Here is a 72,089-nt window from a genome sequence, read left to right as displayed (position 1 = left end):
TGAGAAGAGGTCAGATCAGACATATATGCACAACACGAGGAGGTCGGTCAACGCCATTCATGACTAAGGAACTTCTCAATGGTTAGAAAGCGATGAACCATTGCTAGGGAAAAGACATACTCCCCGAGCTCAGCCATTAGGAGATGAAGTCTCTCCACTTCCGTCAGATGTCAAGCCCTTCCACGATCCCATACATTTTCGAGCTACTGCTCGGAACATCTCTCAGTAAGGTCTCTCGAGGTATAGCCCCGCGTGAGGCAAGACTCCAAATGGCTACACTCGGCAAGACCCTGCCCCATACAATAAGATGAAGAGGATGGTCATTCTTAATTTCATTTATATTCTACTAAGGAAAGGAGCTTGATCTCAATGCTCAAGCTCGACTCCCAAGGGTAGGTCAACAGGTCGGTAATATGCTCAATGCTAAGGGAAAACTCAACCATGACTCATTAGAAAATCCAGCTCAGCAAGCCACCATTCGAAACGACCCTATAGGCCATGTCGAACTCGCAAGCTTGACCTCCTACCATGCGCTTCTATTGATTCCGACCTGGTTTCGACTGTACCTACCCAAGATCCCAGCCAAAGATCTAGAAAGATAACCGTGACATGTCCAGGATCTGAGATCTCAACCGAAGATCTCGGAAGATACCCGCGGTATATTTGGAATACGAATCCCTCTACAATATGCTCCTACTAAATAGGTAGATTGTCCTATACGCCATTGCCCTCTCTCAACTATAAATAGAGCATCTCTAATGGTGAAAGGTATGCACAATCCAACTCAGAAAACACACACGAAAACTTTATGTTTTAGTATACCTATCTTGCTTGTCTGACTTTGGCAACGGAAGGTCCCCTACTGTGGCCAAGGTCTCCATCTTTGTCTTCTCTTACAAGTACCAAGTGGTCTAAAGGGGACATCCAGATTTCTGCATCAACAGTTACCACCACTACTTGGCTGAAATGGTGTAGATAAAGAGGCTGGAGATAGCTGTATTGGCCAAGCTAGGAGGGGACCACATGGATGATTTTATTTTTTTTATATTCGAACAATTTTCAACCTATTATTGTAAATATTATATATCTTTTATTGTAAAGTCGTACAATATTTATTAAATATTCATTTTTAATTGTACTACAACATTCTTTGGGTTTCAAATATTAATATTAATATATATATATATATATAGGTTCTAATCGAAGAAAAAGAAATTATTGGCCTTTGCCAGTAGTTACACATCATTTACCGGTGCTTCCTAAATAAGGAATGGATCAAAAATGTCCCTAAATAAGGAAAAATACTATTCCTAAAATACCGTTCTCAAAATTAAGAAAGGTTTAGAGCCATTCTGAAATTAAAAATTTGCGACATCTTTCAACCGTTCCTAATTTCTGCGATGCCCTTTAGCCATTCTTAAATAGGAATTTTGATGTAGTATGAGTCAAACAACCACTTACTCTAATAGCTCGAGCCGCGGGAACATGGTTACCACTTGGTGTTTTGTGAGACCCACTAGATTGTCCATTTAGTCTATTCATTTTCCAGATCATTTTAGGGCACGAACCAAAAATTGAGGCAGATCCAAATCTCAACCGGACCACAATGTAGGAAACAATGGTTACTGAAGTAAAAACTTCCTGGGGCACGCCTTAATGCCCACCATACATCTAATTAGGTCACACAGATATAGAAGAAGGGAAAAAACAAAATTCAACTCGATCCAGAACTTTTGTAGCCCACAAGAAGTTTTTAATGGTGGGCGTTCACCACCAGTGTTTCATGTGGTGTGATCCACCTTAGACTTGGATCTGCCTCATTTTTGGGCTCATTCCCTAAAATGATATGGAAAGATTGATAGATGATGTGAATCAAACACATACATCATGGCGGTGCCTAAAGACGCAATCCAGGCCAGAGGCACTGCTTTGGTGTGTTTGCCGCAAGAAGTTCATGTAGTCCTAAACGATGTGGGGTCTACAAATATTCCGGTCCGTCCATCAGTAATGCAATACCACAATAGGACAACATTCTAGTGATCAAATATATGGCAAAACTCATGTGGGCAACTCCATATTAAACATTGGGAACGCAAACGTCCATTGTTGAAGCCGACCATGATTTTTATAGGCTATACAAACCGTTCACAGGGTAATTACCTCTTAGATTAACTGTAGACACAAATATGATCTTGACGCAACTTCTATGGGCCCCACAAAGTTGCCATTGGTAGGCGTCCAATCCCTGCTGTTTCGCGTTGTGTCCTACATGAGTTTTGAATCTGCCTACATGAGTTTTGAATCTGCCTGATTTTTATATTACCGTCCTTTTGTTATCTTGCAAAACTGATTAACGGAGTGAATTTGTTACGGAAATCTCTGTGGGCCCCACCCAGTTTCCAACTACAGGAAGTCCCCGTAGCACAGGCAATCTACGTCCGTCTGTGCCTTGGGTTAAAGGTTTCCCGAACACACGCAGATCCATAGATCAAGTGGTAGACCGAGTGAAAGATAACCTCCTTTCAACACTGAGGTCTTGGTACGATTCCCTAGTGGGTGAGGGTGGCTAACAGCGAAGTGTGAACTGACAGTGAGTGTACGAACAAGCTAACAAAACAAAACAGGAACAAAGAAAGGGTTTCCCGAGCAGGTGCGGCCTCGGCTTCCCCAAACACGATGCAGCCTTGACTTTGGGCCCACCTTGATGTATGTATTGTATATCCATACCGTCCATCTGTTTTGCCATCTCAAATGTATCATATGAAGCGTTGCTAATTGAACGCCTACCATTAAAACTTCCTCGGGCCAACCATAATGTTTGTTTGCCATCCAACCTGTTGATAAGGACACACAGACCTGGACGAAGGGAAAATGCAAATATCAGCTTATCCACAACTTCTCTGGCCCATAAGAAGTTTTTTATGGTGGGCATTCATCACCACTGTTTCCAGCGGTGTGGTCTGCATGAGATTTGGATCTGCCTTATTTTTTGGGATCATGCACTAAAATGATTTGGCACACATATCATAGTGGCCCTACAGTGCACCGTATGCAATCTACGTCCAGGTTAAAGGCTCCTAGTCCTTTTTCGTCATTTTAGAAAATTAAAAAATAAAAATTAAAAAAAATCATACTTTAAATGGATGGACGAAATGGCAAACTAATGCAGGTGATTAGTTGATAATGACTTGATTAATGCGGTAGCATAATGAAAATTTAATTAAAAAAGGTACTGGGATATAAATATTATGTTAATGAGATACTATTTTGTAAAATTCTCCTTTTCTACAGTGTTAACCGTCCATTTTAGGCCCACTTATCAAATGGATACCATACTACAGCCACCTTGGTTTTTGAAATGTAGTCCATATAACCGAATGAATGGTTTCTGTTACTGAACAAAGGTTGAGAGAGGGAGAGCTGGAAACACCGTAAATGAGAGAGGTTTTATATAGAAGTTGTCAGCTATACCTACTGACAAAATCTAAGAATAGTAAAATGTTAAACAAAACAAAAAAGAAAAAAAAAAAAAAAAACAAACATACAAACACAATAACAAAAACAAAACAAACCAATGCAATAGACTCCCACTGCAGCTGCACACATTACAGGTTAAACAGTAGATGAGGGCCGTCCACATAGTCGAACCTACCATAGCTGTTATGTGGTTCAAAAACCCACATCAAAATGTCCACCCTAGAGGACTTTTGGTTTCTACCGTCCACTTAACGGCCCCCAATCCGACAGGCCTATTATCATCCATTTTATGCAAATCCGTACCATATCTCATATCATGATTGGGATTATGATAAGTACGTGTCCCTAACATGGCAAAGAAGGTAAGTTGTTAGAACTAAAAAAAACTAAAAGCAGTTGGAAAAGTAGAGGTGAAGATCTTCCTCTAACACTCTATAAAGAACCAGAACAAAAGGAATGTTCTTATTCCATCCTTAAAATAAAAGAAATCACAATCCCAAAGCACATTGTTCTTGATTCAAGAGATGGATTTGAAATGGAACCGTCGATTAGCTTGTTGGTTGTTCTTATTCGCATGAGTGGCAAAAGCCACTTTACCGGCGAAAGTTTTCAATATGAAGGATTTTGGTGCAATTGCCGATGGTAAAACAGATAATTGTAAGGTAATTAAGCAAGCTAATGACTACACAACAACATGTGCATTTTATTAAAATATCGCAGAAGAACCGTAATTGATGTTATTTATGCATTCATATATTTTGTAGGCATTCTTGGATGCTTGGAAGGAGGTATGTGCATGGGATGGTATGGGAAGGGTTTTGATTCCAAAAGGGATATTTCTTGTCGGTCCAGTGGTGTTCAAAGGGCCATGCAAGGGCCCCTTGGCATTTCAGGTAGCCGGAGTGGTGAAGGTGCCCAGTCTTGATAAGTTCGAATCAGACGGTTGGGTAGAATTTCAATACATTAATGGCTTGATGATCACGGGTGGTGGGACATTCAACGGGCAATGAGCTTTAGCTTGGCCAAACAATCAATGCCCCAAGATGGTGAAATGCGACCTCTTACCAACAGTAAGTTTATCTTTCATAGCTAGTTTCCAACAATGCATGCATGAAGGTGAATAATGACAGGAAATGACTAGTTGGGTTTCTTTGAATCACAGTCCTTAAGGTTCAGCTTTGTCACGGACGCAACCATTCATAGCATATCTTCAATTGATAGCAAGTTCTTCCACATGAGTATGTTTGGGTGCAAGAACATTAAGGTCCAATCCATTAACATTTCTGCGCCTAGGGATAGTCCTAACACAGATGGTATACACATAAGAGACTCTAGTGGGGTCAAGATCTCTCGTTCTATGATAGGCACAGGTGACGATTGCATCTCCATTGGGCCCAGCAACTCCAATATCTCAATCTCCAATGTCTTGTGTGGACCGGGGCATGGTATCAGTATTGGCAGCCTTGGCAAATACCCCAACGAAGGTGATGTGGTCGGTGTAAATGTGAGGAATTGTACACTCACAGGCACTACCAACGGCATAAGGATCAAGACATGGCAAGACTCTTCTATTTTGTCCGCATCCAATTTCAAATTCCAAGATATAGTCATGAACAATGTTTATAGTCCAATCATCATAGACCAAGAGTATTGCTCGTACACTTCTTGTAGCCAAGAGGTATTTTACTAACTCCTCATGAGTGATATTACTAACATAGAGTGTTTTAGAATTCTCCAAGGATTTGAAAATGAAAAGAAATACTAACTCATTGCATTGGTTTGGTGTTCTATCTTTTCTCGTTTCCAGTCTCCTTCTCAAGTTGAGATTAGTCATATTAGCTTCATAAACATCTGGGGCAGTTCAACATCTCAAGTAGCAGTCAATCTTTTGTGCAGCAAAGGCGTGCCATGTCACATTAACTTGGAATACAATGGATTGGATGGACCTGCCACATCCTCATGTTCGAACATCAAGGGAACTTCCTCTAGCCCACAAAGTCCTCCATCTTGCCTCTAATCCTCTTCATTCTTCCCATAGTTAGTTTCCCAATATATATATATATATATATATATATATATATATATATATATATATATATATATATAAATAAATATATATATATATATATATATAAAGGATGTAATGTATTTCATTTGCAGGGAGTAGTCACCCTTACCATTACGAGGAGGCTTACTTTTGTACTCCTATTCATGGCTTGATGCATGCAAGTGGGAAGGGTACCCATCTACATTGTTACATCCATGCTTCTAATAAATTTCATTATTTCTTCCGTCATTTTATCTCTTTGATGATTTTAATTTATAAATAATATTACCAAAAATCTTTAAAATTCTATAATGGGTAATAATATGTTGAAATTGATGGTGCTTTCTTTGGGATCAAATTGCATAAACAACAAATGAATTTTTAAGAAGAAATTAAAATAAATACATTGAGAGGAATCTAAGTATACCAACAGTTGGAATGAACCTAAGATTGTGACCCACCCAAGTATCTAAGTGGCTTGAAATTTCATTGGGACAATGTTTGTGATGTTGAGTTTAATGTATGGTCTTGGATTTCGAACATTGGGCACACACAAAGTTTGTTGTCAAATGTGTGCAATCTATCTAAAATAGGGTCTATCTGATGGCATCAACAGACCACTCGATACCATCGAGCATATGTCGATCCCATCGACAATCCACTCGATCCTATCAAGAAATTTCAAAAAAAATCAAGTTGCTCGCTAGACAGTTTTTGGAATGCTACTTGATCCCATCAATAGATGCTTGATGGTTGTCAATCCTATCAAAGGTCCTATCAACAAATGCGCACAATTTTGTGAAAGTGTGTATTTTATTTCCTAATTAGGTTATAATTTTATATATGGGGTTGTACGTAAATGGGAGAATTAAGGTGAACCACTTACAAGGGGCTTCTAAAGCAAGAGGGAGAGCAAAGCTAGGGTTTTGTGAGGGGATTTTAAGGTTGTTTGTTCACAACCCCAAGTGTAGGGTCGCAATGTAGTTATAATCTCGGTGAGACCGAGGTCGAATCCACAGGAACTAATCTTGTACATTTCTAAAAGTAACTAAAACTAGAACTAGAAGAAGATGTAAATCTAAATCTAAATAATTGGAAAGAGTAATTATGAATGATGTAATTGAAACTTGTGAATTAAAGGTAGGAACTAAGGTGCCAAAGATCCGCTCATAGCAATTAAGATGCTACCTTACTTGATTCAAGTAACACAATTGGAATTGGAGTCCTATCTTATCCAATTAGAAAATATAGCAATTAAATCAAATCTGAACTTTTATTGACCTAGTTCTCAATGGATGAGGATTGTGAGGATTGGAAGGGATTCCATCACCTTATCATGCCTAGGAAATGATGGTGAACAACAGGATTTACCAATCCCACGATCTCAAAATAGAAAAAGAAGATATTCAAAGATATCGCAATGTCTATTGTAATTTGAGTCATAATAAACTATAGAAAACCGAAAATATTCCTTAAAATCAAACTACAAATCAATGAAGTTCAACATAAATAAGAATCAAAGCAAAGTAAACATCCTAATCACGCTACAAGCTTCACCTCTTAGCCCTATCTAAGAGGTTTAGTTAACCATAGACATGATTAAAGAAAAATCTCTTAAGGAAAGTATAAAAACAAATTAAGGAAGAAGAAGAAAACTCTTGGTGGCGGCTCTCTACCATTTTGCTCCACTCCTTAAACCCCAAAAGATGCTTTGGAGCATCGTAGGAACTTGAAGAACTCCAATTTTCTCACCAAGTTGTAAAAGTCTGGAAACCGCTTCAAATTTACGCAGTCCGCGCAAAATCTGCGTAACCTTCAACTAGTCGAGGGCAATCTTCGACTGGGCAAAGGTCACCTTTGACTAGTCAAGTGGAATCTTCGATTGGTCGAGTGGAATCTTCAACTAGTCAAAGGTCATGCAAATTTGAAAGATAATGTTGCCGGAATTCGAGCCGAAGTTTCTTGGGTTGGTCAAAGCAGAACTTGGGCTAGTCGAGCCAGAGCTTGGGCTAGTCGAGCTTCACGTGTATTCCTTTTCTTCACTTCAAATATTTGATTCTCTTCATTCCTCACTTGATTTCCTTGGATCTTTGGCATGTGAATTCTTCAATCTTGGTGTCCTAAGATCCATCTTTTTCCTTAGTGATTCTTAAGCATCAAATTCATGCTTTTAGCATTCTTTACATTCCAAGCTCTCAGATTTACCTTGCAACACAAACATGTATAAAATATACCTTTAAACATCATCATATTCATAAAATCAAAATATAAATAGGGGAGAATATGCAATATTCGACACTCAACATTGTTCAGATTAGTAAGTCCATCCATCTCTTGTAATTTCTTTTTCATAGTAGATTCGATGTCAGTTTGTGCTGTAGTTTTTTTCCCGTAAGGGTTTTCCACTTAAAAATCGTGTGATCTCTATGTGTTTGTGTTGCGTTAGATTTCATCTTATTTGATTGAATTGGGGTTTACTTATGCATGATCCCCAACAAGTAGTATCAGAGAAAATGTTGGGGTTTCGATTTCTAATTTTAAACATGTCAATGAAAGGGTCTAATGTGAAGTACGAAACAGAGAAATTCACCAGTAGAAACAACTTTGAACTATGGAAGCTTAAGATGAGAGGCCTTCTAGTTCAGAAAGGATTACAACGTGCTCTCCTTAATAAGGCGAAGCGTCCTGCATTTATGAGTGATAAAGAGTGAGATGAACTTGATAGGAGGTCTACAACCCCGATCAAATTACGTCTAGTGAAAACTCTCTCTACAATGTCCTGGATCAAAAGACCACCACAAGGGTATAGACGAAACTACATAGTTTGTATATGAAAAAATCCCTAGACAATCATCTATATCTTAAGAAACAGTTCTATAATCTTAAGATGACAGAGGGGTCTGATATCAATGAACACATGAGAATATTTAGTAAATTGCTTTATAAATTGATGAATGCGGAGGTTAAGATTGGAGAAGAAGGTCAAGCCTTAATTCTGTTGAATTTTCTTTTGAGACATTCTCTTTCTTATTTTACTTCATAATGAATATTTGATTCATTTGTAGTAGCTATTCAAAAAATTCATTTGTAGTATCTTTAATAATTTGTTATGTGATAACAACACTAATTCTATTGTCTTCAATGCTCTAGGTAGTTGGAACACCACATGGTAATTTGGTTTTCTTTCAAAAATTGCATTAATTAATTTTGAGATTTTATCTGCATCATTAACTAAAGGAAATAATAAGGTATTGAAGTGATATTGAAGTCATTTGAGTCGCAACTTTAATGCATCATATTGGAGTTGTAGATGCCATCCTATCTCATTACATTTGGAGGAACGTCACTTACATTTGAGCTTATGAAAGTCATAAGTGAGTTATAATGTTTGTCATTTGGTAAACTCTTCACTGTTATTCAAAGACTGTGCTTTTATGTTGAAATTTATTCTTTCATAGGAATTGTCCATGCAGAATCTAAGACAGTCAGGGATTGACAATTATTGTCTTGAGGAGATTTGTGCCCTTTCTTCCAGCCACTCAATTATTTAATTTTATTTTCCCTTTGTATTTACAGATTTCCCAACTGAAGTTTGGAAGTAGTGAAACCTTTTTTTCGAGATGTGAATCTCATATAGTGATTATTTTCTTTTTCTAACATATTGGTATTCATCTCATTGGATTATTTTCAGTTATAGTTTTTTCTGACATGTTTTAGTTGTTTAAATAATTTGTTAAAGAATATAGAGTTAAGGTGTGTTTATCAGGGAGAGGCATTGTTTTATACTTTGTTTGAATCGATTGATTGTAATGCTTTCTCTAATATTTATTTTTCCAATTAAAGATTGATCGGTCTGTTTAAGCTTGAACACTCTTTTACAAGGTAATTTCTGTACCCCACATGCCATTTCATAGTCACATTCATATAACCTCAATGGTCATTGAGAGGTAATGACATCCTTCATTTTGTTGCACATGTGCTGCATTGGATTGTCTTTTGAAATTAATGTGAAGTTCTATTGGTGCAGGTGTTTGAGTGTTTAGCAATGATGCTTTCCGAGTTGGATGTCTTGCTCAGTTTCGCCAATTTGGCTACTAGTTGCCCGATTCCCTATATAAGACCTGGCATCACTACCTCAGAAATTATCCTTATTGTTTTCATGGTATTTCATGATTAATTAGTCTAATTTGGGGTTTGATATCACCAAACACACCCCTAACTTTGTTTCCTTGTGTAGCAAAATAATTGGACTTTATTCTGAATTACTGGTACAAGAGGGTATTTTCAAACTAATTACCATTAGTAGTAGTGATATTCTAAGAAGAACATTTGTAGGTGAGCTTAATATAAAACCCATTTCATATGCTAACATGTCATGTGTAGGACATCTAAGCTGCACAAAAGGTGGGCCCCACCATCAGGATCACCTGGCATGAATATCAGGCTGGATCACACCACCCCTTCTGAAAACAATGGATGGATTAAATCAGACCTGTCGACAGTCTGATTCACTGCACTGATGTGGTCCACTGATGAATGTACTTTTGTGCCAGGTGATCGTTATGGTGGGATCCACCCTTTGCATGGATTGGGTGTCCTATACATGTGACTCACTGGCATGTGAGACGGATTTCAGGTAAAGCTAACTTACCACCGGTTGTAGGCGATCATTGCTCATTCAAATAAATTTTAATTATTATCAAGTTATTCTCTTCCTCTTGTTATAAGAAAACAGAGATAATTTGGTATCCTCTGTTTGATAAATTAGGTTTTTCTTAAATGATATGAACTATTTCATTTTTTTTTCCTGTTCTTTTCTTTTTTTGGATCTTTGATGCAGGTAGCAAAGAGTAATTGCAATTTTTTTGTCACCCTGTATTATTCATTCAAATCTCTGACTGCTTGTAGATGAGGACAGAAGGGCCTTCAGTAATAACAGTTCATGTGACTGGATTTAAGAAATTCCATGGAGTTGCAGAGAATCCAACTAAGACAGTCGTAAGTAATCTAAAAGGATATATGTAGAAGAGGGGATTGCCAAAAGGCCTGGTTTTGGGAAGTTATAAGATTGTTGAGACTACGGGATATGGGGTACACGCTCCTCTTTATCAGATGTTGGAGTCAACGGTGGTTGGCCTGGACTCCGAATCTTCAAACTCTTGCCGGGTTATTTGGGTACATTCTCCTCCCCCATTGTTTCTATAGTATATTTTCTCATAGATAATAGAAGAATGAACCTGGATCTCAATCGTATGCACTTGGGTTCATCATGACAAGGATAGGCAAAGGCAAAGGCCAATGGTGCCGATCTTGTCTAAATCAGATTGGACCATCTTGCGAACATCCATCCTCGCACTGTTGCTGGCTTTGATGACTTGTAGCCACTACAAGAAAATGTGTTATGGCCGACGGTGGAAGAATCCTTTGCCGGCGCTAAGTAACCACCAGGCTCCGGCAAAATATCTGCTATAAAAAAATAAAAAATAAAAAACCTACGCCATTCATTCGCCTCCCGCCCCTGATTCTCTCCCTCTCTCCCCACCCCGACTCTCTCTTCCCCTTTTGATGGCCAGCACTGTCCATGGCCTCCTCACTGTCTAAGCACAGCCTGATTAGAAATGGCAAGAGGATGAAGCGAGAGGGAGAACCTGAAAAGAAAAAAGAAAAGAAAACAGAAAAAACCCCTCTCCTTCTTGGATCACCTCTCCTGCCCCTCCCTTCCTCCCCCGATCTCTGCCAACCCTAAGGTAGTACTCCAGATGATCTAGCCCTTTGATGCAACGATTGAATGCCCGTTCTCCAGCAATAGATAATCTACCATCCATGGATTCACCAAAACCCTAGAAGCGGCATCTCCTCCCATTGGCTCAACTTCTCACATCCCAAGCCCGGCCATGGAAATATCTGGATCTTCGTTGTGGCTTTCGTCGTCATCCTTGCCATATTCTTCTATCTCTTGACCATCACAAGAGGCTCCATAAAAAAAGGGTATGGGATCGTGATTGATGCCAGAAGCACCAGGATGCGGATCTATGTTTTCGAGTTCTCAATGAGAGGAGGATTGCCCATTCTGAAGTTTGGGTATGGGGGATCCGCGACGATGAAGGTGAGTCCCAATCTATCAGACTTTGTTGCGGATACCAGCAGCGCGGGGAGGTCGATTTTGGAGCTTTTGGAGTTGGGGAAGGGAAGGGTTTCAAAGGAGTTTTGGGAAGAGACAGAGGTTCTTATGGTGACGGCAGGATTGCAGGGCTCAACAGGAGAGGATATTGGATTCATGTGGATTGCAGGGCTCGGCATGGAAATTTAGGAGAGGATATTAGATTCATGTAGGCATATTCTTAGGTAATCTGGTTCTAGGTACCAGGATGATTGGGCTTCAGTCATTACGGTAAGCGATTCAGGTTTTTGTATTGACTGTTGAAAGATAAAGGTTTTCCTGTTTTATATTCCAGTTCTTCTTCATTCACATACAAATACGTTGAGGATGTCATAAAAAATTGTTAGAAAATCTTATACACGAGTAGGTTTCAAATTTAAGTGAAAAAATAAAAAATAAAATTGACAATGGGCAAATCTTAGGATGTAAAATGTTAATGTAATCAACACAATGCGGCTTATCAATTTATCATTTCTGAGGTAATTACTAGAGCATGTAATTTGAAATTTACAAATAATGATTGAGTGTCTTGTGCTGATCTACGGAAGGCTATCTGGTTGTAGTGGCATTTGGGGGTATTTAGTCATTATTAATATTTTAGTAAAATAGATATTTACAATTAGAATTAATGAATCGTTAGGATTAGATTTGGGTTTCTTTTGCTTTAGGGAGAAGTATACACACATGTAAAGAGGTCTTTTGTGATTTGTTAATGAAGAGTCAGCACACACACACACACACATGCACATACATGAGGCAAATGTTGGCTAACAATTTTACCTATTATTGCATTCTAGACAGCTTAATTGTTTGCAAATATCCTTTTCCATAATTCATGATAGTTAGGCTAAAATGCAATGTTGAGCATGTTTAGCGGGATCCCTGCTATTCTGTGCACCCAACTACTTGAGCATGACCTTTCACTTTTGGTTCGATGTTGTTACATTTATGTGTCTTCATGTGGACAGAGGCGATGGAGAAAATTCTTAGGATTTGCTATAAAAGAGAGGTTTCTTCTCCTTCCTAATAAATATGTTTCTTTGCAAACAAAGCAAAGAATTAGTTTGTCATATCTTCTAGTCCTGCCCTTCCAGGTGGCAGTGTGGCATTTTGTATTGCTCCTTTTTGGCATCTCTTAGATTCCTTCAATAGTATTTATTGTATATTCATTTTAATTGTGTATAAAAAAAAATAATAATAATAATAAAAAGAGTTAAGATGATCCAATTGTTGATCAAGTTAAATGCATGAACATTGTTCATATGTCCAACTTTTCTAGCCATTGTTTAAAGAAATCCAAACATGATGGATGCATTGGAGTCGACTTCCTTCTTCTCTATCCAGGGTCTATGTACACTGGAATAGACTTCTGCAAGAAGTTGTGGAGTGTCCATTATTCAAAGGTGAGCTTTTATGCATGTATTGAATTTTGATTCTTGGCAGAAAAAAACTGAGCATTTTGAGATAAATATGAGATTTTCATTTACTATCCTAATAAGAAATCAAAACTGGAATCCATGTTTAAATAATTCCCAGGCCTCCATGTCAATTTGACAAAAAATTAGTGTTTGGATGATCCAACAGCCCTAATATTTATTGGGTTTTCCAATTGAATGTAGACTAGTGCTCATTTTTTACACAAACTTTTGTTAATCTTCCATCTATATGTCATGAATGGGTTTCTAGTTGCCTTGACTTGTGGACTATGGCCCATGACATCATTTTTTCTCCTTTCTTCTCACATCGAAGTTGATTTGTAAGCATTGCTGCACGTAGAAATTTAAAAAAAAAAATAAAAAAAAAAAAAATAAAAAAAAATCAATAATATATTTCAGGTTGATCTTCTGAAGAATGAGGTAGGCTTTGATGAAGCTTTCAATTACAAAGAGGAACCAGACTTAGATGCAGCCTTGAAAAGGCCAGTTTTTGAAATTCATATGCAATGTGTTTCTAAAATCTAAGAGAGTTGGATTTCACCACCAATGCATGATCCCCTTGACCTGGTGTTGAAACTCTTATTCTTATTAATGTCTCTAAAAATTGACACCTTGTGCCTCATTTTTCTCTTGCTGCACAGCAGTTTAAGCTCCTTTTTTTTTTCTTTTTTTTTTTTTTGGTGGAAAGACCTTTATTTCTATTAAAATTGTCTTTTCTAACATGGAGATTTTTCAAATGTTAGCAGCTCTTAACAGTCCAAATTCAATGAGCATGACCGGCTTGAAAGAATGAATCGACCCCAACTTGGTGGATTTGTATCCTCATGACTGTGCAAACAAGGTATGTCATGTTAATTCCACTTAATATCATTAGTAACTGTGCAAACTGCATCAAGCATCATGGCCAGGTTAGAAAATCCGAGCACATTTAACTCCACAATGATAAAATTTGTATATCTAACATATTCTTCAAAGTACTAAAGGGTGGATTCATCTTTTCTTTAGATTGGTAAATATAAAAACATAGTGTATTCTGCATGCTTCAATTTCATCAGTGGATTTCTCATAGTAATAAAGGGTGGATTCATCTTTTCTTTAGATAGAAGTATGTTAAGGAGTCAGGACATAGCATAAGTATCTTTTTAAAAAAAGGAAAAAATAAAAGAAGAAAAAGAAAAAGAAAGTATATTTATCAGCTGCACCTTAATGTTTTTAGAGGTATATAATTCTTATTAGTTTAGTTTGTTTTCATGGTGAAATCCTCTGATTTTCAATGCTGCTTGGCGCTAAAATTTATCATCATCACCAGAAAAGGTAACAGTGTCTTTTTGCCATTGTCTAATCTTTTATTTTCCCTTGAACAGCTTTTGCCCTGCTTTCAGAGCTTGCTAGTTTCAAGTTAAAATCCATATACACTGCAATGAACATTTTATATTGCACAAAATCTTCTTTCTGTGGGAAATAAAAGAAGAATGTTAACATGTCAGTTCAAATGCGATTCTAATTCCATGTACTATATATGCTCAGTTTCCACGAATAATTTGCATTATTTGGTTGCAGCAATGATAATCCTCTCAGCCAAATGGAACAAGATTGGATCGTCAAGCTAATTATTTTAACAACCGTCATCTGGCCTTAGAAAGACCAAATTGGGGTGATCTTAGCAATGGAACTGACCAAATGTGCTTAACTTGCAATTGGAGTTAAAATAAAATCAGCTCAAAAAACTTCTCCCCAATTCATTTTCTACTCAACTGCACTTTTTTTATACCCACATCTGTCTTCTTTTGGTATGGCCTACACTCAATGACAACGTTGTTGATATCATAATATCTGCATTGACCATCATGATTTGCTCATGCTCTTAACCATTGCATGCCTTTTGATTGCATCCATGAGGTAGCTGGTGGTAATTGTAGTAGTTTGCAACAGTGCCAAGCATCACTTCTGATTTAATATGTCAGTGGATGGCTTCATTTTGAACTTTCTGTGCATTTGGGTTGGCATGAAATATGAAACTGAAATGGACGGGTTACTGTTTTACCTCTTTTAAGTATCATTAATGAGCTCAGCTCCATTCCAATGTGGGAATAGATTTGTAGTTAGTTTCAAGGCTGAAATGGTAACAATGGTTTTTCGTGGAAATGGAAATGACAGCGAAATCCATTTCTCTGGAATGGGACATTTCCTCTGATTCTCAAACACAAGAAATATGGTGTTTCCATGTAAATGGATTTCTGTAGAAGCTCTTTAATGCATGTAAACGAGCCCCTATGTTTCTTATCTCCCTCCATTTCATGAATAAACAGTCGCACCTCTGCTATATGTAATCTGCCTTTGGATTGAAATGTTAGTTATGGGCATTGATGTATTTTATTTTATTTTCTAAGGTAACCTCTGCTATATGCATTCCGCCTTTGGATTGAAATGCTAGTTATGGGCATTGATGTAAAGTTTTTTTTTTCTAAGGTATTCAATATGTTTTTCAAGCAGTATTTTGTCTTTCAAACTCCCGCTTTTGAGGGCACAGAGTACTTGGCCTCTCTATTCATTAACAAATTTGTTCTTGGAAACTTTTCATTATGTGTAGATGTGTGCAAGGTAGCAGTGTTTTGTGTTCTTCAACTCAGTAAATGATTCTTTTGATTCAATGGTTGATTATGCATCATGTTGTGGTTTTCCTTTTAAAAAAATGCTGAAATTGCTCTGTTGCCTAAAAGTTGGTTTGTAGTTTCACTTCATTTCACAAGTCCTGGTGGAAACTTTTGTGAGCACCACTCTGTTTTCAATTTTGAATCAGTCACAGTTTTCAATTTGAAATGTTCAAAATTTAAATGTTCCTGCTGTTTCATCATCTTTGGCATGTAACTCCATATCTTCATCTCTATATTATTTTTACATTTTTCTGTGCAAATACCAAATTTCAAATTAGCCAAACAATTCTTTCGGTTTCCCCCCTTTTAAAGTCTAGTCCTACCATTGAACTGTATTGTGGCTGGTGGACATTGCTGGCTGCATGAGTAAGGGTCCATTTGGAAGTTCCCTGATTGAGGGTGGACTGGATGTGCTCTGGCCAATTGTAAGCGTGAAGATTTTCTGTTTGGATCAGGGAAAGAGGATAAATGAGAACCTGCCTATTACGTTTCTCATTCCCTTCTCTGCACCAAATGCAAGGGGGATTGGTTCCATAGTTCAGTGGAAAAGCACCAGATTGTTTTTCTTAGTTCAATTTAGGCATTGTTTCTTTTATCTTGTTATGATTTAGAATATGACTATATTGAAGGATTTTTTTGTAAAAGCGTAGATCTGTTGTGGTTCTTGCATTTTATGGCCTAGATCCGTGGACCCCACATATCTGAAGTGCTTGATCTGAACCACACAATCTGTAGACCCCACTTCAGATATGGCACATCATGACACCTGAGTTCTAAACTAGCCCCACTGTTGTAGCCACAACTTCTGCTCAGCTAGAATCACTGAGACTCATTGACATGGAAAGGACCATTTTGATTTCCTCATTTCTGTACCTTTAGACTGCCACAATGCTGGAGCCTACCAGATTCCCCATGCTAGAGAGCTCTCACTCAATCCCAATTTCCAAATGAATGCTTCACCCACTGGCCAATATGATTTTTCTTTTTTAATCTGACAATCCATTACTGCACCCAATCCTTTTTTCCAAGTTCAGTGCCAATATGCCCTGAAATGATGGATCCCACCATAATAGGAGTCTTTTGATTCTATCTATGATCCTTGTCATAGGCAAGGATCAAATATTGGAATGTATTGCAGTGCTTCAAGAATGTTACACGAAAACTTCATCTAGCATTACGTAATGAACTTCCATATCGTGATAGGGAAATATATTTGTAAGTGTCCTTTGCATCAGTTAGTGTCATTGATGCATTTCAATACAAACACTTGGTATTAGAGTATCATCAATACGTTCCTGCCAGGATAATCTTAATAAATTAAGCATGATGGCAAGGCCGATAATAGCAGAAGGTACCATATCAGGAATATAGTGGTAATACAATACATTCAAACAATATCTGGAACCTTGGTTGCAGGAAGTTAGGCATCTTTAGGATGCCAAGACAATTTATGCGTTATGTGCAAGTATTTAATGTGGCATCTTGCACTAACTATGCAAGCTTTCTTACCAATTTCTGAGCTATTCAAAAATGTTTTTTTAATTTATATTCTTTTTTATATTCCTATGGTGAATTTCTCATGAATTAGTTGCTTTCTTGCCAATATCCAAATATCCACCAATGGTTTCGAATTTCAGGTTCCAAGTTCTCTGCATTGCTGTGAGTTCCATCTTAACACTAATTGGCTGGATTTTTGGTGAGGAAACTTGGTTGACAGTCATGGTCTGCTACAGCAGTTGAGGTCACATGCACGCACATGTTGAAGGTGATACTTTTGACCTTCTGTATTATATGTATGCAACCGATGCTTGATGTGGAAATCTGGCTCCTTTCAAGTGTATAATTGAATGCAATTTGGGGTCCATGTTGATGTTCGGGTGGCGCTTTTACAATGACTTTTACTGGCGGTTACAAAACTGTTGGAGGTAAGTTTACAAGAGTTTGCTTGTATCTTTAATTTTAGGTTCCATTTTTTAGTGTCTGCTAGTTCCAGAAAATAGTGTTTGATCATTGCACCTGATTGGGCCCTCCATTTCAGCTTTCCAATATTTTGAAAACCTCAAAAAGTTGACATCCTTAGATTTGTCTTCCAAAAATTTGGTTTTTGATCCACACTCTGATTGGGCCCCACCATTTCAGCTTTCCAATATAAACGGTTTGGATCATTGGAAGACAATCCGAATTCCAAGGATAAAGCCCCAACGTATGAAATTGTGATATAGCAGGAAGCATTTGACCAAACTTCTAAGTCCCATGTCCCTTTGAACCTTGTTTTCTAAGAATTTACCTTAAAAAAAGTCAACATTTGCAATTTCTTCACCTGCATGAAATTGCAAAAAACATTTCATAGTATTAAAACTAGTTGTTGAACCATTAAAATAAAAATAAATAAATAAATAAAATATTTTGGTTCAATTTGTTATGGAAAAAAAATGATTGGTTAAATTGTTGAATGTTGTCTATTGAATGGCCCAGCTAGCCATTGATAACTCTATTATATTGTTTCAACCTTGCAATTAATGGCATATTTTTTAATGCATTTATTCTATCTTCCTGGAATGCTACTTTTTGACATTTTTTTCCTTATGTGTGCAGGATTTTGATCAATTGCGCCTAAATTTAGGCCCACATGCACAGAAGTCTTTTGACACCATTAGGAGTGGACCACATGAAGGATTTTTTATTTTTTATTTTTAATATATTTATGACCATTTTCAACTAATTGTTGTAAATATTATATTTTTTTATTGTGAAGTAATATATTTTTTGTTTAATATTCGGTTTTAATTTTATTGCAACATTTTTTAGGTTTCAAATATTTAAAAAAATATAGTTTTCAATTGAATTAAGAAAATAAATTTACTGGCCTACACTGCGGATTGCACAGCTTTTAACCTGGGCCTGTCAAATCTTTACAGCCCTTCGGAAGACTTTTGCTGGCGCTTACATATAGATTTTTATCGGTGCTTTTCCGTGATTAAATGTTGCAAAAAGCTGTCCTTTGAAATATTTTTTGCGGCGCTTGGACAGAATTTTAGCGGCGTTTTTCCGTGATTAGGCCTTTTCGACTTTTGCGGCGCTTTCGACCACCAGCAAAGGCCTTTTTTGTTGTAGTGTAGGTTTGTGAAACTTGGATTGAAATGGTTTCTACTTTCTATTGTTGGTTAGTCATAATCAGTGTATTAAATAGCGTGGTAGCGTAGCGTGTAGCGTACGCTACGTAGCGTAGCATACAAAAAACGCTACGCATCATATAAAATAGCGTAAATACGCAGTAGCGTATGCTACATATACGTAGTGTGTAGCGTATATTGCGTACGCCTGAGGACTACTGTAAGCATTTTAAAATAAAAGTCATTTTAGTTAAAAACTTGTTTTTAAATGGTAGTGACTGGGCATCTTTCCTTTTAAGTAGGTGGTGGAGGACTCATATTATAAGTCTTTTTTTTTTATAACTTAAAACAATCGCAATAGGGCTTTCGAACAGCCCTATTGCAATGCCGCAGCAGCCACGGGTTCCCATTTTTGAAGCTTTGATTCTAAGATTTCGAAGAGCCATTTCTCAAATCCGATTTTTGGAGTTCAATCAGAATTACAAGAGCATCATCTTGCTGGAATTTCAGGAGCATTGAAGCCCAAACAAGGGAGAAATCACGTATTCCTCTTTTCGCAGCCACACGGACACGTAGCTCCCAAAAATCAATTTTAAGTTGATTAAATCTCTATTTAAGGTATGTTTTGGCCCTTTAATCATCTTTAATGAGTTTTATTTTTATTTATGCTGAAATGTTGTATTATTTTTTCATTTTTTTCAATTTGTTTTCTTTTTATGGGGGCTGTGGTGTGTATGGCATGGATTTGACCCATCCAACCATCACGTGGGACACATGCCTGGGGTCCACTGTGGTGTTCTATGCCACAGCCCACATGTGTGGGGGTCCTCTTTGGTGTTTTATGCCATGGCCCACATGTGTGGGGTCCACTGTGGTGTATGTATGGCATGGCCCACATGCGTGGGGACCATTGTGGTGTGTGTATGGCATGGCCCACATGCGTGGGGTCCATTGTGGTGTGTGTATGGCATGGCCCACATGCGTGGGGTCCACTGTTGTGTGTATATGGCATGGCCCACACGCGTGGGGTTCACTGTGGTGTGTGTATGGCATGGCCCACATGCGTAGGGTCTACTGTGATGTATGTTTTTTTGAAGAATGTGGAATGTGGCATTTATATATTTTTCTTTTTTCTTACTATTTAAGATATATATATATATATATAAATTTAAAAATAGAAGTATTGTGTAGCTTCCGCTACACGCTACGGAGGGTTGAACGCTACGCAACACGCTACCGCTATTTAAAACACTGGTCATGATTGATTGGAGTAAGTTTTTTTATGCTAGGAATTTGAATTGCTCGGTTCGGAATTGGATATGTCGAGATTGAGAAATTTGGTGGTTTTTGTAGCTCTTGATTGGATTTTCTCGTGTTTTTAACATATTATTTGGAATGCATCATGCATGTCAAGTATCATTCTTTAGAAACAACTATGTTCCATGTGTTTATAACATCCAACCCATCCGACCAGTTCGCCCCACCATGAAGTTCCGCTAGTGAAAAAATCATGGCAACCAAATCATCTGGTCCATGACACGATTGGCCTGATTCATGCGCTAGCCGCTAGGTGATCTTCTTTCATGGTGGGGCAAACTTGTTGGACAGGTTAGATGTCATACATACATGACACGTCTGATTTTAGCTCAATACAATTTGATAAATTTCCAAAATAAAATGTATGTGGTGTAGTGAAAACGATCTTACCAATATTGCCTAGGTTCAATTGGTCCTTCTTGCTTTTCAGCCTTCTTAACCAAATGATCTGGTATAGGTTGACCATTAACTGAGACACAGGGTTTTCCACTCTCTAATGCTTGATCAGGTCTACCAAAATCTTTGATGCTCTTCTTGATGAGGCCGGCAAAGAATGATTCACCACCCTTGCTAAACCTAGGCCGAATTTCTTCATTGCTAACCTCTTCAGAATCTTGAGATATACTAGAATTTGTGAACTCATTGAGCGAACAGTCTATCTCGGTTGCTACAAATGCATCTTTAACAGTGCTCTGTCCGGAAATGGCCTTTTTAGGAGATATCTTCTCCTTATCATAGCGTTGGCTCCTACTTCCCTTCCCCAACCTGCTCAAAAATGGATTTGTAGGAGAGTATTCAAAGGTCTCCCAAAGCAGAGATCCTGGAACTAACGAAGCCTTCTCCACCTTCAATGATAGATCTATGGAGTTGGGCACATCTCTTGGAGTAACCATGCTGTCAGGGATTTCCTCATCCTCGGAGGAACTGAATGACGAAGAAAGCTCTTGAATTTTTTCAGACTCGCCTAACTTCAGCAAGCAATGCATTTGAATGATTGAATTACCCCCTCTTTCTGAAAAAAAATGTCAGCACATTCAAATGAAGAGGAAATTCATCTGGTGGCCCCACCATGGCTGGTATGCTTGTCAGGATGAACATGTACATTGGATGTGGATTGCTCTTTGATTCAATCTAACCATCCATTTCCATGGTACACTTGTGGCCCACTTGGTGAGCAGTCTGGCCTAATTTCTGGGCCAGGGCAAGTTCAGGGTAGGCGGCCTGACAAACGGCCCAGATTCTGCATGCATCTGAAACTAACAAAAGTAGTACTTTGTGTATGTGGAGTTAGGTGAGGATTTGCAATGGGAAGCCGGTGACGATCGTCACTTCCCACGAGGGGTTTTACCCAGCTGGAAAACAGCTTCTTCTGAGCCATTCATTGGTAGGTTTGCTGCAGCATATTAGCCAGGCCTTTGACAGTGTGAGTATACCGAATTTACATAAGTTTATTACTTTGGTGATTTTTTATGCATTGTCTCTTTGTTTTCTGTGTTGAATTGAACTATAGTTCCTAGCCCATATGATGACTGTTGGAGCTGATTTTATGCTGGTTCCGAGTAGATTCGAGCCATGTGGCCTAATTCAGCTACACATTATGAGATATGGGACTATACGTATTAACTGTTCAATGTTTAAATTAGTTTCAGGTCTTGAAATCACATCATGACTATCTTAGATTCTTGTTTGGACAAAGAAAATCCAAAAGGCAGACATGGAAAACCTTAAGTATTCATCAGTGAATGGAAAACTATGGAATCCAACAATAATTCCACAGTTACTTTTTCACACAAACAGTGGCAAACTTGATTTTGATGGAAATAGAATTCATTTTCATAGTATTCTCTCGATCCAATTCTCTTTGTAGGAATACTTCTAACCCATGGAGCTGTTATTGGTGCATGGTTTGGGGCTTGGCCTATGCCACTTGATTGCGAAAGGCCATGGTAGGTAAATGCTTCCTTGATCTTAATCTTAATATAGTCAAGTAGAAGACATTCCATTGTTTATGATGTGTTTGGATGCTTGAGTGAAATGAATAAAAGAATTCAAGTTATACCACTTACATCGGCCTGTTTTCTCCCCAAATAAATGGGACAAGGCTTTGATATAGATGGGAATATGATGATGATAATATGCTTCTTGGTTTTCTTTTTCTTTTTCCTTGGTGAAATGTTCTAAACATGCAAACCACACCTCATTAGTCAGTATATATGTAGGCATCCTTCTTTAAAAGATAGCTCAAGGGTGTGTTTGGTTGCACCAAATCTCATTTACTATCATGAAATTTTGCAATATCATGATATTTGGTGCAACCAAACATACTATAAATGAAATCTTCTAAACATGCAAACCACACCTCATTAGTCACACTTATTTGGTGTATTCTCATTGCCTACTACAAAATCATTGCCTAAGGGATCTTCGCTCCATCTTGAGATCCTTTCTGGACTTGAAGCTGGATAGCATCATACTTGTGTATCTTCCTAGCTTCAACTGATGCTTCTTGCAGTTGCATCTTAGTCACTGATGGTTGTGTTCTGTTTTGAAGGATTTTAGCTCCACGTTTCACATATTGATCCAAGTACTAACAAAGTTATTACTAATTTGACGAATCCAGTTGGATGGTTAGGATTGTCCATCAATAGGGTTTGTGAGCTAAGGATTGTTCATGATATGTCCACCTGATTTTTCAAATTGATTTTGAATAATATGTGGTCTTCCAAAACCAGGAGGTTTGATGTTAAGCAACGATTGGTATTGACACTACTTGATGGATGTCTATCATATCCCTTGCATTTTATATCGAATAGGAGACCTGTAACTGAGGAAGAAAAAGATCAAGCATGGCAGTTAGCTTCAGCATTCAAAACTGTCAAGCCTTCTTTTAGAGCAGTCATGCGGCCTACACATGTTTGCAACCGATGCATGTTTGCAGAAGATTTTATATGGAATGCTTCAGAACTTTTTCCTCTGTCAATTAGTAAATGTTAGTAATTCTTCAAACTTTTGTTGGCAAGGATTTCGTTTTACTATTTATAATCTGGTATTTCTATGACGACTGAACATCTGCCAATTCCTTTTTCTTCAATGTTTACTTGTTTACAGGTCGATTGCCTTGCAGTCTTATTATATCCACGTCCATGCCTACGTGACCAGTGTATTGATCTTGAGGTTATTTCGTATGCATTTTGATGGGGACATCACGCGCACTCACGCCGCCTCCCCTACGCACGTACGTATGTAGAAGGAGGACCCCACCATCGATCTGGCTCGATGACGACGTCCAGGGAGGGCCTCCTAACTAGAAGTCAAGTTTTGGTTCAGAAAAGTGGCCCGATAGTCAAGAAAAGCCCACCATGGGATCTCATGATCGTGGCCCACTTGTCGGATTGGTTTTATATTTTAGGTGTTGCTTATTTTTATTATTTAGAACATCGTGAACGCTTTAGATTTCCTTGTTTGGTTTTTATTTTAGTTTACTTCATCGCCAAGTAATAGGTGTCGCACATGGTGCGAGTTTTTGGGTATAGGGTTTTCCCTATAAATAGACACCCCTTGTAGTTCTTTTCATTGATTGAAGTTAATAAAAAAATTCCTGCTTTATTTTTCTGCTCTCTTCGTGAGTTGTGGAAGAATTCAAAAGTAGGTGCGAAGCCCTCCTTTTTCGAAGGGCTAACTACTGTGGTGCGAAGCCACATCGATCCCAATTCACCCCCATTTTCCATCATTTTTTTTTCCATCTTCCCCCACCATCCATACTTCGAATTTGTTCTTTTGTTGCATCAGATTTCTTCATTACAGCAAGTTTCCAGATTGCAGAGCACCACGCACAAACCGTACATCGGATCGAGCTGAGATTTGGAAATTTTGGAGTCCATCCCCGGCCAACCAGGGCCAAGGTGGCCTTTTTTTGAATAGTGGGCCCCACACACATGCGGCCGAGATCACACGTACGTCCGTCTGGGCCATTGTTGTTGTCCACACGCGGGATCATCTTTTGGCTCAGGTTTTTATCCTCTTTTATCTTCTCATAGCCGTTTTTTATGAATCCTAACCCTAGATTACATGATCCCTAATTGATTTGCCCCTTTTTATCACCTTAGGGTTCCTTGAATTGAAATTAGGGAATTCCTTGGATTAGGGACTGATTTTTATGCATGAGTAGTTGATTTTATTTCCCTTTGACATCGTTTGATTTATAATTTTTATTGGTTCAGTCCTAGCCTGTGTCGGCTTGGACCCGCATAGATTCTCCTTTTTAATTGAATGTTTGGATTTTCATGTGGGAGGTGGAATTTGTGTGATTGTTTCTGAATTGGTAGGATCTAAGCCTGAAATCTTGCATATCATATTTAATTTTCCATGTCCTGCATCAAATTTGGTATCAGAGCCTAGGGTTCTTGTAGGGGAATTCATTACATATTTAGGGTTTGGTTATTTATGTCCATTACGCATCAATTCTCATCATATATGGCTGTTTAGAGGTTCATAAACCCTGAAATAAGCTGCTGAAATTTTCTGTTATCCCCTTATTTGAATTATTTTAGAAATTAACTTAGTTTTCTATTTCTAGGTTTAGAAACTTTCCTTTTCTGTTTTTTTATAAACTAATTTTTTAGAAACTTTCTTAATCTATTTTTAGAAACTAATTTCCTTTCCTTTTTCTTTTTTAGAAACTAATTTACTTTCCTTTTTCTTTTTTAGAAACTAACTTACTTTCTATTTTTAGCAACTTTCCTTTTTTTCTTTTTCTTTAGAAACTAGGTTGTTTTTTTTTTTTTTAGAAACTTTTCTAATTTTTTTTTTTTTATTTTTATTTTTTAGAAGTTTTCCTAATTTGTTTCTTTAGAAACTTTCCTTTTTCATTTTTTAGAAACTAGGTTGATTCTATAAAATAAATAAATAAATCTCTTATATTTTGACAACTATATTGCTGAATTTTGATTGGCACGCTACACTAAATATGGAACAATTGCAAGAGTCATTAAACAAGTTGTCCCAGAAGTTGGAGTTTATGATTAAGCGCTTGGAAATGGATTATTGCTTTAAGCAGCTTGATGAACGCGTTGCCCGACTAAAGACCATCGCCAGGACAAACCCCACCATTGGGGTAGATGTCCTAAAGGATAGACCAATGAATGGAGTTGGCCAAGGAATCAGTTATGAGCGTGGACCCGTGTACTCACCCCATGAGGGACATCAAGACCACTATTTTGAGAGGTACAACATGTGCAGCCTTGTGACTGGAGAGAGTGCACCAGATGTTAGTGTAGAGTTACCCACTGAGGTCATTCCGGTAGTGGATGAGTTTCGTAATGTTTGTCTTGATGATCTACCGGATGAGTCTCTTAGGAGGGATATAGAGTATACTAGAACATGAGACACTATAATACCTATAACCGAGTTTACGTTGAATAATTTTGTCGATAGGTCCACAAGTCTAAGCCCTCGTGAAGTCGTTACTGATTTTAAACCTAGAAAACTTATTGATCTTGTCCCTATGTCACTGTCCCATAGGCCGTCAGAGTCTGCAGAGTCTTTTGTGCATCACATTCATTCATGGCATCAAGAAATCAAGCAAAAGATCATGACTAATAATGAACATTGTACATTTTCTACAGACTAGTATAAATGTTTCAAAGGATTCAATATTGGGGACTCTGTGATGGTCTGCATCAGGCCCGAGCGGTATCCTTCGAGGGTCATTCGTAAGTTACACGCGTGTAGCGCTGGACCCGTCAAAATTATAAAACGAAACGGTCTCAATGTGTATGAGGTAGATCTTTCACCTTCCATGGGAATTAGTTTCACATCCGATGTAGATGATTTAGTTACTTTTCAGGGGACCACTGATACTTTGTCCGGCCCTTCGTCCACCCATCCTGATTCCCCATATTTATCTCTTGAACCATGGCCCCTTCCCTACCCATTTTCCCAACCTCTACCTCTCATATCTACTTTTTTTAACATTTCTTCCCAGCCTCTACCTCCCATACCTACCCTTCCCGACCCATTTTTCCAGCCTCTATGTCCCATACCTACCTGTCCCGACCCATTTTTCCAACCTCTACCTCCCATATCTACCATTCCCAACCCATTTTTTCAGCCTCTACGTCCCATACCTACCCGTCCCGACCCATGTTCCCAGCCTCTACCTCCCATACCTACCTGTCCTGACCCATCTTTCCAGCCTCTACCTCTCATACCTATCCTTCCCGACTCATTTTCCCAGCCTCTATCTCCCATGCATAACCTTCACACACCCAAAAAGGAAATAAAGGATATTCTGGACCATCAGATAGTTTCAACGTTGGACGGCGGGTCTCAGAAGTACGTGGTTAAATGGAAGTCACGCCCAGCTTCAGACAGCACGTAGCTCACTGAGGAGGAGCTTTAGAGACTTCATCCTGACATCCTGGAGCGGTTCAGGAGTTTTATTTCTCCAGTGGCGAAATCTTTACAGCCGGGGAGAATTGATGGGGACATCACGCGCACACGCGCACTCACGTCGCCTCCCCTACTCACGTACGTACGTAGAAGGAGGACCCCACCATCGATCTGGTTCAATGACGACGTCCAGGGAGGGCCTCCTAACTAGAAGTCAAGTTTTGGTTCAGAAAAGTGGCCCGATAGTCAAGAAAAGCCCATCATGGGATCTCATGATCGTGGCCCACTTGTCGGATTGGTTTTATATTTTAGGTTTTGCTTATTGTTATTATTTAGAACATCGTGAACGCTTTAGATTTTCTTATTTGGTTTTTATTTTAGTTTACTTCATCGCCAAGTAATAGGTGTCGCACATGGTGCGAGTTTTTGGGTATAGGGTTCTCCCTATAAATAGACACCCCTTGTAGTTCTTTTCATTGATTGAAGTTAATAAAAAAATTCCTGCTTTATTTTTCTGCTCTCTTCGTGAGTTGTGGAAGAATTCAAAAGTAGGTGCGAAGCCCTCCTTTTTCGAAGGGCTAACTACTGTGGTGCGAAGCCACATCGATCCCAATTCACCCCCATTTTTCATCATTTTTTTTTCCATCTTCCCCCACCATCCATACTTCGAATTTGTTCTTTTGTTGCATCAGATTTCTTCATTACAGCAAGTTTCCAGATTTCAGCCCGTAAGCGAGCTGAAACTTCGGCAGAGCACCACGCACAAACCGTACATCGGATCGAGCTGAGATTTGGGAATTTTGGAGTCCATCCCCGGCCAACCAGGGCCAAGGTGGCCTTTTTTTGAATAGTGGGCCCCACACACATGCGGCCGAGATCACACGTACGTCCGTCTGGGCCATTGTTGTTGTCCACACGCGGGATCATCTTTTGGCTCAGGTTTTTATCCTCTTTTATCTTCTCATAGCCGTTTTTTATGAATCCTAACCCTAGATTACATGATCCCTAATTGATTTGCCCCTTTTTATCACCTTAGGGTTCCTTGAATTGAAATTAGGGAATTCCTTGGATTAGGGACTGATTTTTATGCATGAGTAGCTGATTTTATTTCCCTTTGACATCGTTTGATTTATAATTTTTATTGGTCCAGTCCTAGCCTGTGTCGGCTTGGACCCGCATAGATTCTCCTTTTTAATTGAATGTTTGGATTTTCATGTGGAAGGTGGAATTTGTGTGATTGTTTTTGAATTGGTAGGATCTAAGCCTGAAATCTTGCATATCATATTTAATTTTCCATGTCCTGCATCACATTTGGTTTCAGGTTCAGTGAAAACATTATCACACATCCTGGTTTTGTCGATATATTTCCAACCTCACGAATTTCGAAACACATGCAACATCTTCTTAAAGCCCATTTATCGCATCATGTCTAGTGCATCAAAGGAACCACTAAGATCAAGAGATGGTAAAAGAAAAGGGATTCCATGTGACAACAGACCTGTGTACTTTATCCTCGATACTGAATGGGCATCAGATGCTGAGGTACCTCTCATATATTAGCTTGTTGTATCTATCTTGAGTTTGTCTTCCTCTATCTCTTAATAGTAACCTTGGCTATATTGTTCATTTTGTTTTTTTCTCCCTTTGTTTATGTCAATTCAAGTTCTTGGAATATTTTGGGATTTCTTTACAAGTCAGGAAACAATCATACGTATCAGGAAATTCAGTTCCACGTGCAAACCTTGGTGTCCTTGATAAGCTTATCACAGCTCATCATAAGCTTGCAGAGGTTACCTTTCCTTCACCTCAAACACGTTATTCAATATCTTTAGTTTTGAAATTTTGGTGATTTTGCACAATTTCTGTGCTAGATCAAAATTGAAAATATGTTCTCTAAGTTGATTCTTTTATTTTATAAGTCATTGATTTTTTATTTTATTTTATTTTGTTGTTGTCTTTTGTGTGAAGATAATGGGGTATAAATCTTCCGCTCAATTTGTAGTTCATCGTGGCATCATCACCAGAGGTTGTGATGCCCTCTTTGCTTGATTTGGGCAAGATTGTTAAGCGTAAGGCTGATGAGGTAAATTTGTGTACATTCTTGGGTGTAGTTTTGATCTTGATGGCTTGTGTTGAGATAACTTGATGAGATTTTGTTCCACAAGATTTAAGCAATAAGAAGTAAAAATTTAATGGTTACTTGATATCTATCATGGTAGGGGTGCCTTCAGTGTTCCAATACTTGATTGCCTTTTTTACTTTTACACCATTTCTTCATTTGAGTTGAATTATTTTCACATGAGGTTTGCTTCAGAGTTTCCCCCACTAAAAAAAAAAGGTTCCAAAATCTCCTCCTATACAATCTTCCATTATGTGACCGACCATGACAAGTTTCATGGACAGACAGTACAACATTTGATGTTGGACAATACAAATACACACTGTGGAACCCTTTTTTTTTCCCCCTTCTTGGCATATGATGGCATCAAATTTTCCAGTTTGCAGTAGTAGCCACTAACAAATAGTAGATGGTTATTCTTCGTGGCATGCATTTCATTTGTTTGCATCATAATTTCATATAATTCATTCTTGACATGTTTGTTCTCTTTAACTTGCAGATGATGACTTTGGCAGTGAGCGTTGCGGATGAATACCAATGCTACTTGGTTGAAATGATATGTGGACAAAGAGGCTAGAGATAGCTATATTGGCCAAGATAGGAGTGGATCACATGGAGGATTTTTTTATGTATTTGGACCATTTTCAACTTATTGTTGTAAATATTATATATTTTTTATTGTAAAGTCGTACAATATTTGTTTAATATCCATTTTTAATTCTACTACTACATTCTTTAGGTTTTAAATATTTAAAAAAAAATACATGTTCCAATAGAAAAATAAATAAATAAATAAAAATTTACTGACTGTCGCTAGTGGTTGCATGGCTTTTACCAGCACTTCCTAAATGAGGACGAGTTCAAAACTGTTCCTAAATAATGAAAAAAAATTGCTTGTGGGGGACCGTATTGAAAATTAGGAAGGGTTTGGAACTGTCTGAAATTTCCGTTTCTAAAATTTGCGATGGTTTTCAACTGTCCCTAAATAGGGATTCTGGTGTAGTGACATCCAATTAGTTACACGCAATGCAAGAAGAAATTTATGCCTTATATGCAAACTCCACTCAGAAACTTGTACCTCATTCGTCAGAGATGAATGTGGTGGGTTGTCGATGGGTTTACAAGACAATTAAATGCTGGTGGTTCTTTGGAATGACTCAAAGGCCAACTTGTTAAAGGCCATAACCAAATTGAGGGTCTTGATTTTTTTGAAAACTTTAGTTCAGTTATAAAATCAGCTGCTATTCGCACCATTTTAGTTGTTGCAACATTGTTAGGTTGGGTGGTAAAACATCTTAATGTTAAAAATACATTTTTACATGGTTATTTGAAAGAGCCAGTGTTTATGGAGCAGCCACTCTGGCTTTGTCAATCAACAACATGCACATCATGTTTGTTGGTTGAAGAAAGCATTATGTGGCCTTACACAGGCACCTTGGGCATGGTTTGACTGTTTTAGTGCCTATCTTCTCTCCATGTGTTTTTTTCTGCAACTTAGTCAACTCCTCGCTCTTTATCTGTCATTCACCAATTGGGATTGTTCTATTATTGTTATATGTTGATGATATCTTAGTTACTAGCAATTATCCTCCTCTTTTAAACTGGTTTATTGCATATCTTGGTCAGGAATTTGCTATGAAAGATCTTGACGTTCTTCATTATTTTTTTGGAATTGAGGTCACTCCAATTGAAAAAGGAATTTTTCTGTTACAATTTAATTATGCTCGTGATCTCCTTGTTTGAGCTCAGATAGAAGGCTCTAAACCTGTGACTACTCCTATGGCTATCAATAACAAATTCCATAGGCCTGATGATTTATTTTTGGATCCTGAATTTTATCATAGCATTATTGGTGGTCTCCAGTATCTAACTATGACAAGGCCTGACTTATCCTACAATATAAACTTGGTTTGTCAATATATGCAGAAGCCTACAATTGGACATTTTCATGCAGTGAAGTGTATTTTTCAATATGTAGCGGGTACTCTTGATGTCGGTTTTTGTATCTTATCTCAATCTACTCTTGATCCATATGCCTTTTCAAATACAGATTGAGCCGGGTGTCCTGATATTCAACACTCCATAACAGGATTTTGTACCTTGCTGGGTGCAAATATTATTTCTTGGTGTACTAAGAAGCAACTTACAGCAGCTCGGTTTACTGCAGAAGCAGAGTATCAGTCCATGGCCTCCAGAACAGCAGAAATCACATGGCTGAGTTTTATTCTTCGAGATATTAGGGTGTACTTTACTCTCCACCTATTTTATTTTGTGCTCGATATATAACTGTAAATCTAGTCTTCCATGCTTGTATGAAACATATAGAACTGGACTATCATTTTGTTCATCAGCATGTAGCCTTGGGTCTTTTGGTTACTTGCTTTGTCTCCTCTGATCAATAACTTGCGGATGTTTTCACCAAACCTGAATGTTATGTGTTTCATTGCATTTTAGTAAAACTTGGCATCGTCACTCAGTCTAATTTGAAGGACAGTAACAAAGGAAAAACTTATGGGTAGTTTCCTAACTGATGATGGGCAGTTACTTAACTGACCAATAGTTTCCTAACAATGATGGGCAGTTTCTTAACTGACCAATGGGCAATTTCATGCTTAGCAAAAACAATGTTAAATGTTTTTGTTGAAAATTTTTGTGCAAATGAAGAAATTTATTTTTCCCGCTGTATGTTATTATTTTTCTTTGTATTTTTACTTTTCAGAAATCAGAAATTACTTGTGTATGATCATTCAATGAAATTTTTTCTCAACCAAAAATGTTTTGAGAGCTTGATTCTTCCCAAATCTTCCTAAAGTCTTTTATATTTCTTTAATACAGCCCACGATTCATGTCATGCTGGTAAGATAATTTTAAATTGTCTTTCATAGGTATGGTGAAGAGTTGTCACAAACCAAAGTGATATGATGTCCAAATGGGATCTTCGGATGTCTTATATAAGACTCTCCTAGTGTTTATTTGTTTATATAATGCCTATCTTGATCCAATGAAGAAGAGGAAAAGAAATTCAGAATGCAAATGCCCTTGTCGCCATCATTATTGAGGCCTTATTCCAACTAACTGGGGTTGTCTACATGAATCCTACAAGTATGCCAATGCAAAAACTGTTGGCATCCTATTAGTGACTTAAAAGAGAATTGTAAGCCTATTATTATCTAGTTCTCATTTGTTAAGAGTTAAAAAGCTAAGTCCAGGTGTGGGCTGCATGAACCATGGCCCAAGTCTGACCAAATTGGTTGGGCCTGAAAACCCATTTGACTAACCAACACGCCAAACTCATCAAAATTATATATATATATATATATATATATATATATATATAAAACTTGAACTAAGGAAGATACTGAAATTACAATACTGTTAAGTACAGAAATATAGACGCCAGTTTCCTGCAACACAGAGCCCTGTGGACAACCACAACAAGAGCCCTAAATGAGGTGAATAAAAAACCCAAATGGGTCACACCAAAGGAAACAGTGGGGATAAAAACGCCCACCATTGAAACCTTTCTGGGGCTCACCGTCATATTTATATGCCATCCAACCCATTCATAAGGTGATTCTAACCAGGATGAAGGCAAAAAACAAATACCAGCCTGATCCAAAACTTCTGTGGGACTCATCAAGGTAACAATGCTGAGCATTCGGTCCCCATGTTTCTTTTGGTGAGGCCCACTTGAGTATTAGATCTGCTTCATTTTTGGGCTCTTGAAATAACATGAACTGGTGACACTGATGGACAAAGTGGATTTCACACTGACAACACTGAGGGCCCCACAGGCTGTGTTGCAGTAACTCTCTGAGTCTCAGAAATATACAATTCATAAGCCTGCAGGTTGACCATCTTTCCTTGGGTCACTCACAGCAGTAAGCAATCCATGAAAGACCCCACTGTTGAACCCTGTATGTTTTCTTCCCATGTTGAGCAGTTGATTTTGAAGGTTGTGCACCACAAGCTGGCTGATGGCCCCAGTTGCTTGGGCCTTTAAATGATGACCTCTTTCCTCCAAGAAGATCTTGTTATCCTCAGAGAGTTCGATGTGCTCTCCATCTATCACTGTCCAATTTTCGTACAACACCACATTTGGTATCAACTGCAAACATATGTAGGATTATCAGTTATTTTTTGACTATTAGTTGCTTATCATACATCTTGATGGGCTAGCAACCTTTCACCCCTGCACATGATGATTCAGGCCGTTCAGCTTGGAAGACATGTGACATTAAATCATCTTGATAACTAGAGATCATCATGTGCGTGATAGAATCTGGTCCATTGTTTCTAACTCACCTCTCCATGGACAGTGACGATCTTTGATTGGCGAGATTTTTTCCATTTGGCACATCTATAGTGAGACCTTCTAGATAAATGGACTGGATCATCTTGTGGTGGGACAGAAGGGTTGAGTAGCACAAGTGTCATAACACATAATAGCAAAGCAATGGGGAATAGCAAAGGTGTGCACGTCCAATGTACAAGAGGCATGCACAAAAAACCATGCTGATTGGACCTATGACCATTTTCTAACCATCCATTTGATGGACATTGTTAGATGCCTAGGATTATTGGATCATGGTGCTTTTTTGGCCATGCCCCATCTACAAAAGGACCCATGACTTTGATTGATTGGATTGGATGTACAAGTATGCCATGTGCACAGCAAATCAGGGCATGTTCACAGTCCACCATAGTCGACCAGAGTACGTTACATTTTATCAGGAAAATGCTTGGGGAGAGGAGATGAAATATTAGCACCTTGTGGTAAACCCTAGGATGCTGAACAGAGGCAAGAGGATCCATGCCCAATATGAAATGGTTTAGAAAGATTTGAATGACTGCTGGTATTATGAAGAGACCACCACTTGCCCCTGCAACTCCAGCCAGTTGATTATCCTGCAAACATTCATTTTCATGCCTATTACAAATGCTAAATGAGGAAGGATTCATATGGTGTGGCCCACCATTGGTTGGCACCTAACACGTATACTGAGTCTACTTCCTTTTGATGTTAAATACATGTGTACTGAGTCATTACCATACCTTGAGGATGATAATGGGAGTCATTGAAGATAAAGGCCTCTTATTAGGCTCTATAAAGTTAGAAGGGGCTGGTGGAAGTTTGTCTGGTGTCATTTCCGTCGGTGTTGAGAAGTCATCCATCTCATTGTTCAGCACAATCCCTGTAGAAGGTGAAAGAATTCCTGCACCAAAATAGTAATTTACAGTAGTCGTCATTGACACTGCATTCCGGTCAGCGTCGACGACGCAAAAATGGCTGGTCCCATGGTCTCTTAGCTGACTCCATCTGATAAAGGATGAAGGGAAATAGTCAGCCAATGGTTTTAGTGGAAAGCAAAGATAGTGGCAGTGGTATCAGTGATGGTAGACAAAGATAATAGTTGTGGCTGTGGCTGTGGCTATTGCAGTCGGTTGCTGTAATAATGATGAATTTGTTGTTGTGGTCAGTGTTTTAAATAGCAGTAGTATGCTGTGTAGCATTCAGCCCTCTGTAACATTTAGCGTAAATAGCATGGCATGCAACATAAGCTACACGATATGTCTATTATTGAATTTAAAATAATGATAAATAATAAGAAAAGAAAAGGCAAGAAATATAAAAATGCCTGAAAGATTATTTATTTTTCAAGTATAAGCATGTTCAAACACTTTATTAATTATCATTTATCAAAGCCACTCCACATATATAAAGTCATAAACTAGATCAAATAATTATCACATCAACAACTTTCTAAGCAAATCACTTTAATAAATAATGTCTAATCAAAAACTACAAGTCACTACTTGCAAGTATGAAAGGAAATAAAAATCCCACGGGTTAAGAATATGAAGTGCAATAGAGATGCCATCTATACAAAGAATATGAAAATCCTTTTTTTTCTTTTTAGTTTAGCTTTAAAGATTTTTCAGCATGTGAGTTTCACAGCAACTTTGAAAAAGGATCACTACCATTTTAAGTGAAAGTATATATATATATAGTTTTAACATTACATTTAAAATTTTTTATAATGTGAGTTTCACATAATTTTGAACAAACAATGCTTCAAAGAAAACAAACATGGTAGCGGGTTAAACTGTCCAAACACAAAGGTAGAATTTAAGCCATTGCAAGCTTTTTGCAGATGAGATCTAAACCATATGTTTGACAGCAACTATACTTTAAAATTCCTTCCCCTATCCTTTTGAATATTCAAGGTTATCATCCCTAGGGAGTTATATGGCATAGATAGGGTCGATGGTACTGTAGTGATTTGGATGTGACAATGCTGGTAATGGTGGTAGCGGTGGTAGTAGCAGTAATAGTAGTGGAGCAATAATTGGGTTCGTTGAGTAGCCATAGTTAGAAAGTACCCAAGTACAACTACCCATACGGGCATTGAATATGACCAGTATCGATTTCGAAAGATCCTCATAATCCAAATTCTCAGGTTATGAGAATGTCAGTCTTTGACTTCTTTTTTCTCTTTTTTTTGACTTTCTAGTCATAAAAGAAATTAAAAATTGGTCATGTTAATGTTAGTGACATCATGGAATACTACCTAAGTATTAGAATTTACTATACATCGTAAATGACTAACAAGCATAGCCTTCAAAATCTTAATAGATTCGGATTTCAAATCTTCAAGTAGAGGAATCCCTTGTGGTTACCATTAGCCAAGGTTCCAAGTCTCTGTCAAGTTCTGCACATTTTGAAGAATCCAAACATTATAGGTTAGTCCATAGCCTTGCTTAGCACTAAATGCATGTAGTTATTCCTCATGAGCAATAACAGTTACTCCATAGACGACTTCCGTTAGAGTAGTTTTTCATGGGTCACTCCCCAAAAAATTGTAGCCTATTCATTAGGATCATTGCCCAAAAAATGTTTTAGCCTTTACTAATAAAATTTCTTGAGAATACCTCATCCACAACTCACCAAAATAATATCATAGGATAGGGCTTTAGATGGGATTGACCCGCGAAGTGAGATTCGTAAAACCAATGCAAAATAGTTGGGACACAGCTTTGATGTTGATGTTGATGATGATAATGATCTTTTCCACACACACACACACACACACACACACACACACAAAAAAACTTTTGTAAAGTAAGAAGAGCATGCCGTGTCTGGCATCCCTACTGAATGGCTTTTCTTGTAACAGTAAGACAGGATGGGAAAGGAACAGGAAGCTCTTCTTACTTGGTTAGATAATAGCCGGCCGGGAACGTGGTGTTGTCAAGTATCTTTTGCTGAAGCTTCTTCGCATATGAAAGTGAAAGCATATCTGATACATATTCTGTAATATTTGAAAAGTTGGGATCACCAAGATTCATTCGGACAGCGAACATATGCTTCAAAGCTTCGATTAGGCGATGAAGACCCATTGGACCCTTCGCAGCATCCGATGGTTCGAAGCTGTCTAAAATGTTTAGGACCTGATCAATGTAAGTTTTAGATAGGTTAAAATCGGGCTGTCAAAAGTAAAGATTGCATTAACTTACACTCAGTAGGTGTAATAAACACCCAATTCTGATAAAGGGCCCTTTGAGTTGAATCTATTTTACTGCTACAATATACTGGTTAATATGCAGTACAGATGTATATAGAAAAAGCATCATTTTTATTGGCTTGTATTGTTGATACATTGCAATAAAAATGCAAGGCATTGTAATGTATTAGTGACATTTTCCTCCCAGGGGGAATTTGAATGGAATTCGATCTCATAAAAGATCGATAAAGTCAGAAGATATACCATATCCGGAATACATAGCGATAATTTCATGGTGACACAATTGGAATGTGAACTTTGTTTAAGGGGAAAATTCTAGTCCAAAGATTATTGACTGTTAACTTTCATATAACAGGGTGGAATATGGCTTCCAATGCATACCCCAAGTATCCAACATGATTCAACCCTGTCGGGTCTGGATTTTGGGACATGATCATTGATCTGGTTGGGTTCCAGTCCATATGTGATTTAGAAACTATACGAAAGGCATGCTTTTAGCATGAACCCGAATCTGATTCGGGAACCGAACAGGAGTCCAAACACATTCTAATTTGTGCTTGAAACTAGACTCAACAGGATTCGATGGGGTACCTTAACCCGATCAGTTTTGGATCTGATGACTCATTTTCCAAATCTGACACAAACCGAATCTGATTCCTTTAGGCTGGTTCAGATACAGGTATGCTAGCATCTGACTGTCGATGGCCCTAAAATTTATAAGTATCATACAATGTTCTAACAGCGAATGTCTATAGATTTCAGATTGTACAGGAATGGCCTATTGTTCAGATCCAAAACTGTCAATGCTATGGGCCCATCATGGACATCCCAGGCACAATCCCAGGTTAGAAGATCCTAGCCATTGACTCTGCGACTGCTTTACTTTCTCCCTTTTTTCTTCTTCCATTTTTTCTTTTTTCTTTTTCTTTTTTTTTTTTTTTTTTTTTTTTTTTTCTGTTGAATTGCCATATTTTCTTTCATAACCGTCTGTTGTTGGGAACTAATTGAAGGTTTCTGGTTCAGAGGCTATCTAGAATATGGCCCAGCTATCAATGGTTTGGATTCATGGGCCCCAGTACACACTGAGAACAAGAAAGTACCACAAATTATTTCAAGTCAGCATTGTATAATACATCTACGAGTGAATCAACTGAGATTTTTGAAACTGGAAACATACCAGAGCCAACCCAACAGTTCCACTTGAAGGAGGTGGCATTCCAAGAACAGTGTAGCCCATAACATTCACATTCATAGCATCCTGCACTTGAACTCGATACTGCCGCAAGTCCTCCATTGTCAAGATCCCACCTGCTTCTTGCACATCCCTTACAAAACTCTCGCCAATGGTCCCATTGTAGAAAGCTTGGGGACCTTGTTCAGCTATTGCCTCTAGAGTCCGAGACAACTCGACATTGTAGCAAGTATCACCTGCTTCCAACAACTTCCCATTAGGTGCAAACATTCGACGTAAGCCTGGGTCAGCCATGATCTTTGCCTCCGAATTCTTGATGCCTTGTCTTATATAAGGAGTGACAACAAAACCATCCCTGGCGAGTTTTATTGATGGTTGGAAGAGGATCTTCCAAGAAAGGCGCCCATTTTTCATCCATGCTGCATGAAGACCAGCTAGCTCACCTGGGACACCCATTGAGAGTGCACCTTTGGACTTAGTTGCAGGATTCTTTTCATACATGTTCTGCATATCCAATCAGTTGAACAATTTCACTATGATCAAAAGATAGAGAAAATGGAAAAAATAAATAAATAAATAAGTGCAGATTCATCATGTGAATGAATAACTGGCATAATAATGGTGTTATGTTTGCCAGTTCATCTACGGGGGCCATTTTGAAACCAGTGGAACAAGTTCTTATGATGTTTTCTAATTTAATTTAAGCGAACAGGTTTTATCATTGCAGCTTGGTTAGTGGTATGTAACCCACTTCTTCCCCATCATGATTCTCATGAGATGTTTGTGACTAAATGTTTTTCTTCAAAGCGAAAGTTTGTGTTTTGTGTTGGGGAAAAAAAAAAAGTGCTAGAAATAGTACTTAATTTTTAAAAATAAAAAAAATAAAAATAAAAAATTAAGTAAAGAAAAGATGACTTATGTGCTTGAGTTGATGCGTGACTGGGTCACTCGGCTTGAAACCAAATCTGCCTTTCTTATACCGTGTTCCAAGTGCAATAGGAATCTTGGACAGTTGACCTCCATGATACAACGACTATGACCCAGTATCAACAGTGTACTCATTGTACACGGGCTCAAACTAGCCTATACAACTTAACCGAAGTGAGCTGACTCAGTAGCAAACTCAGTTGTAAAACACTGAACTAGAGACTTATTTTGAAGAACCAGAGAGAGAAATCATTGGTTTGAATGAATTAATTTAGAAAAATGAGTAGGTTTATATATAGACCACAATTAGGTGCATAAAGAACAGTTTTAAATGGGTTAGGTCTGTGTGAACACCCGAACAGACATGTCTCTGGTTTGAAATTTGTGTGAAACCGACAGATGTGAGTATACTCGGAGTATGTGGAACAAAACAATTAGCGCAAGTGTACTCTCAATCCACACATAGACCTAGACCTAGACCCAGCTCGGCCTGGCCCGGCGCGCGAGCGGGCGCACGTTGTAAAGAGATGGTCCAACCCAAATGGTTATTCCTCGTCAGTGACTCAAAGCCTTATACAAACCACATCTCATATATACATGAGATTTTCCTTGATCCTTTCCCATATGGGACGAAAAATACAAAAAAAAAAAAAAAAAAAAAAAAAACACACAGACACACAAACAAACAAACAAACAAAACAAAACAACAAAACACCTTTTGCAAAAAGAAAGCACGGGGAGAAATTTGAATTTAAAACAAAATTTTATTTTTAAAATACAACATTTTGTGTGGGGCACCGTGGATGTTCAAACCATTGGAATGTCTGGCTCATCTCATCAACATCTTGGTTGTGAAATGGCTAAACAAATTGAGTATACAGTCATTGAGATGTATTTTGCATTGAAATGATTTAGTTAAAACAGATCAGTTGCACCAGGAAATTACAAACATGCAGTAATGGGAGTCGTCTGTAAAATCATATCATGCTTCCCTTTGCGAGCGGAAAGAACTTGACTTCTAAATGCCAACTTTCACCGTGCCAAAAGGGTTGCACAAATGGCTCAACAAGCGGTGTACATTTGAGTTCTTAGGAACTCTCAACTCCGAGTTGGAGCTGGAGAGAGTTGAGCTTTTGTGGTGCGAATATTTATCGTCCTTGGAGGCTGGCTACAATAATGTTCATAGCGAAGCCAAAGTACTATGCCTCCTCTTAGTGTGCTCAACCTTTATAAGTAGGATCTAAACCAAGTCGAGGACCTAATAATGGCTAGGATAATGAGAAGGTGGAGTGATGCAACCTAGGGAGTAGGTTCAATGTTCAATGGTGTGTGTAGGAAAAAGGTACTTGTGAGGTTGAGCTAATGTGAGCTTCCCATAAGGTCGAGCTCTGTGTCCCTCACCATAATGTGTGAGGACGTCCACCCCATCAATCAAATGCACCCTTTCATGTTGAGCCACAGGCCTAAAATTAAGGCAATTCATCATTTATGTGGGCCATTATAGACAATAATTGAGAGTGGATGTCTACCTCCCATTGAAACTTTCTTACTTGTTTATAGGGCCAATGAGGTGTGGTTCAGACATCCAGCCCATCCATTTTGTGTGCATGTCCCACTTGGATGAGGGGTAACACCAAATTTTAGGACATTCTAAGACTAAGGTAAGCCCCACTAAGTGCTTTTAGATGTTTTGGGCATGATTTCACATGGATTCAGATGGTGTTTCCCATTGAGCTTTGGATATGGATGATTTTTTGGGATAACCCATAACCTAGAGGGAAACCACCAAATGTACAGTGTGGATGTCTGACACACCAAGGTGGGGCCCACATAGCTCGACCTCATGGAAAGCTCCCATGAGGTAACCTCATCTTACCCTTTCCCATATAGACTAGGATAATTTGGATTAGGTTATGTGGTTCTTGGGTGGACTGTTAGAGTTAATCATACCTAAACACGATTGCACGGATGCAGATTTCTTGTTAAAGGCTTTCGCAGGAAGTTCCTATGCTGGGATACTAGATGGGGCCCATCATGATGTTTGTGAGAAATCCACTCTGTCCATCTATTTGTCCATATCATTTTAGGGCAAGAGACCAAAAATCAAGTGGATCTAAAACTCAAGGCATCCATACCTAAACACGGTTACACGGATGCAGATTTCCTGTTAAAGGCTTCCTACGCTGGGATACTAGATGGGGCCCATCGTGATGTTTGTGAGAAATCCACTCTGTCCATCTATTTGTCCATATCATTTTAGGGCAAGAGACCAAAAATCAAGTGGATCTAAAACTCAAGGCATCCATACCTAAACACGGTTACACGGATGCAGATTTCCTGTTAAAGGCTTTCGCAGGAAGTTCCTACGCTGGGATACTAGATGGGGCCCATCGTGATGTTTGTGAGAAATCAACTCTGTCCATCTATTTGTCAATATCATTTTAGGGCAAGAGACTAAAAATCAAGTGGATCTAAAACTCAAGGCATCCATATGAGAGGAAACAGTGGGGATTTAGTGAACACAGTTGAAAATTTTGTATGGCCACAAAAGTTTCATATCAAGTTAAGTTTTTCATGCTTTCACTTCATCCCAGTGGGAATGACCTTATAAATGGTTTGGATGGCATATAAACATCAAGGTGGAGCCCAGAAGGTTTCAACGGTAGGAAACTCTTTCCCTAGTTTTCCCTTTTATATGGCTGCCTCGAGTTTTGGGTCCACCTAATTTTTGGTCTCTTGTCCTAAAATGATAAGGAAAAACAGATGGATGGAGTGGATTTCTCACAAACATCATGGTGGGCCCCACCTAGCATCACATTGCAAGAACTTAATGAGAAAGCCTTTCGCATGAAATCTGTGCCCCTTAAACAGAGCTTTTGATTGCCCATTTCTCAATTCTATGTTCAATACATGGTAAATGTGCAATTATTATTTACCATCTTAATTCCAACACCATCCTCAAGGTAGAGTTAAAGTTTTGCTTTTTGAATTTTAAAATCAAGGTAAAAATGTAAATTTCATGTGTGGTTCACTGTGATGTGTATGGCTTATCTACCTTGTCCATCTATTCTGCTAGCTGATTTTAGGGCATGAGCCCAAAAATGAGGCAGAAGTAGAGCTCAAGTGGACTACATCACTAGATATAGTGGGAATTGTACGGTTAAAACTTAAAACCATTTTGAGGGCCCTAGAAGTTTGGGATCAAATTGATATTTGTGTTCTTCCCTTACTCATGTCCATGTGACCTTATGAACAAGTTCGATGACAAATAAACAATCTTTTAGTCCCTAGGAAGAAGAAAACCTTTCAATGGTAGAAGTTTAACGACCATTGTTTCTCCTAGTGTGGGCCACTTTAACTTTGGATCAACCTCATTTTTTGGGCTTACATACTAAAATGCTCCAATAAAACAGATGAACGGTGTGGATATCTCACATATATTATGGTCGAACCCACAAATTTAAGTTAGTCCTTTTTTAGTACGGAAATTCACACAAAAATCTAATGTGTGTGTGGAGTAAGAATAACCCAAGAGTGGGGGTAATAATTGTTGGGACTCGCAGAAGCACATAGAGCAGAATCAAACAGAGTAATTACAATTGCACAAGCAAATCCAAACAAAGAACAATTTGAATTTACGTGGAAAACCCTTGCGGAAAAAGTCACAGCACAAAGCAAGAATGCACTATGAAAAACGAAGTTACAAAATATGAAACCTTACCAATCAAAGCCCCACAAGGAAAAGCCCTAGCCCTTTATCTCTCTCAAACCATTAAGCACGTCTCTCATATGCCCTAATCCCGATTACACCTTTTAATAAAAGAAAAACCAATGTTAAAAACAAGTTCCGCAAAACCACGCAATTCGTTGATTTGTCAATTTGACCAGTCAAGATGCTTTAATCGGTCAAGTTGACCTATCGACCAAAGTTTTCAACCTATCAAAAACTCCGAAATATATTTAGAGAGTTTTACCAATAAATTCGAATAATTTCGATTTTCTTTGACCTGTCGACCAATCGATGGCCCATGTTTCAGCATAGATTTGAGGCATCCGATTGTCAAGAATCCCCACCATGACTCTAATCTTCATGCTGCAATATGCCATATTCGATCTTCTATCTCTACTTCGTTTCCATAGCTTCACAATCATCGCTTCTCGTGCACACTCTGTCTTCACTCCATCTTTACCCGACCTAGAGAAGTTGCACAGAACTTGAACTTTTCTGCGGAACCACTTTTGTAAGCATGTTAATCAGATTCATTCTTGTATGAATTTTCTCGAGATTCACACTGCCTTCTTCTAACACTTATTGGATAAAATGATGATGCACATCAATGTGTTTAGTTTTAGAATGGTAAATCGAGCTCTTAGCCAAATCGAGCGTACTTTTGTTGTCATAATTAACTGGCACGGCCTCCTTCTGAAGCCCCAACTGATTTATCATTCCTCTCAACCAAACCTCTTCCTTGAATGCTTTCATCACTGCTATATACTTAGCTTCGGTTGTGGAAAGAGCCACCACGAATTGAAGCTTCGACATCTAACTGATTACTCCACTTGCTAATACAAATTAGTAACCGGAAGTTGACATTTTACCATCCACACTACTCACGTAATTTAAATCCACATAATCTACCAATTTGTCCTTTTATTTTTTTTAATGTCAAGATATAATCCTACGTACCTCAAACGTATCGAAGTAGTCATTTCATTGCCTCCTAGTGTTGCTTGCCGGGGTTAGACATGTATCTGCTAACAATACCCACCACATGTGAAATATCTGGTCTCATACAGACCGTGGCATACATCAAGCTATCAATAGCACTTAAATAAGGCACACGGGACATAACCTTCTTTTCTTTATCCGTTTCAGGACATTGCTTAGAAGAAAACTAAAAATGAGACGCGTGGGGAACACTAACCGGCTTTGCCTTGTTCATCTCATGCTTCACCAATACTTTCTCAAGGTATTCAACCTGAAATAACCATAGCCTACTTCTCTTCCTGTCTCTGTGTATGTCAATGCCGAGAACCCTCTTTGCATCTCCCAAATCTTTCATCTCAAATGTTCTTAATAGCTGAACTTTTACTATGTTGATCTCAGATATGTTATGACTGATGATATACATGTCATCAAAATACAATAACAAGATAATGAACTTCTCATCACTCAATGTCTTAAAATAGACACAATTATCAAACTCACTCCTGGTAAACCTTTGACTCATCATTAAAGAATCAAATTTCTTATACCATTGCCTAGGAGACCGTTTCAGGCCATACAACAACCTCTTCAACCAGTAAACATTGTTCTTTACTCCTTGTACTTTGAATCCTACTAGTTGCTTCGTGTAATTCTGCTCTTCCAATTCCTCCTATAGGAAAGCAGTCTTTACATCCATTTATTCCATCTCAAGATTATATTGGGCAACCAATACCAATACAAATATGATAAATACTTTGCCACAAGCGGGAAGATCTCATTGAAGTTAACACTTTCTCTCTAAGCATGTCCCTTCGCTACCAACCTTATCTTATATCATATTTCTTCCTAAAAATCTACATACACCCGATCACTTTACGACCGACAAGAAGATACACCATCTCTCACGTCTTATTCTTGTACTAGGAGTCCATCTCGTTATATATCGCCGCTTTCCAATTTCAGGCATATACATCGTCAAGAGCCTCCTGAAAAGTAGACGGATCCTCTCATCCGTAATGAGGACGAATGTAACATTCGAGTCATCCATATATCTTGTCGGTAACCTACGATTCCTTTGTGGATTCCTTATCTCATGTGGCTGCTCCACTTGCTCTTGTACTTCTATCTACGTCTTAGTTTCAGCCCGTGTTATATCTTTGTCTATTTAAACATCCACAACTGACTTTTCCGCTTCCTTGTACTCATTCTCATGGAACAACATCCCTCGTCGAATTTGATGTCATGACTAAAGATGATTTTCCGTGTGACCTGGCCATATGGTATGTACCCCTTTCACACCATCACTATATCCAACAAAGATGTGATTTTAGCCATTTGGTCCAATTTATCTCTCTTAACTGAAGTTACGTGAGAGTAAGCATCACAGCCCTGAGTAGTGTACCTGTTGACTACTCCACACTTCCTCTGGAATTTTACGATCTATAGCCATAAAAGGGGACTGATTCACCAAAAAACAAGGCATGTTAATGGCCTTAGTCCACATTTCCTTGCCTAACCCACCATTACTCATCATGCAATGGACCCCCTCTAAGAAAGTCTAATTCATCCACTCAGCCACACCATTCTACTCCGGTGTATGATGTACTGTGTTGTGCCTCACGATCCCTCCATCTTTATAAAAATGATTGAATTCCCCAGAAGTGAATTCCTCAGTGTTATATTTCATCAGCACTTTCACCTTTCACCCTATTCATTTTTCCACCATCGCCTTCCACTATTTAAAGTTGGTGAAAACCTTAGATTTATTTTTCAGAAAATAAACTCAAACTTTTCCTGAATGGTCGTCAATGAACGGAACGAACCATGACGAGCCTCCACCAGAAACTATGGGCGACAACCCCTATGCATTAAAATGCACATAATTCAGAACCCTTTTACAAACATATTTCCTAGACTTAAAAGTTAACCTTGACTATTTACCATATATACAATCATCGCATATATTAGAAATCAATACTTTTAAAAAACTGGGATCAAACAATGATTAAAAAGTATCTTCATGCCCCACTCACTCATATTGCCTAGGTGCACATGCCACATATGTGTAGATGTGGGATCTACTACAACCTTTGCAGCTCCACCCAATGAAGTATTTTCAATTAACCTGTAAATGTTACCATTCTTTTATACTTTCATGATTATGAGTGCCCCCCTTAAAACCTTAAGGACATGATTGAACCTGGTGAATTTACACCCAAGTGTCTTGAATGCACGAAAAGATATCAGAGTCTTTCTCAACTCAGGAACATGTCTCACATCAGTCAAGATACACTTTATGCTCAAATATCTTGATGTGCATTGATCAAAGACCAACCACGTTACAAGCATTGCCATTGGCCATAAACACCTGGCCACCATCGCACTCATTGTAACCTGTAAACCAAGTCCTATGAGGAGTCATGTGATACGAAGCCCTTGTATCCAAAATCCATTCATTGCTGAAATACTTGAATTTTGATACGGTCAACATGTCACTACCACTAGCCTCACTAAATTCCGTAGTGATGGCCTCTCTGTAAGAACCCTTTGATTTCTCCTTCCTAAACTTAGGATTCTAACAATCATTCTTCTTGTGCACTGCCATGCCACAATTCTAGCACTTCAGCTTGGTTTTGTCCTTATCCCTGGATTTAGATCTCAATTGCAAAGATCTCATATCCCACCCAAAACTTCACCCTCTCGTAAGTAGTGCATCTGAAGAAGCATCCACATCACTACTTTTCTTTCTAATTGCCTTCGACTAAAGTGCTGAGATAATAGTCAATATTAATGGTCATCCTACCGGTGCACAAAGAGGTTTTGAATGACTCATGTGATTCTGTAAGAGAATTCAATAGAATACATGCTTGATCTTCATCCGTCATCACCTTATACACATCTAACAATTTGCAAACAAGCTGATTGAAGTTACTAACGTGGGTCTCAACATCATCTCCCTTATCCATCTTCAGATTAAACAACTGTAGCTTCAGATATAAATGATTTTTAAGAGACTTCTTTGCATAAATGTTCTCTAACTTCGCTCATGTATCAGCCGCAGTCTAGTCTCTCATAACATTGTATAGGACCTCATCCGTTAGGCACAACTGAACTGAGATATCAGCTTTTTTATTTAACTTGTGCCACTCTTCTTATTTCATAGTTTCCGGTTGCTTTCCATGGAGTAAGTCTTCCAATCCTTGTTGAACTAAAAGGCCCTTCATCTTCACCTTATATAGTTCAAAATTATTTTTTCTGGAATATTTTTCTACATCAAATTTCATGTTATATGTCATTGATACATTCTTTTCAAATTCAATCTGCTTCCCAAGTTATCTCTAATACCACTTATTGGAACTCGTGAAAGTACACAATACGGAATCCAACAAAGTATTCACAATCGCACAAGCAAATCCAAACAAAGAACAATTTAAATTTATATGAAAAAACCCTTGTGTTAAAAACCATCGAACAAGGTGAGAAAGCAGTATGAAAAAAAAAGTTATAAGAGATGAAACCTTACTTGTTAAAGCCCCAAGAGGAAAAGCCATAAGCTTCTCTCTCCAAAACCCTCTCAAACCCTTAAGCATATTTCTCCTATGCCCTAATCTCAATTACACCCTTTAATAAAAGACAAACAGGAAATAAAACAAGTTTCACAAAACAATGCAAACTGTGCAATTCGTTGATCTGTCGATTCGACCAATCGAGATGCTTCGATCAGTGCGATCGACCCGTTGAAAACTCCAAAATCTGTCCAAAGAGTTTTGCCAATAAATCTGAATATTTTCGATATTCTTCAACCCATCTACTAAACTGGTCGATGGTCCTGTTTCATCATAGATTTGAGGCATCTCATTTTCAACAATAATAATCCATTTATCATATATATATATATATATATATAAAGCAGCCCTAGCCTATTCAAATTATTTAAAAAATCAAATAACTCCCAAGGGTTTCGATTTCAAAGTACTTTGGGCTCACGGTTTGGATTCACATGCTTGATCATGAGGGTGAGGTGTCTACAGCAAATAAACGGAAACGGATTGGCTACTCCCCCTGACACCAGCTCCGTGGCTGGTGGTCGGTGCTCTGTGGGCCCCACCATGATGTATGTGTTTCATCCATTCCGTTCATCCATTTTTACCGATCATTTTATTGCTTGATCCCAAAAATGAGAGGGATATAAATCTCAGGTGGACCACACCACATGAAAACAATAGTGATTGGATATCAACCATTAAAATCTTCCCAAGGCCCACTATACTGTTTATTTGACATCCAAACTGTTGATTAGGTCATACAGGCCCAGATGAAGAGGAAAAACAAATATCAGCTTAATCCAAAACTTCTATGGCCCCCAAAATGTTTTTAATGGTCGACCCTCATTCAAAACTGTTTCCTATAATGTGGTCCACTTGAGATTTGGATATACCTCATTTTTGGACTCATACTGTAAAATGATCTGTAAAAACAGATGGATGGCTTGGATGAAACACATACATCATGGTGGGGCCCACATAGCACCAACCACCAGCCAATGGCTGGTGCCAGGGGCAGGAGCCAATCCGTTCATCAAATAAACCATGTGAGATCTGACCAGAAACAAACAATCCACAGTGACGCTGTAACTAGTCTTACAACCATGTCTTTTGAAGACAACATGCCAGCTGCATAAGACATCCGTACCATGAAACAGTAGCCCCACCATGACGCTCTTCCCTCTAGGAAAGGAACTGTTCGGCGGATGCGGACTGTTCGGCGGATGCGGATCGGCTGGTGTACCACACACCACCGACTGGAAGCGGATTGACTGGTGTACCACACATAGCTGGTGTATTGACGACAGCAAGTGTTGTGGGTCCCATCATGAGGTATGTGTTATATCCAAACTGTCCATCCATTTGGCGAGCTCGTCTTAAGGCTTTAAAAGAAAAATATGACAGATCTAAAGATCAATTGGACCACACTGCAAAAATCAGTGGGGGATTGAACATCTACCATTGAAACCCCAAAATCCTTTTGGGGTCATAGAAGTTTCGGATCAATATTAAATTTGTTTTTCCTCTTCATCCGTGTATTTTTTATATTATTAACAGATTGATGGAAAATAAACATTACAGTGGGCCCTTGGAATTTTCAATAGTGAAAATCATCATCCTCGTTGCTATTTTCGGTGTGGTCCATTTGAGCTTTGGATATGATTCATTTTTTGTGTAATATATTATAATGATCTCCAAAAATAGATGAACGGTGTGGATATAATAAATACATCATTGTGGGGCCATGTAACTTTCATATCCTTTAAACCGTTCGACAACTCAGAGCTCGAGGAGCGTCGGCGCTCGTCTTGGCTCGACACGTATCTACACCAGCTCGCTGGTATGCGCTACACCAGCCAATCCGCTTCCCCACCGACTAGCAAGTATGTTTACGTCATCAGGTTATGTGGATCCATCGTGATGTATATGTTATATCCAAACCATTCAAAGCTAGTTGTAAAGCTTGAGCCGCAAAAGGAGTAAAATAAAACCAAAGATCAAACAGACCACGTTGCAAAAAGCAGTGAAGGATTGAACGTTGCAGTCACAGAAGTTATAGATCAATATGATATTTGTTTTTCACTCTTCATCCACGTGCACGTGACTTATAAACGGATTGGATGGAAAATAAACTTTATGGTAAGCCCTGTTAATGTTTTATTGATGAGAATCATTTTTCCATTGTAATTTGTGATGTGGTTCACTTGAGCTTTGGAACGGGCTCATATCTAAAATGATCTCTCCAAATGTATTAACAGTGTATATAAGAAATATCCCATCGTGGGACCACGTAACTTTGATCTCTCCAACCGTTCCTAGAACTCGGTGCTAGAGGAGTGTCAGCGCTTCACGCACACCAGACAGGTCGGTGGTGTGTTACATCAGCCAATCCGCTTCCCTCTTCCGTTCTTTCAATGGATCACACCGTTCGAATGAAAGGACAACCGATGGCCTGATTCAATATCAGATATAACCCCATCTGATGAGGGGACGATCCTAATTTTTTATGTACGGATGTGCTACATTATTGGACCGCAAGTTAACATACTTCCAGTAGAAGTGGATAGCGTGGCGTGCCACACATCATCTGGACCGCAAGTTAACATACTTCCAGTAGAAGTGGATAGCGTGGCGTGCCACACATCATCTGATTTGTTGACATCACTGATATCTTTGCGCCATACCATGATGTATGTTTTATATCCACTATACATCTATTTTGTGAGATCGTTTCAAGGCATGGGCCAATAAATAAAGCAAATCCAAAGCTCAAGTAGACCACACCACAGGAAGCAATGGGATGATTTTGCTTACCGAAAATACCAACTGATCCAAAATTTCCGTGTCCACCAAAAAGTTTGAGTGGGGTAGCCTACCAATCTTCACTACTTTGAGTGTGGTCCACCTAAGATATGGATGTGCCTCATTTTTGGCCCATGCCCCAGAATGATCTGGAAAAATAAATAGACTGTGGACATAACACATGGTAGGGCCCACAGAACTTGGTCACGTCTACACACCACGGAGTCGGTAGTGTATGGCACACTACGCAGTCCGCTTCTACTTTCAGCTGTACCCGATGATTCCGTTGTAATTTCAGTAATAAATGAGGAGGCTAAGAAATTTTGGGAAGTCCAGCCAAACACAACTGACTGACCTGAGAAGCAGCTGATGGAGCGGTCTCCCTGCAGTCAAAGGCTTCAGCTCGCGAGTCAGCCGAAGATCGGACGATCATAAAACCTCCACCTCCTATCCCACTCGACATTGAGTGGACTACACCCAGGCAAAGCGCTGTGGCCACACCTGCATCCACCGCGTGCCCGCCTTCTCTCAGCATCGATACCCCGATCTCCGAGCATCGGCCATCATCGGCTGCGACCACACCCTTCTCCGACTGGACCACATCGCCTTGATTATTCAATCTTAGCTCCCATTTCCCATTGGAGTTGTGGACGACAACAAGTGCTACAGCTGCAATGTAAGATGGACACAGATCAGAAGACTCTTGTTGAAACTTCATTTGTAATCTTGTTATTAACCCTACTTACTGGATGTCAATGATATCCAGACTGTTCAGTTTGTGGGACCGGCTATGGATTGTCCATGGGCCAAAAATCAATCTAATCCGACGGTTTTAATCGTTCAATGGGTGTTGTAGAAATCGATGCACGCACTATATTCAACAGTCAAAAGTTCGTTGATCAGATGGCTAGAAATGCATGATTGCAATGATCGTTCCGTATCTGGACAATCCACAATGAGGCCCACTGCATGGACCGTCCCGATTATACTGGCACCATGTCTGTGGACCCACTTATAAGATTGGATCCAAAGTTTCCAGAAATTTCATATCGAGAAATGATGTGGTCACCGCCCAAAAGCGTAATGGGCTGCTCTGCGAGGGTTACCTGGTGACCCTGACACCAGGAAAATCACTAGTGGCAGGCCCTGTGAGTCCTTCCTGGTGTATGTCTTTTACATCTATGCCATCCATCCGTTTTGCGAACTCATTTTAGGGCAAGAGCCAAAAACTGAAGCCGATTAAAAGTTAAAGTCGACCACACCAAAGGAAGCAGTGGGGATAAGGACCCCCACTCTTGGAACTTTCCCAGAGACTAACCATGATGTTTATTTGAGATCTAACCTTTTTATAAGTTAAAAAAGACATGAAATAAGGTAAAGCATAAATATTAACTTGATCGAAAGCTTTTGTGGCCCAGAGAGGTTTTAATGGTGGGCGTTCAATCTCCATTGTTTTCTACAGTTGGGTGCACTTAAAATTTGGATCTTTCTCACTCTTTGGATTATGCCCTAAAATAATATCACGAAATGGATGAACGGGTGTGGATACAATACATACATTATGGCGTTGCCCATGAAAAGTGGTGACGTCACTTCAACAAGGGAGCAAAGAAAAAAATGACTAGAAAATAAAGTTTATGGTCAAGTGCATGCATAGGCAAACAAAGAGAGAGACGTTAGTCTATCGGAACCCCAAGGAAAAGAGCATTAATTGTAAGGGAACATGCTATTAGTATTAAACCAATTGTATTTCACCACTCCACTTTAGTAGCGTTTTCGCTACCGAAGTGTTCAGTATCCAATCCACTCCCATATTGGTATGGTACGTGTTGTGCGAAGATGAGCGCTAATGCTCCTCGAACTTGAGTTGTACGAACGGTTCAAAGGAGATGAAAGTTACATGCCCCACAGTGATGTATTTATTATATCCGCACTGTTCATCCATTTTTTGAGATCATTTTAGAGTATTATCCAAAAAAATGATTAAATAGCAGCTAAGATAATGATTTTCACCGTTAAAAATTTTATAGTGCCCACCATAATGTTTATTTTCTATCTAATCCATTAGTAACGTAAAATAGACCCGGATGAAGGGGAAAAACAAATTTCATATTGATCCAACACTTCTGTGAACTAGAATCTCCACTTTTTTTCAGTATGTTATCGTTAGATCTGTTTTATTTTTCATCTAACCCTCACGAAGACATCGCACTTCGCAAAATGATAGATAGTTTGGATGTAGCACATGCCTTGTTGATAAGATCCACAGAACTTGGTGACATCAATACACGAAATATACAGGTGGTGTGGTACACCAGCTAATCCACTTATAGCACTATTTCCGAAGCGGATTGGCCGGTGTACGGACGATTTAAAGGAGATCAAAGTTACATGGTCCACAGTGATACACGAGCTCTGAGTTGTACGAACGATTTAAAGAGATCAAAGTTACATGGTCCATAGTGATATATTTATTATACCTGTACCGTTCATCTATGTTTAGGGATCATTTTAGAGAATTATCAAAAAAAATGAATCATATCCAAGGATCATTTGGACCACACCACAAATAGCAGCGGTGATAATGATTTTCATCGTTAAAATATTCATAGGGCCCACCATAATGTTTATTTCCCATCAAATCTGTTCATTAGGTCACGAAGGAGGAAAAAAAAAAAAATCATATTTATCCAAAACTTATGTGACTCCAAAAACGGTTTCAATGGTATATGTTCAATCCCCTATGTTTTTTTCATTATAGTCCACTTGATGGCTAGATTTGTCTTATTTTTCTTGTCAAGCCTTGAGACGAGCTCTCCGAATGGATGGACAGTTTGGAACAGCAGCTATACAGCTGGTGTGAGGTTCACCAGCCAATCCGCTTCCCATTTCCCTTTGCTCAGGAAGACCGGACACGGATTGCTCAGGAAGACAGCACGCTAAGCATATTGAGTAAACTCAGTGGGTCCATCATCATTTATATATTTTATCCACTCCGTCCATCCATTTTAAAAGATAATTTGTGGGCTCTAGCCTAAAAAATAAGTATATCCAAATCTCAAGTGGACCTCACCATGGGAAACAGTGTGAATTGAAATTCTACCGTCGAAAATTTCTTGGGGGCCACATAAGTTTTGGATCCATATGTTACTTATGTTTTCCCTTCATTCATCTCTGTGTGATCTTATGAACAGGTTGGATGACAAATAAACATAACTGTGGGCCCTACCAAGGTTTCAACTGTGGAAGTCATTATTTCCACTGTTTCCTATGGTGTGGTCCACTTGAGCTTTGAGCGTCTTTCAATTTTCGAATCAACCACTAAAATGATCTTTAAAAACGGATGGACGGCGTGGATAACACACAAACATTCAAGGTAGGCGCAACTGAGTTTCCTCAGTACGATAAAAGCATACTGAGTTACTCAGCACGCGATCCGATCTCAGGAGGACCTTTCTTTGTTGAACGCGGACCAGGTGAATTCTCAAAGTGCCAGTTGGGCCACTCACCTGAATGATCTGAACAGTCCAGGACGTGATTCCCGTCATGGATAGTCAAAGAAAAGCATTGGTTTCCATGATCAATCCTAGAGAATCTTTCTACGAATAGGCAAATTTCTATAAAATTCAATGGTTTAAATTGAAGTCTACTTTCTCAATGGTTAGGATCATTTTCATAGGGAAAGAAAGGACCGTCCGTCCCTTATCATGGTGATCCTGAAGTGGGTCTTAAACTGAGACGCAGCTGGGGAGCGCAAGATCGTCCGCGGACTACCGAAGTGAGACGGTATCTCGTAGGTGGACGCGGATTGCGTCCTACCCCCGGACGGGCAGGGCTCTGTGGGGTCCATCGTGATGTAAGAGTTTTATCCATGCCGTTCATAGCTTTTCTCAAGTCATTTTAAGATATTATCCTAAAAATGAGGCAGGTCAACAGCTCCAGTGGACCACACCAAAGGAAGCTGCCGTGATAACGACACCCACCCTTGAAATCTTTCTAAGGGCCACCGTGATGGTTTTTTACCATCCAACCTATTAAGAAGGACATTTAGACGAGGATGAAATGAAAAAATAAATATCAGCTTGATCTGAGACTTCTCCAGCTCCCAAGAGTTTTTAGTGGTGGAAGTTCAATCCCCACTTTGTGGTCAACTTAAGCCTTGAAGCTGCCATATTTTTTAGATGATAGATTAAACGGATCCGAGAAAAACGATGAACGGTGTGGATAAAACTCTTACAACACGTTGGATCCCAAAGAGCCCTGCCCGGACGGATTACCGTCCGGGCAGGGGTAGGAAGCAATCCGCGTCCCTCGTAGGTGAACCGGGAGGATAGGTTCAGGAGGTCAGACCCGAAGTGGAGAGACCATGGGCGGTCCTCTTTCTCTATAAAAGACCATCCTAACCACTCAAGACAGAGACCAGCATGTAAACAAACATAGGGAGATAGATCATTGGTCAGATGATATTAGACATCGATTGGAGGACTTCTGCAAAATGCGTCCAATCAGTGGATTCGATTTCCTGATCAGTGTGAATTTTGGGGTGTGCCCCATTCAGAATAGGTACAAACAAATGAACGGTCCAAATTTCTTGCAAGTGCTACTTGTTTGACGGTAGAAAAAGAGGAGAAAAACGAGAAAAAGAAAGAAATATGTAGGAAAGAGAGCAATTAACCAACCCATAATCATCATGAGGGCAGCCCCAAGTTGAATCCGCGTGAGCGTGGTGATGTTTCGAGCCGGCGCAGGATAGCCCAGAAGCGGAATTCCGAATCCATAGCGCGCCATGGGCGAAGAAGCACCTGAGTGAGAGAGAGAGAGAGAGAGAGAGAGAGAGAGTTGGGCGGAGGACGGTATCAAGGGAATCTGGGACAGGAAATTAGATACCAGAAATAATATTTTGATACTCTTGCAGAGTTTGATCGATGATACGCAGGCAGTTAGACATTTTTCAAAATTTGCTTACGTGGCATACAATTAATTCAAAAATTAAAGCTTTCCAATTATTGGCACCGATTTAGATGTATCATTGCTAAGAATTATTCTTCTTCGGTTATGAAAATATTAGATCTGTGGACATTTATTTAACGGTTGGAAATAAAGATATGGAATGGTGTCGTTTAAAAATCAAGTTTCCTTGAATCATACGTTTGGATTGTTCAAACAAGCTGATTTTTATATTATAATCGGTTTAATTTGGTTTAACATATGCCAGGTATTGCATTTTTAAGTGCATGCGCATCAAGCGTCACACGCAGCCAGAGTATCAAATAACTCCACCACGAAAAATGACGCTTGATTAAACTACACGCCTCCGTTCGAATTACGAAAGTATTCAGGACAGGAATACCTACTACTTCTGTTTTACGCACGCGTAAAACGCCCCAAATATCTACGGGCCCACCATGTTGTATGTAGAACATCAACTCCCTCCATCAGGTTCTATCCTCTGTTCCAAGTTCTGGAGAAAAATATCAGCCGGAACAAAAGTCGGTTGGACCACACCACTGAGAACGATGGGAATGTGATGGCAACCATAGGTTTTTGTGGGAGCCAGCACGGTATCTTTCATCCAACCCATTATTAATTAGGTGTAACTAACCCAGAGGAAATGAATACACTAAATGCATCTTAGTGCAAAGCACGCGAGCTGCATGAAATTAAAGGTATCAGGAGCAATTTACAATTTGGAGGCGGCTTAAGTGGATCCCTGACAGTAGGGCCACTACAATGTATGTGTCTTATATCCACGCCATCCATCTGTTTCGTCATATCATTTTAAGTGTATTAGCCTAAAAGTGTAGCATATCTGAATCTCAGGTGGACCACACCACAGGGAACTGTGGTGATTGACCATTAAAAACTTATCAGGGGCCACAAAAGTTTTGGATCAAGGCTGATATTTGTGTGGTCCTTTCATCTACGTCCGTGTAATTTATCAACAGGTTGGATGGCAAATAAACTTCCGGTGGCCCCAATAAGTTTTTAATGGTGGGCTGTGGTGTGCTACATTTGAGATTTGGATGTGCCTTATGTTTGAGGTCATGCCCTAAAATGATCTAGCGAAATAGATGGACGGCGCAGATTTAATACATATACATCACTGTGAGCCCCACAATCAGGGCTCCATCCACCTCGATGGATCATAGGGGTTATAAGATCAACGGTTCAGATCGTTGAATCATAGGTCCCACATACCAGGAATCAATTCCTCCCCGTATGTTTTCCCATGGTCACACGGCAGTTACTGCATTTTCAAACGGAAAAATTGCCAGGATGTATCAGGCCGTCGGTGGTGTCCAGATGCATCCTTATGTCACAAGTTGAATTTCAACTGAAAGATCGTGTAATGAATAGCAGATAAATTAAAAACTTCTGGAGGAAAATAACCTATGTTGGGGAAAAAACACCGAGTCCTGAGGCCCGGTTATGGAATGGACTAACTCTATCAGCATCGTCCGAGAGTCCGAGGCAACATGTTGGACCGAGGCGAGACAAAGTCTAGAGGAGAGACTTAGCTCGGATTTTTGGGAAACGAATCCCATCTGAGACTTTAAGAGTCAAGAGTTATAGGCAAAGTAAGACACACAAAGTTGGCTCGATTAACGAGGCAGCAATGTATAAAGAGACCGATTGAGGCCCTGAAGCTAAAAGCAACCTGACCGACCATAAAACCAACCCATACAAGGCCGGTTATAGTGTCAGTTATTGACGCAGGGATGAACGTGATGAGGATAACTACTCCGAATCCACGGAGCTTCCCTGGACTCCTCACAGAGACTTCTCGAATCCACGAGGAAAGAAAGCAGAAAATAGAAATAAATTCTAATAAATTCGAAATTGATTAATTGATGAATAAAAACGAGTTCACAACCCTTTAAATAGGGGTACCAAGCAATGGGAAAGAAATCAGAATCAAACTGCAACTAAAACTCCTAAAATTCATGACTTACTATAAATAGTAAACTTACTATTTATAGACGGTCGTGATGTCTACTAGTGCGCAAGGTTTTCGGCCAAAAATAGTAAGTGTCCTATTTGGCTTCACCAAACCGTTCTCCTAATTATTCTAAGCTCTTTTCACGTTGGGCGCAACTCCTAAAGCCCGACGGATGAAGAGTTATAATCAAACTAAAACTTACTATTTATAGTAAAAGCGAAATTAAAACGGGGAAACGACCATCGATCTAGGGGTTTTTCGCAATTCCGGGCTGCGCAACCCGGCATAGCAGGGTTGGTTGGCTTCAGTAGCTCGTTCTACCCCAAAATCATATATTTTACGTCAGATAACTCATTCCGGATTGCAAGATACGCCCGATTTAAGGTTCGATGGTCCGGATCACTTCTGTCGTCGACCGGGCCTTTTCTGATCCATCTTGGCCATGTAACTGTACGCGACCTGCTCTACATCAGTCTCCTCCACTTCAAAAGAACTCGTCCTCGAGTTCTCGTCATGCTCTGGTTCATGATACTCGGTTAGGTCCGTGACATTGAAAGTCCGTGAGATGGCCATGTCATGTGGGAGATCAACAACATAAGCGTTGTCATTGATCTTTCGGATGATTGGTACCGGTCCAATCTTCTTATTTTTCAACTTGTTGTATGTCCCGGTCGGAAATCTCTCTTTGCGCAAATGGACAATAACGCGGTCGCCTACCTCGAACACTTTTTATCGCCGATGCTTGTCCGCTTGTTCCTTGTACTTCTCGTTCGAGGCATGTAGCTTGGTCTGCACTTCTGCATGAATGCCCATGATCTTGTCTGCCATATGTTCTGCTGCAATGCTCGTGCCTGGGTGCTTGGGCAGAGGGACCAAGTCAAGTGTGTGGCGAGTCACTCGTCCGTATATAATATGGAACGGTGATCTCCCTGTTGAGCGATTCACCATGTTGTTGAATGTAAACTCTGCTTGAGACAAGACCAAATCTCACTGCTTCGATTTTTCTCCTGAAATACAGCGAAGAAGGTTTCTCAACGTGCGATTCACAACTTCGGTCTGCCCATCAGTCTGTGGGTGGTAAGCACTACTAAATTGAAGTCGTGTATCGAATCGATTCCATAAAGTTCGCCAAAAGTGGCTAATGAACTTCGTGTCACGATCAGAAGTAATGGTCTTGGGGACCCCGTGTAGCCGAACGACCTCCCTGAAAAATAAATTCGCCACATGTGTTGCATCGAGGGTCTTCTTGCATGGGATAAAGTGCGCCATCTTTGAGAAACGATCTACCACCACGAACACCGAATCCATGCCGCGTTGTGTTCGTGGGAGACCAAGTACGAAGTCCATTGATAAATCCTCCCAAGGGCCGTTAGGCACAGGTAACGGGGTGTAGAGGCCCGTATTCCGAGATTGCCCCTTGGAGGTCTGACAAACATGACAACGTTGTACGGCTTTTCCCACATCGCGTACTAACTGCGGCCAGTAATACCGCTCTTCCACAAGAGCTCGCGTCTTGTCTCGCCCCAAGTGTCCACCAAGGCCACCTCCATGTAGCTCCTGAATAATCTGCTCCCTCAGAGAACTTTGGGGGATGCACAATCGATTCCCTTTGAAGAGAAAATCGTCCTGTATATGAAGGTCACTGGGGTGACCTTCTTGACACTTCATCCAAGAATCTTTGAAGTCCTCATCCTCGGCATACAGCTCCTTGAGACAGTCGAAGCCGACTACCTCGTTGCTCATTGTTATTAGTAGTGATGCACGACGGCTAAGTGCATCAGCCACCTTGTTGCCCTGACTTGTGCTTCAGAATGAACGTGAATTCCTGTAAAAACGCAACCCATCTAGCATGCACACGATTCACGTTAGTCTGACTATTAATAAACTTTAATGCTTGATGGTCAGTGTACAAAACAAACTCTCTTTGAATCAGATAATGCCGCCAATGTCGCAGCGCCTGAACAACTGCGTACAACTCAAGCTTCGCTGAGCTTCTCGTTGTAGAAGGCTACCGGCCTACCTTCCTGTGATAATACTCCTCCAATTCCGACATATGAAGCGTCACACTCAACCTCAAACAATTTGTCGAAATTAGGAAGCACCAAGACCGGTGTTGTAGACAAACGCTGCTTGATCTCATGAAAACTCTTATCAGCTTTATCGGTCCACTGGAACGGTCCTTTTTTCATGCAATCTGTTATAGGTGTGACTATGGTGCTAAAATCTCGCACAAATCGACGATAGAAAGTCGCCAACCCGTGAAAACTTCTCACCTCATGAATGTTTGTCGGGATCGGCCATTCCCTAATAGCTCGCACTTTTTCATCGTCCACACGAATGCCTGTAGATGTTACAACAAATCCTAGAAACAATAGGCTGTCGGTTAAAAAACTACACTTCTTCAAGTTGAGGTACAACTTGTTAAGTTGTAGGACCTGTAGCACCTGCCTGAGATATTTCTTGTGCTCCGCCTCATCCTGGTTATATATCAATATGTCATCAAAATATACTACCACAAATCGGCCAGTGAACGATTTTAGAACTTGATTCATCAAACACATAAAAGTACTTGGTGCGTTCGATAGGCCGAAGGGCATGACCAGCCACTCATACAACCCTTCCTTGGTCTTGAATGCCGTTTTCCACTCATCACCTGGTCGAATACGAATCTGATGGTACCCGCTCCTTAGATCTAGTTTAGAGAATACCTTGGCCCCTTCTAACATATCGAGTATGTCGTCCAACCGTGGTATTGGGAACCGATATTTGATGGTAATTTTGTTGATTGCTCGGCTGTCGACACACATGTGCCAGCTTTCATCTTTTTTTTGGCATTAATAATGCTGGTACGACACATGGGCTCATGCTCTCTCTCAAGAAATCCTTACGTATCAATTCTTCCACTTGCCCCTGAAGTATCTCACTCCTTCGGACTCATCCGATAATGAGGGCGATTGGGCAGGCTAGCCCCAGGGACGAGGTCTATGTGATGTTGGATGTCCCTCATGGGGGACAATCCATCAGATAAATCTTCATGCCAGACTTCTTTGAATTCGTTTAGCAACAGTCTTAAACTTGGAGGGATGTTTGAGGGTTCCTCTTCCTTGCCCTTCACTACTACGGCGTATACCTCACCAGTTTCCTTGGATTCCTTCATGAAATCCTGAATGGTCAAGAGGAAACTTCCCTCCACTTTAAAGGCTTTAGGGTGGTTCTCTGGTGCCATAGGGGCAAGGATTATTTTTCGACTATCTTTAACGAATACATAGACATTATCTCATCCCCGATGGGTTGCATCACGGTCCGACTGCCAGGGTCGACCGAGTAACATATGACAAGCTTCCATATCGACCACGTCACAAAGTATTTGATCTTTATAATTTTTGCCAATTGAAAACGAGATAGTGCATTGTTCAGTTACCTTGGTCTCATTCACCTTTTTTATCTAGCCAATTGAGTACGGTGAAGGATGTTTCATCGTTGGTAGCCGCAACTTGTCCACCATCACTCTTGAAACGATGTTCTCGCTACTACCACTGTCTATGATCACATCACAGACCTTTCCATTGACGGTGCACCGAGTACGAAATATATTGTGTCGTTGTGGATGTAATTCCTTTCGTGGGGCATACAACAATCGCCTCACAACTAGAAATTCGCCACGATCCTCGCCCGTCATTTCATCGCCACCTGCTATTTCTTCAGTGATTTGTTCATGTTCATCAAAGCGATGGCCTTCCTCTACGGCCTCATCTTCAGTGCCCCCTTCGTTTATAGTCAAGTGTGCTGCGGGACGTTGAGGACAAGTGTTTGATAAGTGGCCTGGTTGGCTACAGCAGTAACAATTGTTCGACCTTGGCCGAGCATAAGGATTTGGAATCCTACTCAGACCCGCTGTTGTGGGTGCTGCACGTTGAGGTCTGGATGAGCCGCTCCCCGTATCACGGTTTGCGGTTGTAGGAAGTTGAGGTACTGGGTCTTTTCCTCGTGGCAGCACTGGATCCTGCGTGGGACCCGTCATGGGGGGTCGAGTTGAAGGATATGGACGAGCAGGAGCTCTTGCAAGTTGTGTTTCTGCCCTACCCGCCAATTGAACTGCTTCATCCACAGTCCCGACTGGGTACATCTGAACTCGGTCCTGAATTGTCGGTCGCAACCCACCTATAAATCGTGCCACCTTCTGTGACTCAGATTCTGACAGATCGTTTCGTGTAGCCAGCCGTTGGAATTCTTCAGTGTAATCTGTGACTGTTCGATTTTCTTGTCTACAATTTTGATATTGCTGGAATAATATCTGCTCATAATCACTGGGGAGAAATCGAGATCGAAGAAGACGTCTCATCCGTGGCCATGATGAGATGGGCGCCTTGTTCTGGCGGGCTCGTGAGAGTTGTAATTGTTCCCACCATGCAGAAGCACCAGATTTTAATTTAAACGCTACCAATTTTACCCTTTTATGATCTGGCACGTCCATATAATCAAAATATCTCTCTACTTCGGCTAGCCAATCGAGAAAATCTTCTATACGTAATAAACCGTTAAAACTAGGAAGTTCAGCCTTACCTCGATAGTCTCTTTCAGCATGATCTAGATGATCACCTCCATGGATTGGTCGTCGAGCAAAACCCACATTAAGGTCCTCGTCACTAGAACTTGAATCATCTGGTGTAGCCCTATGGTTTGCCACTGGTAGTACTCTATGAAAATCGGGGTTGCGTCGTACAGCAACCATGGGTGGTGGAGCAACCAAAGGTGGTGGAGCACCACCTAGGGCTCGGGGCGGAAGTAGCGCATCCGCAAGACGGTCGAGAGTTGCCTGCAGCCCTTGCATGGTCAACTGACTCTCCCGGTGGAAAGCTTCCATTCTTTCCGAAAGATAACGAATCCCTGGATCACCGTCCACAGGATTTTGATTCATACCTTCGTTGTTTGCCATCGGCCCGAGGGGAATCCTCGCTTTGATACCAATTGACGCAGGGATGAACGTGATGAGGATAACTACTCCGAATCCACGGAGCTTCTCTAGACTCCTCACAGAGACTTCTCGAATCCACGAGGAAAGAAAGCAGAAAATAGAAATAAATTCTAATAAATTCGAAATTGATTAATTGATGAATAAAACGAGTTCACAACCCTTTAAATAGGGGTACCAAGCAATGGGAAAGAAATCAGAATCAAACTACAACTCAAACTCTTAGAATCCGCGACTTACTATAAATAGTAAACTTACTATTTATAGACGGTCGTGATGTCTACTAGTGCGCAAGGTTTTCGGCCAAAAATAGTAAGTGTCCTATTTGGCTTCACCAAACCGTTCTCCTAATTATTCTAAGCTCTTTTCACGTTGGGCGCAACTCCTAAAGCCCGACGGATGAAGAGTTATAATCAAACTAAAACTTACTATTTATAGTAAAAGCGAAATTAAAACGGGGAAACGACCATCGATCCAGGGGTTTTTCGCAATTCCGGGCTGCGCAACCCGGCATAGCGGGGTTGGTTGGCTTCAGTAGCTCGTTCTACCCCAAAATCATATATTTTACGTCAGATAACTCATTCCGGATTGCAAGATACGCCCGATTTAAGGTTCGATGGTCCGGATCACTTTTGTTGTCGACCGGGCCTTTTCTGATCCATCTTGGCCATGTAACTGTACGCGACCTGCTCTACATCAGTTATCGGATTAAGGAAGAACGTCAGCCATATGCCGATTCTGTTCTGTCCGACAGGAGGCAAAAAACTTTATCCTTATAGCAAGTTGAGACTCGTCTGTTACTTAAGTCGGTCAAGGCCGAGTCGAGCGAGGAAGAAACGGTGTAAGCTTAAATATCGTTTCGAAAATCTTGGGAAAGGATTCTCGATTCTGAGGATCTCGGAATCGGGAAGCATTCGTAAGTAGATTACAACTAAATCAAATCTCTTAAAAATTAGGGAGAGAATCCCCGTACGGCGGGATCCTCCATCTCCTATAAATGAGAGACACTTCGAGGGTGAAAGGTACGTAAAAACTCTCTCTCCTAAACCTTCAATACCGTAAGACCCAGATTCCTAGTCTGACTTTGGCATCGAAGGGTCCCTTGCTCTAGTCAGGGTCTCCTTTGTCTTCTTCTTGTGTAGGTACTCGAAGGTCTGAAGAAGGTGGACCAGATTTTTGCATAAACAGTTTGGCGCCGTCTATGGGAAACGATACAAAAAGTCGTGTTCCAGACTCTATCTAGAAGTGTCAAGTGAGCATTAATGGTGAGAACCAGAGAAACTGATCCTAACGAACCAAATGAGGCCGATAACTGTAACGTCTCGGAAAAATCGGTACAAGGACCCGAGTACCACCTTAGGCAGAAATTACCCAGGACCAAAACCTTTAGAAAATTAGGTTAATGTTAGCAAGTGCTAAAGTAGAGTGCTTGTGAAATTAGCACTAATCACTTTAAATATGATCTGCAAGACCCAAAACGTGCAGAATCATTGACGCTATATTATCCTGAAATCTAGAATCCGTCCTTAAACCCAGTTGCTCTCGGGAGCACACCGAAACTTCGTATCGGATCTGGACCGCACGTCAAAAGTCCGATTACCTCAAAACTATACGGATATGACCGCATTACTGGACTTGACAACCCCTTCAGAAATCAAGTCCTAATTGTGTCTAGAAATGCACAACTTGAGCCTAGAGCAAAGTGTGTGAGAAACGTGAAAATATTTAGAAATAAAATCTGAATTTAAGTAATTTGAGTCATGTCGCTTGTGGGCCAAATATAAGGATTCAGACCGTCAGAATCCGACCCAAATACACCCTCGGATCAGGAGAAATGTCCCACACATGTTGGTGTACTTGTGACCCTGATCGAGTGACCGTAACCGTTGAACTGAAACTGGTCCGCTACTGCTGATCTACAAACCCGATCGGAACGAAAACTCAGCCTGACCTAGATCCATGGTCAGGGAGCTTAAGTCCGACCGCACGTGGAAAAGGAGCCACTAGAAGTGCTCCATTAGACCAGAACAGTCCATATTTAGATATAACCTAAGTATACCTTGGCCCTGAGGCCATTCCCATTAAACCGGGGCCTATATAAGGACCTTAAACCCTCTCCCTCTCACCCCATATGAATTCTAAAACCCTAAGAGAGAGAGAGAAGAGGAAAAGGAAAGGAAAAAGAGAGAAAGTAAGAGAGAGAGTTGGAAGTTCTTCCTGGGATTCGATCCCGTTACTCCACGCACTTAGCCACCCCCTCTGTATCACAAATCCAGCATTTTTGACAACGTACTTGGGTAAGAAAACCTAATCCTAATTTGTTTTAGGGTTTCAGATAGTGTAAGTTATGAAATAACTAACCTAATTTATGCTATAGGTTGTCAATCTGCCGTAGACAAAGACCTAGCTTTAAAACTGAGTTCGTTACAAGTCTACCAGCGAAAGGTGCAGACTATAAATGTATAGGTTATGGTTTTCAAGGCTTTCAATGTCGGTTAATGGTTTATTACTGATGTGGGTGCTATTTCACATGCCAAATGCATCATTTGTTTCGCGTTTCAGATATATATGAACTATATGGACTATAGTGTATTTTAGGTATTTGTTGAAATGATTGAATGCGTGTAGAATTAGGATTCGTGTTTGCCATGATTATCTGTCATGGATAGATGATAGTTGCATTTGTAGCAACTCCTTGGCGAAAGGATCCACCCAAATACATGTTATGACCGATGTACGTCATGTATGTTGAAGTGTGTAGACTAAGTGTTTGTCGAAATGTCTGAGTGAACATGGAATCATGATTAATACTTGTTATGATAGATGTTTGTTAATACATGATTGTTGTATGTGTCGCAACTCCCATGCGAAGGGATTTGCTATAATATGCGTTTTAAGTAAATAAATCTATATATATTAGAAAATGTAGTCTAAGTGTTTGTAGAAATGTCTGAATGATCAGGCATGTAGTATTTGTACTTTACATGGGTGTTGAGATAAGAATCTCAACTACCTTAACGATGTGTATGATTTCCTTCATGTAATTTGTATTCTTTGTCTGCTTTACTTAGACACTGCATATGTGTGAATTCATGTTTTAGTTGAAATCCATCAAATGCTCACATGCTTGTAAGATTGGAATTGTTAATCCATTACTGTTTTGATTAGCTTGTATGATTATCCGTTATAATTAAATGTGTTCGGACTACGGAATGGTCCAGACAATCGGTAACAGGCACTGAATAGGTGACTGAGGTTGTCTCGCCACATAGGACGTGTTCGATGAACCCGAGTCGTACCTTGGTTGTTGGCAGTGGTTAGGCCACATGGAATATTTACACACTTCATGTCGATCAATTCAACGTGCGCTCATACTAGTCGAGCTCGTCAAGTAACCCGATTGACCCGATGTATGTTCACTATGTATGAACGCTACTGCTTGAATCTAAGGTACCAAACTCACCAGTGAAAACCCTCTAAAACCTTGGTACCTCGATCCACTAAGACTTATAAGCCGGGCATGGTGGTATGGGACACCGTGGTCGAGCTGTCGGCCTACGCTAGGGTGATGAGCCTCCCCGTAGTGACCAGTGAGCAACCCAGACTCGTGAGCAGAATACGGTGGTATGGGACACTGTATTCGAGCTGTCGGCCTACACTGATAAGGTGACGAGCCCTTTGTAGTGACCTCGAGCGTACGCTAAGACTGCGTAGAGGCGACGAGCCCTTACGTAGCAATAGGAGTACACTAGGCCTACACTGATAAGGTGACGAGCCCTTTGCAGTGACCTAGAACCATAACATCGTATGAGATTTACTAGGATCGACGACCCTAGATTGGATCATCGTTTGAGAATTGATATAAGGGAGATACCTTAGCTTCCCAATCCTGCTGTATGAAAAGGACTAATAAGAACTTGGTAATTACACTCATGCACCACATTGCATGTGTCGTTTGGCGATGTGTAGAGAGCACGAAGAAGTGACTGACATGCGCGACCGTTAGATGAAGATCACTGAGGGAGTGCAGGCGAGAGCATGCATCATTTATTCATACCATCCTGCATTAATCAAAGTATCTAGGGATGTTCAATTGTATTGTTTTATCATTATTGCTTCACTGAATTGATAACATATTAACCTTTGCTTTATTGTTCCACTGAGTTGATCACTTACTCCCATATTACGGGACGGTGTTTTAAACACCAACTAGACCCTGTTGTAGGTTCAGATGATGGCGCAGCCTGCGAGGCGGAGCCTGACTTCAAAGATGATGAGGAGGCATTCTCATATATGCACTATTCAGGCGGGTTTACATAGACCACTCTGATTGGCGGGGCTTCAGGGTTATACTTGTAGTGGACTATTATATTTTGGCATTTTGTATTTTGAAACCAAACATGTAATTATTAACCGGGCAATGCACACATACTATGGGGACTTATACTGATTTGTAAACTTATATATATATATATATATATATATATATATATATATATATATATATATATATATATATATATATTCGTTTTAGTCTTCCGCTTGCGTATTACAACTGTCCCTGGATTATGTTTTGCTGATTTGGCTTAATCTTATTCATGTTTTATGCACTAATACAGACAACCTTTAACCATCATTAAATATGTTGCATAAGTGATGCGTTGAAACTCGGGAGTTGGATTTTTACTCGACTCTCGATTTTCAGGGCGTTACAATAACGCTGGACCATCAGGTCCAGACGGGGCCCAAGGAGCTTAGAACCAACCTGACGATTAACAAGGTTCCGCGGCTCGTCCTGCAGCATCTGCAGCAACTAGGAATACCCAGCGGAATCGAGGAAATGGACGGTTGGATCCGGAGGTCCAGGAACTCAAAGTTGATATAAACGTTATGAAACAAATGTTGGAGCAGATGCACCGTCAACAGACTCAGCAGCCTCAACAAGAATAGGCGATGAATGTTCCGCAACAAGTTGCCGACCTTCATTTCATTGCCCCGCGGTCGCTGGCACAGCCCAGTCAGCCCCATGGGCCGTCCGAGCCAGTGCCCGCTCATTCCACGACTGCCGTGCTACCTCTCATTGATCTCCGACACGAGATAGATCGGAGGAGGCACGGCCGGCCTCCGGTTGAAGGGGTGATAGAAAGTAACGAGCCTTGGAAAGCTGAGCTTCAAGACTTTAAAAAAGAAGTGCTACAAGAGATGACAGATATGAAGCATAGTTATGATGCATACTCAACCAGGACAAAAATAAAAGTGTCCCCGTTCGTCGATGAAGTGATGCAAGCCCGGCTGCCGGAAAGATTTCACCTCTCGCAGATTACACCTTTCACAGGCAAAACCGACCTAACGAAACACATCGAATGCTTCTGAACATACCTGGAACTGCATGATGCCTCGGATGCCGTAATGTGTCGGACTTTCTCCCTCACCTTAGCCGACGTGGCTCGACTTTGGTTCAAGCAGCTGAAACCAAAGTCCATCAACACGTTTGCAGAACTCAGCGATGCCTTTCTCACCAATTTCATTGGCGGGAAGAAGAAGTTGAAGCCCCCTACCCATCTGAACAACATAGTTCAGAAGGAGGGAGAGCTGCTGAAAGACTACATTAAACATTTCAACTTTGAATCATTCCAAGTTCGGAAACATTCAGAGGAGACGACACTCAATTCCATCATGCAAGGCGTTAGGGATAAGTCGTTTTTAGCATCCCTGGACAAGAATCCGCTTGAGACTTTGGCCGAATTCATGACTCGGTCAGATAAATACGCGGACGCCAAGGAAACAAGAAACTTGCGTGAGGCCGCCCAGAACGCAAAAATCTGAGCTAAAAAGGAAGTTGACTCGACCGGAGGAAAGAAGCTTAAGGACGATCGAACACGCGATGTACGCAAGTCGGGCAAGTGACCAGACCGAATGTTTTCTACATACACCCCATCGCGAGCAGGTGCTGATGGAGATCAAGAGTGAAGGATTTATCAGTTGGTCGAATAAGCTTCGGAGTAATCCGAACCGGTGGAATAAGGATAAATATTGCCACTACCATCGCGATCATGGCCACAGTACGAGTGATTGTTATCACTTGAAGGAAGAGATCAAAAAGCTTATCTGAGAAGGCCGACTTAGAGAACACGTCGAAAGAACCGGGACAGCGGAAGAACGCTTAGGGGACAACCGACCCAAGGAGGAAATCCGGACTATTGTCGGTGGTCCCCGTGGCGGAGGCGACTCAAATAATGCTTGGAAAAGTCATGCCAGGAGCATCAGTCGACCCGAGTCCGAGATCCTGATCATAGCTCGACCTTCGAAGGAAAAGAAGAGAGAAAATAATTGCATCTCGTTCACTGATGAAGATGCTCGAGGCATCCATCATCCTCATGATGACGCATTAGTTATCACTCTAACCATCGCAAACCGAAGGGTGTTCCGCATACTCGTCGACACAGGATCATCTGCTGACGTACTGTTCACTCAGGCATTCGACAAAATGGGTATTGAACGATCAACCTTACGGCCGGTGCGTACCCCATTGATCGGATTCTCGGGAGGACAGATACTCCCAGAAGGTATCATCTCGCTGTCACTTACTGCTGGAAACCCTCCACATCGTCAGTAGCGAAGCTAAGCGACCGCACTCGGCTTTGGCGTCAGCAGTAGCCTTCTGAGCAAGTCCCAACTCGCCTGACAGAATTTCAGCTTGAGCCAAGGAAGCCTCGACTTTTGCTCCCGCCTCAGCTGCCAGCTTTTGAGTGACAGTTAGATCTGAGCAGGCCTTCACCAAACAAGGTGCCAACTGCACAAGAAAAGTGTGAGGTTAGACTGAGTCACCAATAGAAGAAATCACAAACAAAAAAAAGAGAGAGATTATCGACGTTATCTCAAGAAGTATCTTCGCCGCATGGCCAAGTGTTTGCAGCGAAGAGGCGTTATAGAGACTAGCGAAGTCTCTCTCACTCCCATGAGCGATGGCCCAAGGGATCATCCCCGATACCACCTACTGGAAAGGTGAAGGCTCCTGTTGAGTCATCCCCCCTCCTAAAGTCTCCCCTCTTTGCTCCTCTCTTAGTTTTGAGACTCGCTCTACAACGGGCCCTGGCTTAGAAGCCACTTGAGACTCGGTAGGAGCCACTTTTGTCTCTTCTACTTTAGCTTCGAGGTCAGAAAGCACGACGACGGTCGGGACGACTGGAACAAGGGTAACTGGGGCGGATAGCTCCTTAGCCTTCGGAGCCGTTTTCGCCTTCTTTGAAGGCCGAGGCTCCAACAGAAGCACTGACCTCGGAGGAGCCTTCATTTTTTTACGCCGGTTTAAGAAAGGGTCGAGCTTCAGCCATCTCTGTATTAGATAAGGTAAAGAGTTAGATAAAATTTAATAAAAACGCGTTAGAATAAATCGAGGATACCTGTCACGACAGAGTCTAGGCTCGAGAGAAGGAGACGCTCCGGTTGAAGAAAAGCCTTCCAAGACCAATCTTTCGAACTTAGTCCCCTCAGATCCTTGATCCGAGCTAGAGTACCAGCTCTTAGCCTCGGCCTTCTCTTGGGGATATCTGCAAAACGCGTTCAGTCAGACTTAGGAATGTCAAAACAAAAAAGATACGGAGAAAGGAAATGCCGAGTCACCTGCTTCAGAAAATGCTTAGGGAATACGAGATCCGAAGAGCCCAAGCTCGGCAGTCTCTCATCGACCGCATGCCCAGAACCACCTCTCTCTCCAGTGTTTGTTGGAGGTAGGTGGGTCGGTTATCAAAGGACCGCCCTTGTTCCACCAAGCGCACAAGAAGTACCAGCCAGGTTGTTGAGGGTTTGGCCATATTTGGTACAGATAAAGGAACTTGTCCATAGTCAGTGGAGGTTGCTTTGTCTCGGCCCACAACACTGAACATCCAAACAAGTTCCTCCACCCGTTCGGCACTATCTGCCCAGGAGCGATTCGGAGTCGAGACAGAAAATTCCGAGCAACGGGTTGGAGGGGCAGACGTAAGCTACATTGCATTGTGACTTGGAAAATTACGACCATCCCAGCAGGAGGATGGTCAGGTAATTCACTTGGAAGGGGAAGACGAATAATAACCGAGTCGGTGATATGGTACCTGACTCAGATCCTGTCTAAATCCACCTTAATTAAAACTAATGGGATTGGATCCTTCTGATCGTCTCTAACTTCTCCCTCGGCAGCATCTCCCTCTTCGTTTGCCTACTCAACGGCCCTGGCCGACCTTCTGAGAGGAACCGATTCAGTGGTTTCCTCTAACTCCTCATCCTCTTCTTCCAAGTTATCCTCAGAAAAATGAGGGTTAGGTCTCCCAGGGGCAGTCACTAGAGACGCCCCTCCGCCGGAAGGACCCGCCGAAGTAGGACATTCTGCTGAAGTTCCAGACGCTCTTTCAGAGAACCGGAAAGCTTCATTGGCACTAATCGCCATCTCCACCAGCAATGAGGGCAATTCTGAGACATTCCAAAGATGTCCCGTTTCGTCCTCATACCAGAAATCCCTTACCGATGACTTGAAGAATGCGTTGCCATTAAAGAGTCGAAAAAGAAAGGGAGGGAAAGAAAACTTACCGGAGAGACGAAAAATGCACAGTCGGGGAAGTAAAAAGGAGAAGAAGGGAGAAAATAATAGAGGAAGTGGTGAAACGCGAAGACAGATAGAGGAGGAGAAAGGAGGAAGAGAAAACGGGAAAGGAAAGCTTGCACGAAAATGGAAAATAAATCCCGCTCTCCCCTTTTATACTCGAGCCACATGGCAACGACATTTAAGGAAGAGTCAAATTGACGCCTACTTCGACTCCCTCGCCCAACATGTGGAGTACGTCGACTAACGCAAGTAACGCCCTCGCCACGCGTTCGATGCTCATAAGCGTACGAAATATTCTGACGGCTGTCCGCTCGTGCGACCTCGAGGACCGAACAGAAGCTAGTTAAGAATGACATAAGAAGCATTAAATGCCCTATCATAACCTCGGTCTCCAGGGCACACCGACTCAAAAAACTCGTTACTCCTTAGTGTCGACCTAACAAACACAAGGAGTAGGGGGCTTATTATTGGGGAAAAAACACCAAGTCCTGAGACCCGGTTATGGAATGGACCAACTCTATTAGCACCGCCCGAGAATCCGAGGCAACGTGTTGGACCGAGACGAGACAAAGCCTAGAGGAGAGACTTAGCTCAGATTCCTGGGAAACGAATCCCGATCGAGACTTTAAGAGTCAGGAGCCATAGGCAAAGTAAGACACACAAAGTTGGCTCGGTTAATGAGGCAACAATGTATAAAGAGGCCGATTGAGGCCCTGAAGCTAAAAGCAACCTGACCGACCATAAAACTGACCCATACAAGGCCGGTTATAGTGTCAGTTATCGGATTAAGGAAGAACGTCGGCTATAAGCCGATCCTGTTCCGTCCGACAGGAGGCAAAAAACTTTATCCTTGTAGCCAGTTGAGACTCGTCTGTTACTTAAGTCGGTCAAGGCCGAGCCGAGTGAGGAAGAAACGGTGTAAGCTTAAATACCGTTCCGAAAATCTTGAGAAATGATTCTCGGGATTCTCGATCCCGAGGATCTCGGGATCGAGAAGCATCCGTAAGTAGATTACGACTAAATCAAATCTCCTAGAAATCAGGGAGAGAATCCCCGTACGGCGGGATCCTCCCTCCTATAAATGAGAGACGCTTCAAGGGTGAAAGGTACGCAAAAACTCTCTCCCCTAAACCTTCAATACCGTAGGACCCAGATTCCTAGCCTAACTTTGGCATTGGAGGGTCCCCTGCTCTAGTCAGGGTCTCCTTTGTCTTCTTATTGTGCAAGTACTCGAAGGTTTGAAGAAGGTGGACTAGATTTTTGCATTAACAACCTAGCACACATTTCTAGACTATTTCCACATCTTTTCCAACCATCCATTTCTATGCCATCATTAACCGAAAGGTGAGATCTTTCAACTATGGAGATTGCTGGAGCAATCACCATTCAAGGCTAGAATAATTTGACACAATGATTTGGATCACATAACTATGACCTCATTCACACTGATCAGGGCATCAACACTCTGTAATATAGTCAGGGTTTTTAGTGTGAGCAACTTTACTAATGTTTCAGTTATCTAAGCCATTGATTTGTTAAATGATTTGGTTCACTTAATGACATACGCCTCCAAGCTTAACCTCTAAAGCTACCATATTTAGGTATCCTTGGTAGAAATAAGTGAGGATTTACGTAATCTTGGACCGACTAATATTCTGGTCTTCAATTTGCACAAGTGAGACCTATTGGTCATGTTACCTTTGTTGATGCAGTTTTCTGTCGATCTTTGTTAGCCCGCCTTCCATTTGTAATTCAATGGAGAACAAGAGAAGTCCTTCCTACTTGCTTAATTGAGGTACAAGAGAATACATTGGGGGCGCCGGTTAAGGCCGGGAACCCTCTGATGCTTAAGTCAGGAGTAGAACTCACAATAGGTGTAGTAGAATCGGTATATTTGTGTGTACCTTTACCCATGATAGGGGCCTATTTATAAGCTTTATACGTGGTTTGCGTATCTGAGTTGATTTGAGGGGCTCGTATTGGAGTCGAACTTTAATTCCAAGAATATATCCAACTTTACTTCGAACGATGTGATTTTCGGCGAAACTCTTGAGAGTTAATCTCATCTGTATAGGGAGAGGATTCTTCTTTGTATTCCAATGCCGAAGTCGGTATCCGAGGTCGAGGTCAGTACCTGAGGCCGAGGTTGGTATTCCAGGCCAACCTCCGAGGTCGGCGTCTAT

At 40.4% G+C, this 72,089-nt stretch overlaps 1 protein-coding gene, 1 long non-coding RNA gene and 1 pseudogene across 7 annotated transcripts; 2 read left to right on the top strand and 1 right to left on the bottom strand.

Moving 5' to 3' along the window:
• Window positions 1-3,827: 3,827 nt before the first annotated feature.
• LOC131250650 (exopolygalacturonase-like) lies at window positions 3,828-5,494 on the top strand (annotated as a pseudogene).
• A 14,654-nt stretch (window positions 5,495-20,148) lies between these two features.
• On the top strand, window positions 20,149-31,087 carry LOC131251392 (uncharacterized). Of its 5 annotated transcripts, none has more exons than XR_009173811.1 (6): window positions 20,149-21,627; window positions 27,916-28,136; window positions 28,258-28,383; window positions 28,563-28,677; window positions 30,640-30,694; window positions 30,803-31,087. It is a non-coding gene; the product is annotated as an uncharacterized LOC131251392 (long non-coding RNA). The 5 variants fall into 5 exon arrangements; XR_009173810.1 differs by having other exon boundaries at window positions 30,640-30,705; XR_009173812.1 differs by lacking the exon at window positions 30,640-30,694.
• Window positions 31,088-32,060: 973 nt separating this feature from the next.
• LOC131251391 (glutathione hydrolase 3) lies at window positions 32,061-54,267 on the bottom strand. Of its 2 annotated transcripts, XM_058252065.1 has the most exons (7): window positions 54,093-54,267; window positions 49,769-50,082; window positions 37,417-37,935; window positions 35,930-36,165; window positions 33,769-34,033; window positions 33,484-33,621; window positions 32,061-32,821 (listed from the first exon to the last, which is right to left on the bottom strand). In XM_058252065.1, exons 1-7 carry the CDS (start codon window positions 54,199-54,201, stop codon window positions 32,549-32,551), a joined length of 1,854 nt encoding a protein of 617 aa, XP_058108048.1. In that variant the 5' UTR covers window positions 54,202-54,267; the 3' UTR covers window positions 32,061-32,548. The 2 variants fall into 2 exon arrangements, with proteins under 2 accessions (XP_058108048.1, XP_058108049.1); XM_058252066.1 differs by lacking the exon at window positions 49,769-50,082 and having other exon boundaries at window positions 54,093-54,222.
• Window positions 54,268-72,089: the final 17,822 nt, after the last annotated feature.

Source organism: Magnolia sinica, chromosome 7 (assembly GCF_029962835.1).
Source record: "Magnolia sinica isolate HGM2019 chromosome 7, MsV1, whole genome shotgun sequence".
NCBI lineage: Eukaryota > Viridiplantae > Streptophyta > Magnoliopsida > Magnoliales > Magnoliaceae > Magnolia > Magnolia sinica.
This window is presented reverse-complemented; position numbering and strand designations above follow the sequence as displayed.

Excerpts from the sequence above, each read along its gene's own strand:
- LOC131251391 (XM_058252065.1), bottom strand. The coding sequence starts at position 54,201 with ATGGCGCGCTATGGATTCGGAATTCCGCTTCTGGGCTATCCTGCGCCG. Across the intron at positions 37,936-49,768 it reads CTCCATCAGCTGCTTCTCAG|AACATGTATGAAAAGAATCC; the intron begins GTCAGTCAGTTG and ends TTGGATATGCAG. Across the intron at positions 32,822-33,483 it reads ATCCTAGGGTTTACCACAAG|TTGATACCAAATGTGGTGTT; the intron begins GTGCTAATATTT and ends ATATGTTTGCAG.